At 42.9% G+C, this 72,089-nt stretch overlaps 1 pseudogene; it reads left to right on the top strand.

Moving 5' to 3' along the window:
* The first annotated feature begins 40,096 nt into the window (after positions 1-40,096).
* LOC101411593 (SWI/SNF-related matrix-associated actin-dependent regulator of chromatin subfamily E member 1 pseudogene) lies at positions 40,097-41,233 on the top strand (annotated as a pseudogene).
* The last annotated feature ends 30,856 nt before the right edge of the window (positions 41,234-72,089 follow it).

Below are 72,089 nucleotides of genomic sequence, written 5' to 3'. Positions count from 1 at the left end.
CATCTCACTGCCTTCTAGACACCATGGTTTCTAGTGAGAAATTGATGTTAATTTTATTAAGGATTCTTTGTATATGATACATTGATTTCCCCTTGCTGTTGCCAAGATTCTCTCTTTGTGTTTGGGGATTGGCAATTTCACTATAATGTGTCCTGGTGTGGATCTCTTTGAGTTTATTCTGTTTGGAGGTCATTGAGGTTCTTGAATTTGTATATCCATGTCTTTCATCAGATTTGGGAATTTTCTTGGCCATTGTTTCTTCAAATATTTTTTCTGCTCCTTTCTCTCTCTTATTATGTTATAGAAGCAGAATGTGTAGGATGGGCCATGGTTTTGGTTATTGCCATGTTATGCTCCAAGATGATTTTTACTAGAAGGGTATTAGCAAGAATAAGAAAGAGAAATTGTGTGTAAGTGTATCTCTTTGTGTTTATCTACATACCTAAATATATAGGATAGCTTAGGATTCTTTCAACAGGCTTATTTTGTGAAAGACAGAGGGAAAGAGAGATGGAAGGAAGAGGGGAAGAGAGAGGGAGGGACAAAGAGTAGAGAAGAGAGGAAAAAACTAGGGAGGAGAGACAGGAGAGAAAGATCAGTGTAAAATGGACTCAAAATAAAATCAGATACTGAACACATATAGTACATTCCACATCTGAATAATGGAATGCTTAATCATCAGTTGGTCACTGATACATAGTATATGATGCTGGGAGGCACAGGGTATGTCATAAAGAGCTGACTTTAAGTTCCCTCATTTCCACCTGTAGTCATCACTTTGTGCCTCAGTTTCCTTATCTCTAACTATGGGGAACACATTAAATAAACATTTCCAATAATTTTACTGTATTTATCTTTGCACATAGCTGATTTAATAACAACCAGCATATATTATCATTTCACTATATTAGTGAATATGCCTTTTAATGATCTGGTGAAGATTCAGGAAATTTGGGCCGTAAGTATGTATTTATGCCTTTTTACATCACAAACACATTTTAATGTCTCTGCTGGACCTGAATCAAATGAAAGGTTATATCTCAAAGGGACTGTGAAACAGTTTGTAAGCTCTGTAAGAGATTATGACTATGAGCCAGCAACACTTAAAAAGGCCCTGACCTCCATCCCAGGAGACCTCACGAAGAAGGATGCCCGCCTGCCAAGTGCCTGTTCCCACTCTGCCCTCCACAAGCTCTGTTCATTGGCCTTTCCCTTGGCCTCTTCTCTCTCACTTCCTATGAACCCCCCACCCTACTCTTCTTAGCTTCATGGAATCTGCTGTAAATAAACAGCTCCACCTGGAAATTTTCCATCTGTGGCAGTGGTGGCTTCTTCTACAGCTTTTGACTGCTAAGACCATTGAAACACAGCTCACTTAAAACCAAATCCTTTCTGCTTCTCTCCTCCTCTTTGTTTACTACCCTACAGAGATGCAAGTCAATGGATGCTAGAAATGCCCCTCTATGACAGGAAACCCTCCTCCTTTCTTGGCTGGCCTGAGTAAATGAGAGAAAGGTTCTCGTGCTCCAATCCTGGGGCACTGTTCCCTAGGTAAGACCACCCTCACGCTTTTGTTTTCCCTTCAAAAATGAAAATGTCAGGAAGCGGACTTGGCCCAGTGGTTAGGGCATCTGTCTACCACATGGGAGGTCCGCGGTTCAAACTCCGGGCCTCCTTGACCCGTGTGGAGCTGGCCCATGTGCAGTGCCGATGCGTGCAAGGAGTGCCCTGCCACACAGGGGTGTCCCCCGCATAGGGGAACCCACGCACAAGGAGTATGCCCCATAAGGAGAGTCGCCCAGTGCAAAAGAAAGTGCAGCCTGTCCAAGAATGGTGCTGCACACATGGAGAGCTGACACAACAAGATGACACAGCCAAAAAAGAAACACAGATTCCAGGCGCCACTGACAAGAATACAAGCAGACACAGGAAAACACACAGCAAATGGACACAGAGAGTGAATGGACACAGAGAGAGGGGGTTGGGGGTGGGAAGGGGAGAAATAAATAAAAAATAAATCTAAAAAGAAAAAACTGAAAATGTCGAGGGGGTTGGGGGTGGGAAGGGGAGAAATAAATAAAAAATAAATCTAAAAAGAAAAAACCGAAAATGTCGAGGGGGTTGGGGGTGGGAAGGGGAAAAATAAATAAAAAATAAATCTAAAAAGAAAAAAACGAAAATGTCAGAGAAATGTCAAACAGCCACGCCTTTGAATGATTAAGCAAAGCCTAAAATTAAAGAGGTTGAGGACACGCAATAACATATCAAACCCTTTGTCCACAGATCCTCATTGGTCATGACACAAAAGAAGGAGCTGTAGACCTTGCCGTGGTGGCGAGACACACACAGAAAACACAGCCCTAGGGATGCGCCTCAGGAAATGTATAATCCAAAGTAGATTCATCTGGTACAGATCTGGTATAGAAATGTGGAGAGAATGCACATTTCAGGAATGAACTAAACAGCATTTCTGACCCAGGCGTTGACAAGAAACTTCCTGAAGACTTTGCTCATTGATGGATGAGAGCTCTGTGCCAATGTGGGCAGCATTCAGCCTTTAGGTGGCACATTTACATGGTCCTGAGCAATTACTTCCTCTCTGGTTTATCCATGAAATATCTGATTGACTCCGTAAAAGGAAAAGCTAATATGGGACGGTTGAATCTGATGGATCTGAGGCACAGACAGGTGCCTCATTTCCAAAATAGGTATTCAGTATTTCTAAGGAAGAAAGTAAAACTTGGAAGAGACTTCTCAGACTTCTAAGCGAGTTCATAAGAGCGTATAGGAGAAGTGATACTGCCTTTGAAGAACAGGATCTATAAACCATAGATTGCTGTCTGTTGGCTTGCAGGCCATTGTCTTGGGTTTAAAAGAGATACAAAGGCAAAAAAGAAATAGGACCTGTACTTGAGAGAGATCATAGCTGTAGATTAGTCAAAATGCAGGAGAAAACAATTAAAGATTGTAGCTAAAGAACAGATAGGATTCTGTGCGCATCCACAGGAGGACTTCATTTATTCAATCAGCAAACTTTTAATACCTGCCTTGTGATGACACTATACAAGGCTCTAGTGATACAAAGGCAAATCCTGCTTTCAGGATCTTCAAATTTAGTAGGTAGACAGTGCCACAAACGAAGAGGTTCAGTGCAAGTTCTAGGGGAGAACAACTTGGCTTTATTAGGAGGAGTTAGGAAAAGAAGAGCTGAGGCCATGATGTCTGAGCTCAGACTTAGAGACACAGAGAAGAATTACTTTTAACCAAGACAATCAACTACAACTTCATAAACTTGACTAACTCTTCCTTTAAGAAATGTTTTGGATCAGAATAATCTCTATGGTGGGGCTTTGCGGATGCCTTTGCTTATTTTCATCTTGTCTGAAAAGCACACAGCAGATGCCATTTACATCTGTGGTTGCGGAAAAGCAGGATGCATTTTGGCAGCAGTATACTGGAAGTGCACATCACAGAGCTGGAAAATAAAATTTTTCAACACCGATACATAGGAAGAAGATTTTAATAAATACCTAAACTTCCAAGTAGAATCAAGATAATTTTATATAGCAAGATCAGAAGATTTTGAGCAACTTTTACAGTTTGGAGAGAGGGTCGTATGATCATGCTCCAAAAACACAGGCACACAGGCATACAAGCAATCACAGCATTTTCTAAGAGGCTGGTTTCAGTCATGATGCCGTGGAACGAGCACAGTCTTTTAAGCAGGCAAAATGTACTACACACATACTACAGTAAGTATGTAGCTTGGTACAATATTTACTACCCTGATTTTCAGTTTCTTTATCTGTATATATAAGAATAATAGTGTTCATTCCTTAGTGGTGTTATGAATTGTAATAATAGCTTAATCGCCATTAATGGAGTGCTAATTCTGATCCAGCCATGGCACTTTATCTACACTATTTCATTTAGTTCTTACAACAGCCCTGTGATGTAGGTTTTACTACCCTCATTTTAGAGACGGGGAAGCTGAATCTCAGAGAAGTAAAGTAGCTGGCCCATGGTCACACAATTAGACAATGTTGGAAGCAAGATCCAAAAAGAGGGTTTGTAAAGCCTGCCCCGTGAGCACGGGGACACCCTGTAAGGAGCCCAAGGCAGGGTCTGAAGAACGGAAGACGCTCAGTAAATGGTGGCTCTCATACCCCACAAATCCCTTCTCCTCATTTTTCCCTGGTACTTCAATAGCCCTTAATTTCTTTCCACCTCACTCATTGTGTGAGTCTCTAAATGTGTGTGTTTCTAATTCACTATCTGGGTCTCTGTTTATCAGCCTTTCACATGTTTATTTCCTGGTTTCTGTCTGAAGATGTGTGTGTGTGTGTGAATGTCTCTTTCCATGTGAACATTTCTCTCTTTGCCTCTTCTCCATTCTCTGTCTCTGGCCATCCCTGTATCTGTTTCTGCATATCTTTGTTTATAATTGGCTCAAAGGCTCTGCTTTTGTCTTTTTACCATTCCCCTAACTTTTTCTCCATGCCTCCCTTCCCCTTTTGTCCCTATATCACTGTCTCCTAACTGGACATAATATAAACAGTTATAATTCAATGTTTGATGCATAGTAAAAATAATCATTTAAAAGAAAGTTGAAAGGGGCATTTTATTTGCCTTTATTTCATTGCATGTAATCTTTAATTGCTCTCCCGTCTCTTGGGAAGGTATGGCTATAATTTTGAAAAAAGAAAGACCCCTACCCTTGGTGGACAGGAAGTTAAGGGATAGATGAGTTAAGCTCTTGTTTATGGTTTCAAAACAATTGGCCCACTAGGCAGTTGTTTCCAGCCCATTCCCGGGCCCATACTTGTGCTCTCTAGTAGGAAGCCATTGATTTGAGGTTTTTCATCAGAACAAACATTTACACATGCTCTTTCTTGGAAGAAAAGGAGCACACTTCAGTTTTCCTTGTTTTTAAGGGAGTTAAAAACATTCTCCCTTCCCAGGGGTTTATGTAACCTTTACTAAGGAAGATGGGGATGTGTTCAATTCCTCAGAAAAATAAAAAATAAAAAATTACTTTCCACATAAACCTTGAAAACCCATATTTATAAACAAAAGGAACCTAACATACACAGCCATTGAAGGAAAAAACCCCTCTCAGTCTGCTGCTGGAAGATGTCAAGTGGTGGCCAGTGGAGAAAACTGGGCCACCTTTTTTCTGGAAGATGAACAATGGTCATAAGGACCAAAGTCACCCATATTCCAACCTGTGTTATTCTGCAAAGAGAAGCTGGGGAATGGGAAAAGGGAAGCTTTCACCCTTCTTAACAATTAGAAAATGCACTTCAAAGGACTTTTCATGTTTTGGCAGGGAAAGGACAGGATGAGGGTGGGATGTAAGGGTGTATGTAATTGACTCCTGTAAAGGAAAGAGAATAAGTGGATAGAAAATGTCAGCGCTCAAAATGAATTCTGTTAATGAGGTTCTCCGTGTTTTGTTTTTAATACAGTATGCTTGCATGGCCCAGAGAAATAAAAGCATGGATATATAAATATTTTCCAGAAATCCTCCAATCCGTGACTTGTCATTTAGTCTAGAATCATAGAGTTTTCAGACCTTATTAGACACTGAACTTTAGTTAACCATGTGAAACTCCAATTTATTCTGAAACAACTGTACCAATTAGAGATCTAGCTTTGACAAATGAATTGCTGAAATCCAAACACTCCATACATATTGCATTTGCCTGACTTTCCAGCAAGAGATATATTTTACTACACAAGTTCCATACAGCACTCTCCAGATTGTTCCTAGTGAGCACATCACTCCCTTTCCAAAGTTCACACACAAGCTTCCCAACCACCCCTTCTAGAACCCTGCCCAGGCTCCCAGCATTCCATATTCTCCACTTTTGACAATCAGATAGACATTTACTAGAAGGCTGAGGCTCACTACATCTCCCATCCTCTCTGGTTCCTCAAAAATTACCGAAGGAGGTCAGCAAGCACCACTGCATGTATTTTCTAGTTACTGGCCTGAAATCCTTTTAAACCAAGAAGGTGAGCTGTGCAGGGAGCGGATAGGGCTCTATGACACCTCTTTGTCCATAGGTGGCATTATTACCTCTTGTCCTGCCATCCAATCAGAAGGTGATTGTCTTAGATGGAGAATACCAGAGCCAAAGAAGAACAACGGAGTTCTACATGCTTTCTGTTGCTGTCGCCATCACCAGGAGCCTTAAGCACTGAGCCAGTTCCAAATGTCACTTAAAAGCCCTTTGGATTATTTTATATCGGTTACAATCCTCAGTTTCTTACAGTCCTCACAAGATTTCATTTTGGAACTAATTATAGAAACGACAAAGGAGAAGCTCTTCTTTGTTTTCTGCAAAATGGTCAATTTACCTTGGACTATAGACTGGGGAAAGTTAGGGGACACAGAGCAAATAGGAAGCTCACCTCAATGACCTCACAACCCAGCTCCTCTAGATCCCTGGAAGAGGAATTAATCTTTCACCTCTGACTACCGTCAAGAATCTCCCTGTTCCATTCTCCTGACTCCCATCTCTTCCCTTGACCCTGTGTCACTAATAGCCTACAAGACACCCGAGGCCATAAGCCCCATTTGTTCTGCACAACCCTGAGACCAAAGCTCCACACAGAGCAGGTGCTGCCATACTAACCAACCAAACAATGGCCTTGACTATCTGGACCACTCAGGAGTTACGAACATGAGCTTTGGACCCAAGTTCAAATCCTATGTGACCTTGGAAACATTTCTTAAAGCTCCTATTTTTTTTTTTTTGAAGATTTATTTATTTCTCTCCCCTCCCCACCCCCAGCCCCACCCCGGTTGTCTGTTCTGTGTCAATTTGCTGCGTCTTCTTCTTTGTCTGCTTCTATTGTCAGCGGTATGGTAATCTGTGTTTCTTTTTGTTGCGTCATCTTGTTGTGTCAGTTCTCCGTGTGTGTGGCACCATTCCTGGGCAGGCTGCACTTTCTTTAGCGCTGGGCGGCTCTCCTTACGGGGCACACTCCTTGCGTGTGGGGCTCCCCTATGCGTGGGACACCCCTGCATGGCAGGACACTCCTTGCGTGCATCAGCACTGCGCATGAGCCAGCTCCACACGGGCCAAGGAGGCCCGGGGTTTGAACCGCAGACCTCCGCGGACCTCCCATGTGGTAGACGGACGCCCTAACCACTGGGCCAAGTCCACGGCCAAGGTCCTATTATTTAGTTTTCACTCATGAAACCATCCTGATAGGATGGTTATGAGGATTGCACCAGATAATATATGAGTGGTTAATAAATAATACTTATGATTTATATTATCATCATTATCAGTCAACTGAGAACACAGAAGTTATCCTGCAAGGTTATTCTGAAGATTAAATGAAAAAATATATGTAAAAAGATCTACTGCACAGCAAACATCTAATAAATCTTAGTATGCTCCCTTTCTTTCTTCAGAAAATGGATATTATTATAAATTGTCTTGAGAGCAGTTTAATAGAGAAGCTTAATGTGATTAAAAAGAGAGTTAACTTATAAACCACAACTGAATATCAATTTGTTAATTATTAGCATATTCAAATAAAATATTCTTAAATTGTCTAAAACCTGCTTGAATTAACTTTGAATTTCAAGAACACTTTGAAGTGTAGGATGGGGGTATGGTGTTGTGTGCTGTGGTACAGCGGTATTGTGAAAAGAATGAGGAATTTGGGTTTTTATTAATTTGATTCAGGCAGGTCACATATCTGTCTAGTTTCTCATCTGTAAAGTAGGAGGGATGATAATTCTTGTTCAAAATATTATGTTGTCTACTGGGGGACAAATCAAATAGCCAAAAACATTTTGTAAACTGTAAAGGATTATTTCAGTTAGTTATTGTTAGGGAGTAATGATTTTAAATGTAATTTAAATTATACAAGGAAGGTTTAGGAAATAAGGCTATAGCTACACATAAATCTCTAATATGGTTTTGTTGATCTATCAGGATCCTCAGCTAGCCCTTCCTGATGGAAAGAAGCTATTTTATGGCATGAATCAACTACCAAGTTGTAAAATGATCATTTTTAAAAGCGGGTAGAGCCATGAATCTCATACAAACATAAAATAAAACTATGTCAAAAAACTGTTTAACTCAATAATTAATGAGGGAACCAGTAACATGTTACAACTGGTCAAAGGGGAATTCCAAGGAATTCAAGGGAAGACTTAAGTGAGTTTACAGTAGATGCAAAACCCATCTGTTCACATGTCAATAATCTATAGCAGTCTTCCAGATGGAACAAATTTGCAATAGGGACAAAAAACAGTACATTTTTATCAATTTCCTCCAACTTGAAGAGTTCTAAAAAAGCTAAAGAGAATGAAAGGGAAAGATAACCTGGATAGGTAAGTTAGGCAGGATACAGGTATATACATACACACATAAAGACAGACAGACGACCGTCATATGTTCATTAGCCCATTCTAAAGTTTTTCATGGTTTTTCCTGACAGAGCTAAGAAATAGGTTAAGCCATTAAGTAATAAATTATTAGATCACTGCTAAGTATTTTCTATGTTTATAGAGGACAGGCTGGGGTTGGGAAATGGGAGCAGGCCATGGTGCAGTCTGAACATCAAGGTGCTTACGAGCTGGTTAGGGAGCCAGGAAAAGTGAGCAATTAGACAACCCTGCCTTCTCTTTCCTCTCTCCTCCACCATTAACTCCAATGCAAAAATTGACTGCTCCACCAAGTCAGAGTGAATTAGCTAACACCCTTCCCTAAGGATGGTTATCTCTAGCAATCATACACTGACACCAGTCTGCTCTGTCCTGGCAATTTCCAAAGACAGCTTGTGAAGCTCAGTTTAAAGCACTTCTGTGAGCAGACCTGCACCTGGAAGGCATCTCAATACCAGAGGAAAGAGCAGCTTAAAGGCAGCAGTTTTGTGTCACCAGGAAAGGTAGGAGAGTGTGGCAGGAGGAGAGACTGACTGGTTTTGAAAGTTATTTTCATTGAGGAAAAAAAAATCACTATCAGCCCACTGTCACCAACATTATGAGCTCCGGCAGCAGGCAACTCACATGCTGAAAACTTTTTACAGCAGTTGAGTCAGCCCTAAAATCAGTGGAATAGTTTTGAGTGCCTTTACATGCTTCAGACCAAATGATGTGAAGAATAAAAGGCATCAGCCAAAACAATTTAAATGTATTTGGCTGGACCATTTCCAATCATCTTCAAACGAGTTTTCTAAGTTCTGATAAAATAAATAAAATGATCGTACACTTTAAAAAAATTTTTAATCTCCGTGGCATAGTTTAAATCCATTTAATAAGATTGAAAACATACCTTTACTGTTTCCAATGATTATATTCATTTGTTGCTATTGTAGGACAGCTCAAAGGACATGTGGTCAATCATTAGCACTGATCTGAAGCCCCATACTGGCCAGGAATGTAATCTCCTAAATTATAACATGTTCCCAGGGGAAAATATGGATATGTTTTACATTAGTCCATTTTATTACAAGATTTCCCAGAATGCCCTGTGTAAAAAGAAAAGGGTCTGTAGGATAAAAGAAATCACTGATTCTTAGAATGGAAAAATAAAGTGAATTATGAAGATGAAAAGTGACTTTTCAAGGTTATAAAACACTCATCAGTTTATTCTACTAACACTGAGTTTTATACTGACTGTGTTGACTGACTGATGAGCTTATTAATATTCATTCATTCAGTCAGTCAATAAAAAGCTTTTGAGCATGAATTATGTTCCAAATGTTGTGATTGGATTTGGGGGTACACCGATAAATGGCATTGTCACTGTTGTCGATAAGGCAACATCTGTTCAGAGAAACAGACCAACCATGGTACACAAGCAAGGGGAATCCATATAGACTTTGGGGTTGAAAAACAATAGCCCAGACCTAGACCTAGAAGAAATCAGGCAACAGTCCAGAAAAATATACAGCAACATGTTGAGTGTGACCAGGGCTTAATATGAACCTTCCAAGCATTTGCTCTCACTAGCGTGGAAGCACTTGGAATGTCGGTGAGGATAGCAAGGATGAAAGAAGCTTTTATGCACATTGTGGTATTTGCATACCAATTTTATGCAAATTGGTAAATTTGACTTTTCCCTCTAACTTGAGGTCCGTCTTAGGTCAGACTTCATTTATCTAAATTACCACATCTACGGCCTGCTCAAAAATGCACTCGAAAAGTCATCCTCTCAATCTTGAACATGCAATGAAGGAAGGGAATGCAAAGCGTGGGGGCTGGTTGGCTGCACTGGAGCCAGAGGAATCACATCCAATCCATAACCCAGTAGAGGAGGAGGTTAAACCAAAATAGAGGTTTCTTATCTCCCTTCCAAATGTTTGTGCCAAACTATTGTCCAAATGCAAAGTTAAGGGTCATCAAAGACCATGAGAGCATTATTAGATACCCTTGAAAACCTAGATACCTAAAATCAACCTGAGAGAGATGAAATTTGAGACTAGAAAAAGCAATAAAAGAGCAGATGTTTATGGTGCTCCTACCTTCCATTTTCACAATTTTTTCGAGACCCCCTCTTCCCCACCAGACCTAACCTCTTGAAAGTTCCTACTAGGATCACAGTCATGTTAGCGTGAATTTAAATCCTCAAGTTTTCTGTGCCAGAAGTATTTGCAGTTTAAGCTTCAAGCTTTCAGGTACATAAATGTTACGTCCCCTGTATAACAGATTCTTTGTTACTTCCCTTTTTTCCTAGTTATGAGGATTCCAGAGGGGGATTCTGATTGGTTTATATATAAGTCAGCAGTTCTCCCTCCTGACTGCTCATTAGGGTCACCTGAGACATTTTGTGGTGCTTGGGCCCCACCCCCTAGATAGTCTGATCTAATTGCTCTGGGCTACAGCTTGGGTATTGGTCATGTTTTAAAATCTCCCAGGTGCTTTTATGTGGAGCAAGGTTTGAGAATGGTTAGTCTAAGCTGATTTGCACCGAGTATTTCCCAGTGTATTTCATCTCATACCCACAAAGAGAATCAGCCTTAAGTGAAACTGACCCTTCAAATGGCAAAGCACAGAAGTTCAAAGAACTGAAGTCTTGAAATCATTATTGATGCCTCCTCTGGACTTTCGGGTTGTCTTTTGTTTCTTTTAACCATAGGGTTTTCTGTTACTTGCAGCCAAAAGCATTTAAATTGGTTAGTATATGATAAGTTGTGCCACAGTAATAAAACTTATTATTTAGTGCTTAGCACATCAAAGATTTATTTCTCACCCAAAGCCCAATTAAGGCTAAATGGTCCACCTCCAACCTGTGGCTATACCAACTGGAAGACATCCCCTCCAAGGCCAATGGAAGAGATACTGTGACTCCTGTCATGGCATAGGAGTGACACGTCACTTCTCACAGTCCACTGGCCAGAACTAGGTCCCACCTTAATACCTTAATACCAAGACAGAGCTGGAAATCAAGGGGAGCTCCTGACTACTGTCTCTGCCACACATCTTACCTTAGACAGCGATTGAACTACCTATTGGTCGTTGAGGAGTACGGTGTAGAGGGTAGAAAGGAGATTTTATGGGAACAGGGCTCTTCCTACTTTGCAAATCATACCATTGGGAACTCAAATTCATGCTACGTTATTTGCCACAATAGGAGAAATTTCAAGAGATTAGGTTTTTTGGAGAAAAGGGGGGAGCTCAACAGGAGAGGAACACCAGGGAAAAGGCAGATAGGAGACCCACCAACACAGTTCACTGTTTCATTCCTTTCTCTGGTCCCAAATCTCATATCTCACTGCTTCCTGCCTTATGGCTATAAGGCAGTATGATTTAGTGGGAAAAAAGATCTGTGTTCAAATCCTGACCCTGCAACTTACTAGTGTATTGACTCGATCAAATTACTTAACTTCTTTAAGTCTCAGTCTGTGTTCTAATAAAATGAGAGTAATGATACCAACCCATGTGGTGTTTAAGAAGCTCCAGTGAGGTGATTTGTCTAAATTTAGCACTCTAAATTGATACTTTTAAGCAAGATCTGGTCTACAACTCCCAGTTTCAATTTAAGGCAGCCAAAACTGGGTTTTCACAAGGGCTAGTGGAATGATAGATCAGATGCCCTGGGGACATCCTTTCTGGTGATCTGTGGCATCTCCATGGGGCCACTCTTGCCTTGGTTCATATGGAGTATCTCAGCATTTTCTAGTTTTACTCTGTGTTTCCAACAGAAGTGAACCTCCCCTGCCTTTTCTCCACACACATTATGCCCTAACTTGCACCTCCAGGAGCTTGGGCAGTAGGCCTTCTGTGGATGGCCATGCTGTGTGAGAACAGCTCTCATGGGGCCAGGAATCAACTGAAGGGAGTGACAAGGAGCTCTTCAGTTTGGGGCTGTGGAATCTTGGTTGTACTTGCCCTAGGCCTTGGTGTTCTCTAAGACCGGGAAGAAAAATTAGAGAAGAGAATTGAAAATGGTTCAAGGAGACAAGCTAGACTTTAAAATATCAGGGAGAAGAGAATGCAGTAAGGAAAGAGGAGAATGAGCAGTCCCTTGATTCTTGGCCCAACGTGACATTCTTTAAAAGAGTCTTCTTAAAATGAGAAAAAGTTGTTTTATTGATAAAGGCTACTGCTTTTAATTCTCCCATGGCAAGACAGACAAAAGCAAGAAATTCATTCCAGGGTTTTGCCAAATCACAGAAAAGCACATAAGAAGGATAGCCTAATTCCAAAGCGGCATTATAGAAAACATCAGAATGAATGAAAATTAAGCCTGAATGCAAACATCTGTGGAATTTTTACTTGGGGCCGGGGGGGAGGAGGGAAGAAAGTGAGATTAAGACCTACAGCATCTGAAAGAGTAGGTTAATAAAAAATAGTATTTACCACAGTTTTGCAACTCAAATGGCACTCCCACATGTCAGAGGTCTTCTGAAACATCAACATCCTTGGGAAACCACAATGTTTACCTCACATTTAACATGGATATTCTGTACCGACGACTGTTGTTTTGCTTTCCCAGACCCCTTTCATCCTTCTTCTGCTTTCCTGTGAAAGTCCAGCCCAAGTGTTTCATTGAGGGGTGGCCTGACACCCATCTACCCTTCCATATGCACTGCCAAGCCCGTGTCCTTGTGACCCCGGCCTGGCTATTGTAGCACTTCAACCTTCAGTCCAGAGTAAGTTGGTCAGAAATGGTCACAGAACCCACGTATGGCCAACCAGAGCCTTCCCTAAGGTTTGATATCTGTACCAGCACAGGGAAGGTGCAGGGGAGCTTTCTTCTCTGGAATGGTGGAACCTGAGGACCAGTGATCTGGTGCTTTATTCCAGATCGCCGGGTTGGTTATTTGTTCTGGTTCTACCTTTCTCTCACCTACCCCCTCATTCCTGGTCCTAAACTAAAGATAATGGAAACCACAAATAAAGAGGTAGACATCACTCTGGAAGAAAATCCTACCATAGGAGGATCCAGAAATTGGGAGAACTGAATCCATCAAAACAGCCCCTGAAGTGTGCTCTTGTCCATCCAGGGCTGCAGGACCCCCCTGTACAGCACAGCCTCTTGGAATGCAGCCTGAGGGGTGACAGACTAATGTGCTGCCCCAAGAGCAGAGCCTTGTGTCCCCCATTGTCCCCACTTCAGGAAAACCAAAAGGAGATAGTCCTAGGGCTGGGTGGAGGTGAGGGGAAGGTGAACAGAGCCTGAGCCAAGAGACAGATCCATAAGGCTGTGCTCCCAATTTGAGGACAGGAAGCAATATGGAGTCTAACTTTGAAGTCAGGTGAGATGGACTTCAGTGACAGCAACTGAGGTTTAAAGGAATGGTCTCAGCAGAGAACCCTGAAGCCTGCCGAACAAGGGATGAGAGGATGTGATTAATCCCTAAGAAAATTCCCAAGGATCTGGACCAGCATCAATAAGAAATGGACTGCTAACATGGTGCAGGGCCCAGCAGGGGTCCCTTCTCCACTAACTTCCCCAGATGTGTCCATGGAGGACAAAGGAACCTACTTCAACCAGAACCAAACAACCACCAAGGAGCCCACTGTCCTGACAAGCAGGGTGCCATTAGGTCTCCATCATGAAGTAGATCGATTGAATCCTGTTACTTTGTTCCCTAACTCCTCCTTTTCAAATGGAGTTTTTTAGTGAAAAGTCTTCAGATAAAATTTTGCCTAATTGAAGCCTCACTAAAGAACATGTCCCTGAATTCCCCAGCACCTTCTAAGCTTCTGGATCATGGACATCAGCACAGGTTCTAAAAAGGCTGCCATACGTAGGGACACCTTTTGAAGAAGGGGCAGGAGGTGTACATTTAACCTTAAATAAGGTTTTTCTACAAAGGGCTTATTGTGATTGGCTCAAATGGAGGGTTAAACTGATGTGTGTGTATGTATGTGTGTGTGCGTGTGTGTGTGTGTGTGAAAGTGTGGGGCAGGGAGGGAGTGGGGCACATAGGAATCCCTTATATTTTTAATGTAACATTTATGTAATCTAAAGCTTCTTCAAAAATTAAAAAAAAAATTTAATATTAATTTAAAAAAAGAAAGACAAGAGAGGAGGGAAGAGGGGAGGCAGGATCAAACAGATGTGACCCATATTCAAGAGTATCTAAACCCATGAGCCTTGAAGGCAAGTAGGAGAAGGCAGAGGAGCCAGGGGCCCTGGAGTTAAGAGTGCTCAGGTGGCAATTTCCATCTCAACTAGGGTCTATACTGACTCCAGGGCTTGAGTGAGCAGCCAGCACACTTGAATTCAGGCTCTAAGTTAACGCAATTAGGCTCAGTTCAATCTGGGGGCAGGAAAAAAAAAAAAGGAATGAGGCAAAAGTAAAGAGGCATTCAAATAAATGCCTGAAGAGAAATAAAAGAGAGCAAGTTGGGTGGGAGGTGGGAAGGGAGTTTCTTAAATGCTTATAAAAATCTGAAACTAAAAATTGAAATGTCTCCTAAGGCCTTTGGCTGAATACTTGAATCATTTTTATAAGAGAAAGGAAAGGACAAAAGGATAATGGGATAGTAGACCCACAGCCAAATTTCACCTCTACGATAAAATTGGTAGATGTTATTTAATGTGATTGTGACGTTATTTAAACTTTAGACCCTACTTTCTTCCTCTAAAATGAGATTGGAAACAACCACCTTAAAGGACTGTTAAGAGGAGGAACATATGTAAGCTAGCATATATAAACATTGCCCAGTACAGCGCCTGCTATGCCATGAGATCAATAAGTATGATCTTTTGTCCCTTTCCCACTTCCCCATGCTCTGTCTTCCCCATGCTCTGGCCCAAGCCAGCAGTTGATGCACAAGGCTTCAAAGTCACAGACTTACCACCCTTGTTCTGAAATACGACTTTGATACCAACGGACATGTGTCAAAATCTCAGGCATGTGCAGTCCAGGGGGCCTTCTGGAAAGAGGAAGGTATTGAACGGGCCAGGGACCGGTCAACTAGAAGTCCCCCTGCCAGACTGGCACCACCTTTCACTAATGGTCCCAGTTGTTCCAAGCTACCACTTTCATGTTCACATCAAGCAACTTGTGGGGCTTAAGTGGAATTGCAGAGTGAGAACCATCCACGGTAAATACCTCTTCTCCAAAACCATATGCTGGGCTCCAGGCCAAACAGCAGGACTCGCGCCTGCCTGTGATTTCCGGGAATCAGCTGCCAGTGGCTTTGCAGCTCTCCTCCCCAGGTTGCTGGTAAAGCAGCTTAAGTCTTCAAATAAGCTGTGATTGTACAGATACAAAGACATAGCAGGCTTGCCAAAATCCTTCCAGGGGGCTGTGTCTTTGAAGGTGGCATGAGAGGGGTAGGAGGGTGCCAATCCCTTTACACACAGGTGTTTAAAGATACCTATAGAGTTCAATGCCTTAAATAGTGGGTGGCACGCAAGAAGAGGGATGGGCAGTTATTCCTGTTTAATAACTTGACTTCGGATTTCAAAAGTCATACATATTTAACGTAGAAAATTTGAAAACATGTATTAGTTAGGGTAATTAACACTAGCTCCTCTAACAAACCATCTCAAAAGCAGAGTGGATTAACGGAATAAAAACTTAGTCCTCACTTACACCAAGTTAACCGCAGATGTTTCCAGGCAGGCTACTTTCTCTGGCAGCTCTCCCTCAAGCAGTGACTCAGGGATCCAGGATTTTTCCATCTTGCCATAGTGCGGCTCCCAGGGCATCAGAGTCTTAGCTAGACCTTCTGTATCATTGGACCAGGGTCCAATAACCCTGAGATGACTCCCTGTTAGCAATTTAGTTTGTATCCTTTGGGACTTTAATCTATGTGTGTGTGTATATACACATTAATATATATAACATATATTTTCAAAATGGTATCATGCAATACAGATTGCTTTATAGTATACATTTTTAAAACTCTGCTACTTTATAAATATTTTTCAAAAACATATTTTAAGACATTGCATAGTATTGCTTTAGTGCTCTACATGGATTACCATAATCAATTTTTTTTATTAGAGCAGTTGTAGGTTTACAGAAACATCATGCGGGAAGTACTGAGTTGCCATATACCCTTCCTCCTTCACGCATACAACCATAATTAGTTTTATCAATCCGTTGTGAGCTTGTTTCCAATGTAAGTGCTAGATAGTTTTGCTTTTCTTTCATAAACAACAATGTCACACAAATGCATATTATTTCTGACTATTTCCTTAGGAAAAATTCCTAGAAATGAAATTCATAAAGCAAATGGAAGCACATATTTTTAGGGTTGATAAAGTGGTTTTGAAATGCCTCCTTTCCTGGGATCTTGTTTAAGGAAGTTTAACCACCATGACAATGATTTTTGCAAGTCTACACCGAGTTCTAAGCAGACGATTCTTCTTTTTTAAAGATTTCTTTCTTTCTTTCTTTCTTTCTTTCTTTCTTTCTTTCTTTCTTTCTTTCTTTCTTTCTTTCTTTCTTTCTTTCTTTCTTTCTTTCTTTCTTTCTTTCTCTCTCTCTTTCTTTCTTTCTTTCTTTCTCTCTTTCTTTCTTTCTTTCTTTTTCTTTCTTTCTTTCTTTTTCTTTCTTTCTCTCTTTCTCTCTTTCTCTCTTTCTCTCTTCCTCTCTTCCTCTCTTCCTCTCTTTCTCTCTTCCTCTCTTCCTCTCTTCCTCTCTCTCTTTCTCTCTTTCTCTTCTTCTTTCTTTCTCTCCTCTTCCCCCGACCCCGGTTGTCTGCTCTCTCTGTCCTTTGGTCGCGTGTTGTTGTTTTTATTCACTTCTGTTGTTTCTTTCTGTTGCGTCATCTTGTTGTATCAGCTCTCCGTGTGGGTGGCGCCATTCTTAGGCAGGCTGCACTTTCTTTCACGCTGGGTGGCTCTCCTTATGGGACACACTCCTTGCGCATGGGGCTCCCCTACACGGGGACACCCTTGCATGGCAGGGCACTCCTTACGCGCATCAGCACTGCGCATGGGCCAGCTCCACACGGGTCAAGGAGGCCCACAGATTGAACCGTGGACCTCCCATGTGGTAGACGGACGCCCTAACCACTGGGCCAAGTCTGCTTCCCAGACGATTCTAATTTATTGAAAATGTCTTTGCTACAACACACTTCTCAGCTTATATTTGCTAAGGAAATAGACTTTGGCAAGTTAAAGAGAGAAGGGAATGGAACTAAGGTTGGTTTAGTCCCTGTTATACACCAAGCATAATTCAAGGGTCTTTACAGAAAATTACATTTAATACTTATGGCAACCTTGAGATGTAATAAGTGTTGCAAAGAACCAGTGTTGTAAAGAACCCAAAAAGACTCAGAGAAACTCAGTCACTTGCCCAAGATAGTTAAAGGAAGGAACCAGGCCTCACAGGGGGCCTACCTTGGGCAAAAAAAGTGTGAAACTGGCAAAGAAAACATTGTCCCTGATTCTTTCCCCTTCTTCCTGTGGATACTTATGGTCCTCCTATGTCTAATAAAGAGTGCTGGTTAGAATCAGAAGAACTGAGCTGGGACACTGTCCTGAGTTTTTCAACTAATATGTTGAACTTACCTCCATGAAGCTCATTTTCTCATCTGTAGAAAGATGGGTTTGGACCAGATGACCTCTAAGTCTCTTCAATGTGCCAAAATTATAGGCAAAGGGCACTGGGTCCCAGGTCCAAAGTAAAGGACTTGAGATTCAGCCCCATCACTTGGATGCTAAGTAAACCTGGACAGATCAGTACAACTGTGGGACTCAGTCTCTCCATCCATCAATAAGTTTAGGTAAATGGCATCTCAGATTCCTCTCCCACCTGGATTCCAGAATGCTTCTACAGGTCCAACTGAGGGTCCAACACAGAGTAGGAATACAATAAAAGTTTATTGGTTCTTGGCGCCAGATGTCTCTCCGTTCTGACAGCCCCAAAGGTATATATACTTGAATTGCCCTGAACTGGGCTCTCCTGCTCACCCTGATGTTATTCCATAATAGAGACAGGTTTCAAATGCAGATCTGCCCACGTCCACTTCCCATTAATCCAGATATTTGATTTTTCTATAGCTATAGAAAGCTTCACTTGGTATAAATAAAGGTTTACTAGGAAAATATGATCAAACACGTTTCATTAATAAGTTAGGCCTCCTTACGCTCCCCCATAAGCCTTAGGGGTGTGAACAGCAAAGGAATGGTGACTTTTGTTGCCAACTATTTTTGAACTCTTGACTTGCCCAACCCTTCTTGCAAATTCTGGCAATTCCATACAACTCCAGAGACCTGAGTCCACTACTAGACGTTGGGAATGGAGCCAAATGCCATAGTGGAATTAGAGTGCTGGCAACATGATTCCCAATCTTTTTGGGGTCAAAGACCCCTTGGACAACCCAATGAAAGCCACATGGCCTCTTCCCAGAAAGGTACATGTATGCATACACAGACACACACATGCAAGCACACACAGACACACATATGCAGGCAGGCACACACACACACACATACACTAGGGTGTTATTTAAGACAACTTGTACTGCCCTGGTACTCGGAACTCAGAAGAAAGGATCCTAGAGGACCTCTGTTGGGCCCGGCATTAACCCTTTAGTTTCTGGATTAGGGGGATATCTTTAGGGTTCCTGGAGAGTGGCCAGAACAGCTTGGGTGATGGGGCACAAAGAAGATCTGAAACAGTCAATTTACCACCGAGTGGAGGCATTTGTACTGGTGCAAATCACCTAATAGCAGATTTACAGATCTACATATAATTTTACATACAAATTTAAGGGATTTAGTTCATGGGTATCAAATAAAGAATCCCTGTTTTATTGGAATTTCCTTCAGGAAATAAAAGAAAATAAAGCCATCTGGGTTATTTAGGGATTTAAGTTATTTGTTTCTGCATCTGAAAAATGAGTGAATGTGACTCATCTGCTATCTAAAGTTCCCTTCACTTTGTAAAATCTAAATTCAGTGATTTTGGGGGGAGAGGGGCTGCACCTCTTGTGCTGCTTAATTGTTTACAAAGTTCAAACGCTGCCTCCTCAAACCCTTTTATGGAACTGACCAGGGTATAAATAAGATGGCTTGGGGTCAACCATGCAGAATAGCTTGCTAAAATGAGTCATGAATTGCCATGAGTTAAAAACTTGTTTTGTACTCATGGGAGTTAGAAGACTGCTGGTCACCGTGGTTTGTAAAATGACCTTTCCTGGGTTTGAATGCTTTGTTGAGTCACACTTTGGCCCCTGTTACTCCAGGCAAAGCAATCCCAGTTTCTTTAACTTTTCTAATTCAGTCCTATTTTCAACCTGAAATAAATTAGCCCAGATTTAGACCAGAAACTCCAGTAAGGGTCTGGCCAAAGTGAGTCAAGAGAGGGTACATGGGCACACAAATACACACCCACATGCACGCTAGTAGAACGCTTTCTTTCAGTCACTCACCTACACAGCTGCACAACAGATAACGGACAATCTCTTTCTCCTTCAAAATTCAAGTTGCGTTTGAAATCTCACATTCTCTGTGAAGCCAAGCCCACCTTTTTGCACAGCTCTGTTTTATTCCATGTTATTCCACATGCTTGATGCCCCTGGATTTGTGCAGTGCGGTGGTGCTACATGATACTTTCTTTAAAAACTCAAAAGATGCTTAAGCATTTCCCCATCTATCCAAACTGAAAGCTCCCAAGTTTCCTGCCTCCTTTGGGATCCAACACATGCTCGTACTCTCTGCATTACATTTCCCAGTTTCAGCTCTCTCTGAGATTGTCCATTCCTCAGTACAGCCGGGTTTCTTCTTCCAAACATATCCAGTTGCAACCCTAAGATCATCTATAAGCCTTCAATGAGGATGCATATTACTCATATAGGGGCAGTAAAGAGACAAATCTTGCAAGAGCAGAGGCCATTACTGGATACCAGAGGAAGTAAGGTTGGATAGAGAGCTGGAGGCCAGATTCTGGGGCACTGGGAAAGCCAGGTCAAGTTGGGATCTCATGTGGTAGCATGCAGGAAGCCACTGAAGGTGTTGGAGCGTGGGTGTGTTAAGAAAGGCCTCCGTGACCTCATCGATGCTGGCAGTAGGTTTCTGTACCTTGCCTGACCTCTAGCCATCCTCATACTAGTTCCCCACCTTTTCGCTCATGTGAATATAGCTCATTTTTCCAGGGATTTGGAAATGACCGTGATGAAGAGAAGATACAGATTAATGAGGTCATGAGTTCCTCTAGGATCATTTCACTGATGAGTGCAGAGACTTCCATGTGTCCTACTTGTACACACAATGAAAAATTTAAGCTGAGACTTAACATTATTTTTCTTAGAATTTTAGAGCGAAACCTTAACCATCTGAGGCAGGGTGCAAAGGCCCTCCTGCGATTGATTTTCAGGTGTGACCAGCTGCACATCAGCTCATCAGGCCACAAAGTAAACAACTCCACAAACCCAAGAGGAAGGGCAAGTTTTTTTTCCCCTTGCAGAAAAACCTACATTGGCAGCCACCGCCTTAAACGCCTGAAAGCAGACCCTTCTTGGGACTGTTTTCCAGGATGACACTGGAGTGGGAGAGGGATCAATGGCCATCAGGAGAATGTGTGAAATGCTTTCATGGATGGAATCAGAGCCCCTTGCCAGGCAAAGGGCAAGCCCAGAGCGGGTGGCATGCTAGTATTCAACATGGTGCTTGCAGATGATGTCAGGACCTACCGTAAAGGAAAACCCGGCCTCCAACGGTAGGCAGAGGTGACAGGCAAAAGAACAAAGTAGTCTGGTCTGTTTCATTGATGTTTTTAACTAAAATTCCAGAAAGCAAATGTTTCAGAGGAAGAAGGCAGAGTACGGAAGCAGACTCAGGCTGAGCTAACACTGAGAGCTTACTATGTACCAAGCATTGAGCCAGATGTTTCACGGGTATTCATTCATTCATTTCATCTAAGGAATAACCCTATAAGAACTAGGCTATTACCAGGTCCCCTGTTCACATGAAATGTGGAACTTATCTGAATTAAAAATTTTTATCTGTTTGTCTTTATCTTTTTAAAATTTTATACTTTTTAAAAGTATAATTTACCTACAATAGAATGCACCTATATTAAGTATAGTTCAATGACTTTTAACAATTATACATCCAAATAACCAGCTCCCTGAGTAAGATGTGGACATTTTCATCACCTTGAAATTTCGGGGCCCCTTTCCAAATCGAAAACCTTCTCCCCAAAAGGCAACCACTCTTCAGATTTCTATTACTTTTGATTAGTTTGACCTATTCTTGAACTTAATACAAACGAAATCACACAGAATATATTCTCTTGCATGTGCCTTCTTTCAATCAATATACTATTTTTGAGAGTCATCCATGTGGTTGTGTGTGTCAGTAGTTTATTCCTTTGATTCACTGTATGACTATATCATAGTATGTTTATCCATTCTTGGTGATGGACATTTTGGATTGTTTCCAGTTTGGAGCTAATATTGCTCAGTCTGCTATATACATTCTTATTCAACCCATTTCGGCCTTATGTGTTCATTTCTTTCCAGTAAATTCCCAGGGGTGAAATTGTGGGGTCATAGGAAGGGTGTAATTTCATAAGAATTTACGGAGCAGTTTTCTGAAGTGGTTGAACCATTGTACCAGATCTCCTTAGAGATTTCCAGTTGCTCCTCATCCTTGCCAGCACTTGGCATTGACAATCTCATTGTGATTTTAACTAAATTTCCCTGATGACTTATGCTGTTGCACACCTTTCCATAGGCTTGTTGTCTTTTTTTTTTAGATTTATTTTTTATTTATTCCCTCCCCCCTCCCCCCCAGTTGTCTGTTCTCTGTGTCCGTTTGCTGCTGCATGTTCTTCTTTGCTTCTGTTGTTGTCAGTGGCACAGGAATCTGTGTCTCTTTTTGTTGCGTCATCTTATTGCGTCAGCTCTCCGTGTATGCGGTGCCATTCTTGGGCAGGCCACACTTTCTTTCACGCTGGGTGGCTCTCCTTACAGGGCTCACTCCTTGCGTGTGGGGCTCCCCTACGCAGGGGACATGCCTGCATGGCACGGCACTCCTTCCGCACATCAGCACTGCGCATGGGCCAGCTCCACACGGGTCAAGGAAGCCTGGGGTTTGAACCGCGGACCTCCCATGTGGTAGACAGACGCCCTAACCACTGGTCCAAGTCCCCTTCCCCCTTATTGTCCTTTTTCAAACATCTGTGATGTACATAATCAAGCCTTTTGCTTTTTTAATAAAAATCTTTTTTATTCTCTTTTTTTAAAGATACATAGATCACAAAAAATGTTACATTAAAAAAATAAGAGGTTTCCATATACCCCACTCCCCCACTCTCCCTCCCCCACTCTTTCCACATCAACCTCTTTTATCAGTGTGGCACATTTATTGCATTTGATGAATACATTTTGGAGCACTCTACACCACATGGATTATAGTTTATATTGTAATTTACATTCTTCCCCAATCCATTCGGTGGGTTATGGCGGGATATATAATGTCCTGCATCTGTCCCTGCAATATCCCTTTTTAAAATATTGAATTGCTTGTCTTCCTCATTATTGCTTTGTTGGTTTTCTTATTTATTCTGGATAAATGTTTTTTGTCAGATAATGTATTGAAAATATTCTCTTTCAGTCTGTGGCTTGCTTTACTCTTTCCTAATGGTATTTCCTAAGAAGAAGAAATTTTTAATGTTAAGTTTAATTTATCATTTTTAAAAATTTTATCGTTAGTGTTTTAGTGTCTTAAATGAGAAATTGCTGCCTATAATTATAAATATATTCAAGCTTTATAGTTTTAGCTTTTGCATTTTGATTTATGCTCTAGGTCAAGTGAATTCCTGTGTGCAGTGTAAGATAGGATTTGCAGTTCTTCCTTTTTCTTATATGGAAAATAGTTGTTCTAGCATAATTTGTTAAAAGACTTTCCTTTCTCCATTGAATTGCCTTGGTGACTATCAAAAACAACAACAACAATTGACCATATATATGTAGGTGTTTTTCTGGACTCTCTATTGTGTCCCAGAGATCTTTTTGTCAAGTCTATATCAATATCACCTAGTCTTGATTGCTGCAACCTTATAATAAGTATCAAAATAAGGCAGTATTTTGATACTTATATTTGAATAATTTAGTTCTATTGCATTCCCATATAAATTTTAGACTAAGTTTGTCAATTACTACAAAACAGAGTCTTCTGGGAATTTCATTAAGATTTCCCTAATTTTTTAATGTAAGATACAACTCCATTTATTCCATTTATTTAGATTTTCCTTCCTTCCTTTCAACAGTGCTTTGTAGTTTTCAGTGGAGAAGTCTTACACATTATTCATTCAATTTATTTCTAAGTATTTTCTATTTTGAAGCTTTTGTAAATAGTATTTAAAATTTTTATTTTCAATTTTTATCAGTATACAGAAATACAGTTTTTATAAATTGACCTTATTTCATGTGACCTTACTAAATTTACTTATATTTCTACTACTTTCTTGTTGATTCCTTGTGATTATCAATAAATAAAATCATGCTATGTGTAAAGAAGGAAAGTTCGACTTTTTTCTTTTCCAGTCTTTATCTCATTTATTCCTTTATCTTAGCTGATTAGTCTAGATTCTGACTCTACAAGTTTGCTATTTCTAATTGTTTCAAATCAGTGACATCATACAACATTTGTCCTTTTGTGTCTCGCTTATTTCATTCAACTTGGTATCTTCAAGTCTCATCCATGTTGTCACATGTATCTAGGACTTCATTCTTTTTCATGGCTGAATAATAATCATTGTATGTATATAGCACATTCAATTTATCCATTCATTGGTTGGCAGACACTTGAGTTGCTTCTATCTTTTGGTAATTGTGAATAATGCTGCTATGAACATTGGTGTTCAAATATGTGTTCAAGTCCCTGCTTTCATTTCTTTTGGGTATATGCCTAAGAGCTTGTGCTTTTCAAAGCATCTAGTGAGATGCTACAAAATCTGCCCAATGGCTGGTATCATTGAGATGCTGCTGCCTGCACTGTCATAGCAAGCTTCCTAGAATTAAGTGGGTTGGGGAAGACAGGAGCCAAGGAAGGTATCAGGTATGTGTAAATGGAAAGACACGTTTCCTTCAGAAAGCTATTGGGAGGATCTTGATTATCAGTCAAAACTCACTCTAATACCTGGAGAACACAGTTCATCTCAAACTGAAATGTACTATAAAGAATGTTGATTAGAGATACTCATGCTCTGCATCAAGTTCTGCTATGTATTGAATGCCTAGCTATATATAACATTTCAATCTCTCCATGTTAGTAAACCTTACTGAAGATTACATAATCAATGGTTAACAATCGAAATACAAACCTCACCTTACTAGTGGGTCATCTTTATTTTCTCCTTTGTCTATGTGGATTATCCTACAAAAACAAGTGTCCCATATAAATTTCCTTCTAAGAGGAAGTGGTTTCAGAACACTTTGTAAAAATATAATAGAAGCCAATCGTCAGGAAAAAAGCAATAATAATAATGAGAGAACTGGGCCCAATTCTCTTGCTCCACTTATGACTCATCTAGTACTTATCCTTTAAGGCCACAGAAAGGAGCAAGTTCTGTTGAAATGGAAGAAGAATTCTCCAGAAACAATTTTAAATTTAAGGTCAGCATAGTATCCAAAGATTAAAAGCCAACTTTTGATCCGTAGAATAAGTATGTTAAATAATAGTCAAAGCAATAGGTAAAATCATGCCTTGGTGTATCATGTCATTAACATAAGGGTAACCTCTAAATTCAAAAAGTATGCTATATTTATTTTTTGAAAAAACAGTAATAATAGAAATGATAACACAGCATCTTGTTTAGAACCCCGCTTCAGACAAAAAGTTCAAGAAAAATCCATATTCCTTTGTCTGGGGAAAATTAGTGCAACTTCTGAATGGTGCTAAAGTGCATGTGTTTCTCATTTTTCCAAGATATAAGCTCTGCAGACCCTATTCAGAAGGGCAATCAGATGTCAATCTGTCAACCTATCCCCATCTCCTTCACACTAAATGAAGACCTTGTAGAACTTCAAAGGAGTCCGTTAATGTTGAAAGCTCAGACCAGGCCACGGCTGAGGGAGCTGTGACCTGGGGAAGGAAGGTCCTCACAGCTCCACCACTGCAGCCCAGCAAGGAATGCACATTTCCCCTCCTCTGTTGGGATCTGGGCCACAGTGATTCTTCAGCCTGAGAATCTCTTTCCTTTCTTTCTCTCTTTTTAAAAAATGAGTACCCAACAGCTGGTAACAGATTCCTCAAATCCCTTCTTTGTTTCTCCCTGAAGTGATGATGAATTCATGGGTTTGGCCTAAGGAAAATAAACCCAGGACTTCCGGCTGCTGGATTCTGTACTTTGTTCCCCAGATTAGAGGAAAGGCTTATTCCTCTTTCAAACATACCGAATTAGCCCCAGATCAAAGTTAAAGTCCTTGAAACGAGTGATAAATGATAAGACCCTCTGGCCCTCGGCTGTTCCTGAAAGGGCTTCTGTGGTGAGAAAGCAAATCTGGTCCCAATAGTAGTAGCAGAAATGAAGTACTTTATAATCCTATTATAATGGGAAAAGAATCAGGCCCACAGGGTTCAAGTTGATTTTACTTCACTGATCATTAGGTTTGGGGAGCACAGTTGGTCATAGGGTATATCTAAACGTGTATTTAGTGAATGGAGTGCTGGGGTTATTTTTTGTCATGACTGTTAACATTTATGCTAAGAAATGTTAAAGCAGTATCATTCTGAATAATTTGAATCATTGAGGGAATGGGACTTTCTGGTGAGTTTGACTTTTTTCATTGCTAGGAGGTTATTTTCCTTCTAACTCATGTTGAAAATGTTTATGTGATTATGAGCTGACCTCATTGGGAAGCAGAAAGAGCATTCAACTAAGAGTCAGAAAAAGTGATTGTAACCCTGACTCTTCCATAACCAGCTGGGTGACATGAACCAATTCGTTTTCCCTCTCAGAACTTCAGTTTCAAATCTGTCCCCCAGGAGGGCTGGACTAGGTAAATTCTAAAGCCCTTACCCACATGACTGTCCATTTCCTTGCCTTAGTGACAGTGGACTCCACTAACTCTTTCTTTGGTGTGAAGGATCTTGCAGGAGGATCATCATGCTGAGCATGACTCATAAAACTGGAGCTGGAGAAGGAACAGGAGATTGGACTGGATGTGTCCCTGCCCATGGAAAGCACATGTGGTTTTGTTTCAGGCCAAAATCTAATATTAATTTGATAATTCAATTTAATAAGCATTTGCTGTGAGCAAGTAACTGTGCTAGGTGTTGTAGATACCACGAAGAAAACAAAACGTTGAGTTTGCCCTTCAGGAACTCAGTAGGAAAAATATGAAATACATAGATAGCAACACTTGAAGGCAATCTGTGACCAGTGCTCACCAAGAGGGGAAAATAATTGAGGGGTTATTTGGGTGGAAGATGCACATACTAAAGGAATTTGGCCAAAAATGTTGAACAGATAGTTAAAGGAAGTTTGTTTCCTAAATTCTGCTTTGTTTAAAGAGTAGCTTCAAAGGGGAAAAAAGTCTCCATTGAATAAGGACTCTGGTTTTTGACCTTTGGAGTTCATTGCTGCAATTATTAACCAGGACCATGATAGCCAAATGGGCCCTTGTGGGTCTCTTGAGCCTGCATCTGAAAGATTGCATGAATGTCCAGGCTTTAAAGTCACAGCTTGGCATTAAAACACTGATTTCCTAATGGAAATGCCAAGCATGATTAAGAGGAAAGGTTTTAGAAACTTTTCCCAGTGGATCAAGGAGAACAAGAGACACCCATCCTTTAGAGGCAGGTGGGATACATCCTGGCCTTTGGGCAAGGCAGGAGATGCCCACTGTGGGTCTTCTTCTGAGGCCCATATTTCAAGGATTACAGGGGTACACTTCTAAGGGCTTGGTTAGCAACGCTTCTGAAGGTTGGGATTCTTATCATCACAAAAGCCACCAGTCAGCAACCCCATTGCTGCTCACTGGTTTCCTGAAGTGGGAATTGTTCCACTCAGAGAACAGTCTTTACAGTAGCTTCCAAGAGCACCAGTCTGGGATTCGGTTTTTCTGTATCACGATCCTCATAAACTGGCTCAAAATAGGGCCATGCCAGCCAGGCGAGCTTGGGCTAATATGGTTTAGAGTTTATAGAACAACTAGCCTGGTCTCTTTCTTTTCTGAATAAGGATTTGTTGGTAAATGAAACAGTATGCTTTTGCTGTCAGAGACTGTTATGGAAAACAAGATCACAAAATAAGCTCGAGATAACATTGACATGGACTGAAAATTTGCACTTGGGAACAAAATGAAGTGGATGGGGGTTGGGGGTGGCCTTCACCAGACAAAAGTTGAGTGACCGTGATACCGACAGACTTTTTAATATGAAATTATTACCTTTTTAAAATGTGTAATATAACTCTTATGGGCTGTAAGAGGTGGGTGCTAATCTTTGACATGCAGGTGAAGGGGAGTGTCTTCATGGTATTCAGAAGAGGGAAGGGAGGGGAGAAGTAAAGGTCTGAAGTTAGTCAGCTGTATTGGCCACTTGTAAGGTAGGCTGACAACGTAAAATCAAGGGGCCTCAGAGTGTAAACACTGGTAAAACATTAAGGATATACATAAAGGGTGGGGGACTGAGATTTTTACTTCCTTTATCTAGTAGTCTGTGGGGCAAGGAGCTTTGTCTGTGGAGGTGGCTGGTGGCTGATGACATGTATCATGACCATGGAGCATGTAGTTCTCTCTCCCATGGGCCAGACTGGGGGGTGGGCATTGGGGGTTTCATGGCTTTGTATGTAGTGAAATTTATTTCTTCATTTTATTGCAGGGGGTGGGAGGGAGCACCTTTCTTACCTGGTCAACATTGAGGCAGTAACTCTCTTTCTGATCTTTCAATTATTGATGCTTCGTTTGAAGAACTTTATTCCAAATTAACTGATTCTAGATCAAAGGGAGAATTTCCCTACGCCAGAGGGCAACTTTCATTCAGTTTGCTTCATATTTACATGTTGAGATGTCTACTGAAATCTCCAGCTTTTACCTCACCCTCCCTGGGCCCATCCCTGGGTAGAACTAGTGTATCAACAAGTGAATGCAGTTCAGTCATTCTCCTTCTCTCTTCTTCCGGCCCCATACTCACGGCTATGCCATTGGGTGTGTCTACTCAGCAGACAGCATTCCCCCTAAGCTACTTGGGGAGGTCATAGGAAGCAAAGTTGAGGCCACGTGTCCAATCACTTACTTGAACTCAACTTCATTAATTAAAAATAACATTTAATAAGGAATAGAGGTGGCTCAAGTGATTAGGGGCCTCCCTCCAACATCAGAGGTCCCAGGTTCGGTTCCCAGTGCCTCCTAAAGAAACAGGGAAGATGAACAGACACAGCAAATGCAAACAATGAGGGGGTGGGGAAAAATAGATAAAAAATAAACCTTTTAAAGAACAGCAACATTTTGATATCTACCTATGCCTGGTGCATTCTGAGGTAATTTTTAGCTAGAAATCTTAAAGGGTATGATCAATTATTGCCCACAAACCTCAATATCTTGGGTTGTGCCTACAGTGAATCCTGTCTTTCTGGCCCTTGGCTACTTGTTTGACCACAACTGCAATGAATTCCATGAAGGCACTGCTCAAGAGCCCTCCCTTTACACTTCTGCAGCCTCCTCACCCCTGCTGTGTCCTCTCTGCTCCCACCTTGGTATTTCCCATTTTTGGGTGAAGCATAAAACATCAGGGACTGGCTAAGTGACCCCAAATACACACCCTGGATATGCAAGGAAGTTAATGCACTTTGGGATAACCTTTGGTCAGTGGGACACGGGAACTAGTGGGCACGTTTCTCTTCTTTCCTCCTCTTGTATGGGCTGTCCTGGGATACAGTAGTTGCTAAGTTCTTTCAGAAGATTCCCTTCAAATCAAGCAATGAATACTGCTGGACACCAAGCAAAGACCAACAATATAATACAAATACACCATATTTGCCTTCTCTCCATCCCTGTCTCATAAGCCTTTCTCTTCACTTCTGCTTCCCAAATAAATTACCAAATAAACTTTTGACTCAGGCTCTACTTTCAAGGGAATATGAGCTGAGGCATAGTCTAGAAGCTCCAAGATTATAAAGTCCTTGAGGAGAGTACTGTGTTCTTGAACTGTGTACCAGTCTACTCAGCAAAATACTTGAATGGATTGGCATGCTTGCACTTCACTAAAGGCTGCAAGAGGGATGAAGAGCCATCAGGCTCAGTGCTTTTCCTCTATTGACTCAAGTCAGAGAGATAAGAGGCAGGTCCTTGAAATGCTAAATAATCATAATAGCCAGAGATCCATAACACAGGGATATTATCTCCAAACGTCATCTCTTCCACACTCTTCTCTCTAGGACTGCATATCCCCAACTCAAGTGGAAATATAATTGTCTTTAAACCATCTCCAAAGAAGGAAACTTCTCAGCCTTGTGGTAGTGCAGGATAGGGAAATCGGTAAAGCTTGAGAGCGACTGCCACCCACAAGGCAGGACCCCATCTGGCCTCAAACCCACACCATCCTGTCTTTTCTTTTCTTTTTTTTGTTTTTAAAGATTTATTTTTATTTATTTCTCCCCCCGCCCCCCGCCAAGTTTTCTGTTCTCTATGTCCATTTTGCTGCATGTTCTTCTTTGTCCACTTCTGTTGTTGTCAGTGGCATGAGACTCTGTGTCTCTTTTTGTTGCACATCTTGCTGCATCAATTTTCCGTGTGTGTGGTGCCATTCCTGGGCAGGCTGAACTTTCTTTCATGCTGGATGGCTTTCATTATGGGGCGCACTCCTTGTGTGTGGGGCTCCCCAACACGGGGGACACCCCTATGTGACGCAGCACTCCTTACGTGCATCGGCACTGCGCATGGGCCAGCTGCACATGGGTCAAGGAGGCCCAGGGTTTGAACCGCGGACCTCCCATGTGGTAGACGGATGCCCTAACCACTGGGCCAAGTCTGCGTCCCAATCCTGTCTTTTCTATATCCTTCTATCAACATATCTTTTCAGGAATGTATTTTAAGCTGCTTTCCACCAAGAAATAATTCTATAGTTCTCTTTTTTTTTTTTAAAGATTTATTTCTCTCCCCTTCCCCCACTGCCCCAGTTGTCTGTTCTCTGTGTCTATTTGCTGCATGTTCTTCTTTGTCCGCTTCTGTTGTTGCCAGTGGCACAGGAATCTGTGTTTCTTTTTGTTGAGTTATCTTATTATGTCAACTCTCCGTGTGTGCAGCACCATTCTTGGGCAGACTGCACTTTCTTTCACACTGAGCGTCTCTCTTTATGGGGCGCACTCCTTGCACATGGGGTTCTCCTACGTGGGGGACACCCCTGCGTGGCACGACACTCCTTGCGCGCATCAGCACTGTACATGCGCCAGCTGTACATGGGTCAAGGAGTCCTGGGGTTTGAACCGCGGACCTCCCATGTGGTAGACAGATGCCCTAACCACTGGCCAAGTCTGCTTCCCTTCTATAGTTCTTATATCCATCAGATGCAACACTTGATTCTTATAACAAATAAATGTATCTGTCTACAACTACCTATTTTTAGGACATACAAAATAAGGCTCTTCTGAATATGAAAGATATGAAATGCATAAAAACACATGTGTTTCAATAGGCAAATGCTCAGGTGCAACTTTACAAGAAGAAACCAATGTTCCCACAGATTTCCAAAGTGCCTCCTAGGAGATTGCCTTGATTCTCTTGAAGGTTTCTTGTGTTGGTGACTGATAAAAGCCAATGTGTTAATCCTCCCGGAGACATCTGGACTTTGACAGGAGACACACCTTAAGCCCAAAGAGCTTTAGCATCATCCTGCATTAGAGGAGGCATTTGACAGAGAAGCCGGCAGATCTCATCAACAACCCTGTGAATTGAACCAACCTTTCCTCCTACCTACACGGCAGCCAAGTCAGTAAATCCTTGAGCAAATCTGCACATCACCATCCTGCTTGGAACCCTGCAGTGGCTCCCCAATGACCTTAGGCAAAAGGTCAAAGCCTTATATTTTGCTTCCCAGCTGAGGACTAGGAGGGCCAGAGGGGGAAGTGATTGACCCTGGGCCATTGGCACGTGAGTGAGAGAAGTAGGACCAGAGCCCAGTCTTCTCTTCTGGGGCCTGTGCTCTTCCCAATACACCACAATGCTTCACAAAGGTGTCCCAAGTCCTCGTCCCTGAAAAGACAGGTAAGCATAATTAGAGGCAACATCTTTTCTGTAGTGATTTGAATGTCATCCTTCTGGGAAGCCAAGGATGCCCAGCTGAAGCCCCTGCCAGCTGAGGAATTGATGGGATCAAGCCAGACCATAAAGGAAGAGATGAGTGTAGACCAAGCACAACGGACCAAAATACGAGAAAAAAAACCCTGCCTAGCTCTGGACCAGGAATTTCTACCCAGAGTTAGCAAATTAACTGATACCCTTCTGTTCTAATTCAGAGGCATTTGAGCAATGCAGAGCAGTGAATTTTCCACGTTTAAGTCCAGTATCATAAGGAATTTCAATTCCCCAAATCCCTTCTCTCTTTTCAGCCAGCTGTCTCCTTTCTTCATAGTGCTCTTTGTGTGCAGGCCTCTCCAAATGCTTCGGTTCCTATCATGGAAATATTTCTGTTTCCCACTAGAAGGGAAAAGAAAATGCACCCATCGATCCACAGCAAATTGCTGTGACAGCCTGGAAGCCCTGGAGAGGCGCCATATTGGTTTAAATGTTCACAAGAGTAAGGGAGGAGAAAAGAGGAAGGGGAAGGGGAGAAGACAGAAGGGGTAGGGAGAGGAGGAAATGGGGGAAAGAGCATTCAGGCAGCGTGCCCCCCTGGAGGTCTTCCGAAGTAATTTTGTCACAACTAGGATGAAAAACATTTAGTGAATACTTGCAACAAGGCTGAGAGGGCTTGACACACTAGGCTGCCCTCCTCCATTGGGAATCACCAATTCTCTCGAAAGACACAATTCCCTATGTTTCCTGCCATAACCCACTGAATGCACTGGGGGAGAGTGTAAACTACAATGTAAACTATTATCCATATGGTGCAGCAGTGCTCCAAAATGTATTCACCAAATGCAATGAATGTGCCACAAGGATGAAAGAGGTTGTTGATGTGGGAGGAGTGGGGGGGTGGGAGTAGGGTATATGGGAACCTCTTATATTTTTTAATGTAACATTTTTTGTGATCTATGTATGTTCAAAAATATACAATTTAAACAAAGAAAGAAACAAATAAATTAATTAATTAAATAAAAGCATTTAGTGGAGAGAACCTGGCAGGAACACTGCACATCCCTTTGCTTGCTCCTCTCCCGGGGAGCAATCCGCTCCACTATCTCCCCCTTGTGGGCATTAGTGCTACCAGGTGCAGCCCGGAATTCCCGCAAAGCAGACCCTGACTGTGCCGGGCACGACAGGAAGCCTGGAGGGAAGGTACAGCCACAGCCTGAGGGTGTTTGCAAGGGCAGCACAGAATCCTTTCCCAGGATCAGCTTAAATGGTTCTTTCTGCCTTGACAGTCATCTTTAAATGGTAATAACAGCTCCCAGTGTCGTTGCACTTGGCCACTTACAAGAGCATTATTTCATCTCATTGTCACTGCCTCCCAATAGAGATTATTGCTGCTCTTTGCAGGTGAAGAAACTGAGGCTCAGTGAGGTTAGGCAATCTGCCCCAAAGGGGCTGGGAAACCATTGTGCCTTGGATGTCAAGTCCAGCTCACAGTATTCATAAAGCATCCTCCAGAGCCCAAGGGAAAGAGCCCAGCCCTTCCTCCCCTTGCCTCCCCCTTCTCTTGTGCTTTGGCTCTGTCATCCACAGACCAAGCTCTGGAGCCGTAGAACTCTTCCGCCTGGACTGGAGAACACTCTCCGCGTGCTTTCTCGGGGGCTTGTGATGAAATCAGAACATTCCCAAACAGTCATGAGTCAACATACGTTTTTTGAGCTCCTATTGGAAACTGAGGTATAGAGTGATTAACGGAAGAAAGAAAGTCTCTGGTCAAATTGTGCACGGCTCCTCTTCCCTGGTTGCTGGTGGGAGCGTTGACTGAAGTCATCTGTTTATCAAGACTAAAGCAGCTGTCCCCCTCCGATGACTTCATCACAGGCGCTGACAGACCCTCCAGGGCAGGGCTCTTGGCACTGGCTTCACTGGGGAGCATCTCCAGTCACTGCCCGTCCTCATCAAATTCAGATTTATGGAGTGTGAGGCTGGACGAGGCCCCAGGAAGGTCAGGAAACACATGGTCCCCAGTCCTTGGAAGCTTGTACTCTGAGGCACGGGCCATTTCCCAAGTAGCTGGGCCAAGCAGGTTGGGGTCAGAGCTCCAGCCCTCGCTCAGTGGGAGGTACACGCCCTGTACCCAGGTCACCAGCGGCTGTGTGTCAGAGGCAATACCTCCCCAGCGGAAAGCTCATGTGACACATTAATTTTACCTGTAATTTTGGACCATGAATTATGCTACGAGTGTGGGGACCCAGCATGCAGAGAGAATCTTGACTATAAACAAATGATGCCACTTTATCCTCAAGTAATAAATAATACCAATAGAGAGTAGTTTTAGTTACGTGCCAACTATTATTCTAAGTCCTTTATGTACTTTTACTTGCTCACAATTATCCCATGAGGGAGGTCTGATTAATCCCACTTTACTGACAAGAAATCTGTGCCTTAGAGAGTGCACATTCCTTGCTTGGGATTTGGACCAGGGAATCTCATCTTACCCACTGTGCCCCAGATTAGTTGGGGTAACAAGTTACCCCATGCACAAAATGATGGCAAACCACGGAACAATCCATCAATAAGTGCGAAAATTGCAGGCACAGAGTGCACATATGTGGGGGGTGGGAGGAAGGAGAGATTAGTATAGGTTGAAGTGTTTCAGACTGGTCTTCACAGGATGGGCAAGATTTATCTACATAAGGTAGAAGGGGCACGGGAGGGGCAGGGCAGGCCTTGAGCACGAAGCAGCGTCTGGGGTGGGAATCCTGGCTGTAGTTTTAGGAATTACTACTAACCAACGCTGCCCCCAAGTGCTCGTTTTACCAACATAACTTCTTAGAACCAGGACTAGAGCTGTGTTCTGCTCCTCCATGCTTACCCTACTTCCTCCGTCCCCTACAAGGCACACACACTCACATATTCAGAAAGAGAAAAGGTCAAGCCGCAAATCCTCCCTTGATTGCTCTGTGCCTACAGTTTATTTTTAGGTTCGAAAAGACCCTTTCCTTTTCTGACTCATGGACTCACTGAATAATATGCCCTTGGTAGACCGAACTAAAGAAAAGAGTCATCATTCCTCATGCCACATTCTCGAATCAAAGAGGCCCTTGTGACCCGACCCTGCTCTATCATTTCACTGCCATGTCTGCCCAGTGCCCATGCTCTATGTCTTCTATGGACCAAGGCACTAAAGCCAAAACACCTTCTCCCTGCCCTCCAACTACCCTTCACATCACCACTACCACCACTACCACCACTGGCGCCAACCTATACTCACACAAGCCCCACTAAAGAGATTTCATTTAGCTTCTCAGATGGCATCACTGGCCATTTACTCAGAGCAAACCCAGGCTGAGAACTGCCCTAGGGTAGAATTTGCCTTGGCAAGGCTTGGAAGGTGTTCCATTGAGGACCACTTTGGGACACAGGTCCACAGACTCTTTTTTACTTGAAATCCTGGGAGGTTTGGATTTGAGACGTTTTTGAATTTGAGAAAGATACATACACTGTATATTAGCTGACACCTTTAGGAGGGCCAGGTCAGCACAAGGTAATCAACTACACCCATATTTCTAGTAATAACACTAATATATACACTAAGTGGGATTAATAAAGTCTGTAAACTTTGGTTTTCAGAGCTTTTGGATTTCTGAGTTGCAGCTAGGGGTTTACCATCGTGGAGGTGACTAGGGATATAGAAGGGCCTGGGGAAACCAAGGCAAATTGTCAGTCAAGTTCCTAGACCCATGTGTTGTCTTAGCCTTGGAAACAGCAGGGTGTTTCGGAACCAGAGTACACTTATTCCTGAGAGCTAGATGGCAGGCCTAGCTCTAAATGATGATTTAGGGGTAGCTCTAGTCCCTTTCCTGAACCTCAGTTTCCCCATCTTCAAATCTAATCTTTAGACCCACTAATCTCCACACTTCTTCTCCTCTTGCAACTGTCTAGTCAACTGGTTGCTCATTGGTCTCTCCATAATGAATGAAAATTACAGGAAGTCTGTCAAGCATGTCTAATTGCCTATACATTGTTATTTACATAAAAAGGGCTAAATGATTTTTAAAAGTTTGAGATCAGAGATTACAATGGGGACAACAGAACCTTCTGTGGGTTGTGATTCTCTACCCTGTCTGTCACTGTGGAGAAAGAAAGCATTACAGACTTAACTAACACATAGCCTTTTTTTTTCAAGGAGGTACCAAGGCTTGAACCCAGGACCTCATACATGGGAAAAGGGTGCTCAACCACTGAGCTACCTCTGCTCCCTGCAAACTGTATGTTAAATGATCTTGTCTACCACCTAAAGGGCTCACATTTTTCAAATAAACTTTTCCTCATCTAAAATTTCATAGATTTCGTAAATATCCTGGGAGGAGGGTATTACTCACTTTTCCTCACTTTACAAATGAAGAAAAGGATTTCAGAAGGGATTAAATCTTTTGCCCAAGACCATGGAGCTCTTCTGTGACATAGGACAGCCTTAATCCAAGTCTTCTGATGTCTCGCTAAGAGTCCTCTAACCAGCCACTGTGAAACAAAAATCCATCACAGACAACGTGGACTAGGAAATTCCCATGATGATGGAGTTTCTAGAGGCTCTGGCCATCAGTGTTCCACCAAATTACAAATGTAAAAAATTTCCCAAAATCTTCCAGGCAATCCCCCAACTGTCTTGGGAGTTAGTCCCCCATGGTGGCAGGGACCCAAGGTTGCAGGCAAGAAACGTCCAGGCACACAGCTGGCTCTCCTGCCACTCTATCTCCTCTGCTCCCATGGAAAAGAAACCCAATCTCCCCAGCCCAGTGTTTGGACTCCTGGGAGCCTCGGCCTGGCAGTGGATGATTGGATTATCTTTATTGGCCTTACAGAGTTTACTAAACCTCTAGGGAAGTGAACCAGATGTCCCCATTTGACCAGCCATTGCAGTTGTGTCCAGCAATGTCCAGCTGTTACAAGCTCCATTCACAGAGCATACCATTTATCTTGGATTTCTTAGTGCCATAAACAAGCTAGAGGAGAAAAGGATGCCCCATTCTTGACATCAGAGGGAAAATATGAATCAGGAATCTAGGAAATACTGCTAAGCATTGTTTTCTCCCCAACAGCACCACCCCTCCCTCGCTTTTCTCCCAACTGAGCCAGAGAGGTAAGCTTTTCTCTCCTTCCTTGAAGAATCTAATCCAGGCATCTCTTCTTTCAAAAAAGATTTCCTAATCATTTCGAAAATCTGCTGCATTTTAAGGTCAATCCCATTAAGGGATTAACTTTTAGGTTTTAGTTCTATGTCTTCTAAAAATTAGAGAGAGATCCTACAACTCAACAATAAAAAGTTAAATGACCCAATTTAAAAATGGGCAAATGAATTGAATGAACATTTTTCCAAAGAGGAAATACAAATGGCAAGAAAACATATGAAAAGATGCTCAACTTCACCAGCTATTAGTGAAACACAAGAGGTATCATTTCATACCTATTAGAATGGCCGCTATTTAAAAAAACAAAAAAACAAAACCCCAGAAAACTACAAGTGTTGGAGAGGATGTGGAGAAATAGGAGCATTTATTCACTGTCAGTGGGAATGTAGAATGGTACAGCCACTGTAGAAGACTGTTTGGTGATTCCTAAGGAACTTAAATATACATCTGCCATGTGACCTGGCAATACCACTGCTAGGTATATTCCCAGAAGAACTGAGAGCAGGGACATGAACAGACATCTGCATACTGACGTTCATAGTGGTGTTATTCACAATTGCCAAAAGACGGAAGCAACTCATGTGTCCATCAACAGAGGAAGAGATAAATTTTGGTGTATCCATATAATGGGATATTATGCAGCTGTAAGAAGAAATGATGTTGTGAAGCATATGACAACATGGATGAAACTGGAAGACATAATGTTGAGTGAAGCAAACCAGACACAAAAGGCCAAATACTGTATAATTTTGCTATTTATGAACTAAATATAATGAGCAAACTCATGGAGTTAATAGTTAGAATATAGGTCACCAGAAGATAGAATGAGGATAGTGAATGGAAAATTGAGGCTTAACCTATGCAGACTTGTTTTAAAAATATAAAATAAAATAAAAAATTTTGGTTGGAAATGGATAAAATAGTTGAAAGCACTTTATAGTGTATGTAATCAGCAGCATTATAGTGGCTAAAAGGGAAAACCTAAGGTTGTGTATATCACTGGAAGGAATGTTAAAAAATGAAACATGGGACTTAATGGCATAGCAAAATAGCAAACACTAGCATGGAAAAAGTATGGTTAATAGTGCATATAGAAGAATGTTTTTCTCTGAATAGTGTTATAAGATGTTAATAATAGAGTGATATTTGGGTGAAAATATGACCAAACTATGGACTGCAGGATATAGTAGGGTATAGTAATAAGTTAATATTCTTCCATCAATGGTTAATAAAAAGGAAGTATGCTAAGTGAAAGAAAGTAGACACATTGTACTGCATATTATTTGGCTTCAGGTATACAAAATGTAAATACAAATAAGTTTATAAGGATAGGATTAAATTAACAGTTATGTATGGCAAGGGAAGGATAGAGGGATTGAGAGGTGACTACTTAGGGGTAAGGAAAGGTTTTTCTTTTTGGAATAATGAAAATGCTCTAATATTGCTTACAGTGGTGAATGCACAACTCTGATTATAGCAAATGCCATTGACTGTACACTTAAAAAAATTTTTTTTAAACAATTAGGGAAACATGGATGGAAAATTCAGTTCCACAGATCTACCAAGAAGAGCTCTAAGTCCAGAGAAATATTATATGCCTTTGACCCCTTGCCTCCCCTCCTTACCTATGTTTAATTTTATACTTATTTCTCAGACATGCAGGAAAGACTTTAGGTTAAGTTTGGTGCAGGAAGAAGTCAAGTTTCCTCAGATTCCGGGCCAAGAGTGGATCAAGGTGCTGAAGGGAACTCACACTGTGTGATGGATTGAATCAAGCCATTGTGTGGTATTTGTCACAGCAGCGTTGGCAAGCAAAGACACACCGCCTGAGGAGTCAGGGAACCTGTATTCTACTTGACTGTGCCACAGACTTGTTTGATCTTGTGAATTTGTTACCCACTGAAGGGCTGCTTAGTTCATAAAGATCTCTAGCGACGTTTTCCACCCCATCCCAAAACGGAAATGGGTTCCAAACAGACTTAAATGAGCAAGTTCGTCTTTCATCCCAGGGCCCAAATGAGTGGATCAGAGCTTGGTTACTGATCCAAACATGAACAAAGTCCCTTCTCCAAGAACTTGGGCTTGGAACTAAGAGTCCTTCCTGGACCTGGTCTGTCAAACCAATGAGAGGCATTGATGACTGCCATGTACCCTACCACATAAACTGGAGAACAGAGAAAGCCAGGCAGGGAGAGAGAGGAAAGAAGCAGAAAGACAAAACCCAAGCCAAGTATAGAGGAGGGAAAGCAGATGGCTCTAAGCTAGGAAGTCAGCTCTCTGCTAGTATGCTTTGTTCTGTAGGAATTCATTTGATTCAGCATAAACATAAAAAGGTGATTTATGAAGGATGCTAAAATTAGTGGGCAAAAATTTAAGGAGAAACAGTCTATTTGCATGATCTCGAAGTACCCATTTGTTAATTATAAATTGGAAATAGTAATTTTACAATGAAGAAACCTGGCAGATATCACCTTCATAAAGTGATCAAGGTCAACATCACCAGTAAAGGGACAGAGCAACCTCATGGACCCCTAATCTGGTGCCCGTGGAAGGGGACAGCATCACCTCTGTGGTAATAGTCTCAATAATTCATAACCTTAATTTAGTCGTGAGAAAACATCTGACAAACCCAAATGCAGGAACATGCTACGAGTGGTCAAAGGACCTTCAAAGGTGTCAAGATCATGAAAGGCGAGAGAAGACTGGGGACCTGTTACATACTGGAAGAGGCATGACAACAAAATGCAACATGGGACAAAGGGAGGTGTAGTCAGGGCTTTTTCTGCCTATAGTATGTCATATTCATTCTTTAAAATATATATATATATATATTTTTTTTTTTTTTTATTTACTTATTCCTACCACCCCTTTGTTGTTTCTGCTTGCTGTGTCTGCTCTTTGTGTGCTCTCTGTGTCTGCTCATCTTCTTTACAGGAGCCACCAGGAACCAAATCCAGGACCTCCCATGTGGGAGGGAGGTACCCAATCCCTTGAGCCACCTCTCTTCCCTGCTTGTTGTGTCTCTCATTGTGTTTCCTCATTGTGTCTCTTCATTGTGTCGTCCCATTGTGTCATCTTGCTGCATCAGCTCACCATGCCAGCCTGTTGCATCAGTTCACTGTCATGCTTGTCTTCTTTAGGAGGCACCAGGAACTGAACCTGGGACCTCCCATGTGGTAGGCAGGTGCCCAGATGATTGAGGCCACATCTGCTTCTGTATATTCATGCTCAAGGAACTGAGAACTTAATCTCCCAAAATGTCAAAATTAAATCTCATGCCTCACCTCCCCCTCCAGCTCCTGCAGCACAAATGCCCAGCACCCCAGGGCTTGTGGGGTACATGCCATACAGTCATCTCACCTCCAACAACTACAGGCTGGAAGGGAACTCAGGCTCCAACAGCCAGGTCATGGCACCCTCTGGTCTTATGATTTCAGAACCCCCAGAGCCACCAGGTGAGCCACTGATGCCCTACCTGAGGTATAGCAGAAATATCTGGGGCCAAGTAAAGGCTTCCAACCCTGACCTAAAGTTCTGGGAGATCAGCAAGATTGTTGGTGGCATATGGCAAGATCTCACTGATGATGAGAAACAAGAGTGTTTAAATGAGTACGAAACAGAAAAGATAGAGTACGATGAGTCTAGGAAGGCCTGTCATAATTCCCCCACGTTATCTTGCTTCCATAAATGCAAAAAGTCATGCAGAAGCAGCTTTAGAGGAAGACAGTCTAGCAGGGAGAAAGGAGAACCTTGTATGAGCATTCACTCTGCTGAAGATCCAGATGATCATGATGGCTCCTCAATGAAGCATATTCTACTGCTCATTGCCAGGGAAACCACCACCTCATCAGTGAAACCCTTAGTGAGAGTGTGGTGGTCGCTTGTCACAACAGCTAGAATGCAGGTCCTCAAACCACAGGCCCAGTTTTAAATGGTTCATTTGCGAAAACTAGAAGAACTTCTTCAAACAGAAGAGCAACCCAAGGAAAGGAAGAGGAAAGTCCTGGAAAGCACAGATTCATTTAACAACAAACTTAAATGGTTGTGCAGTTTAAAGGTAGAAGTGGATACAGAGAAAATTGCAGCTGAAATTGCACAGGAGCAAACCCACAAAAGGCAACAGAGGGAGAAAGAGACAGCAGAACAAGCTGACCATGGAGCAGTAGTCCTGGGGAAGTGCAAGCAGTTCATCAAATCAAAGGAAAGAAGGAAGAGGAGAGTATCCCATGGAGACGAGGAGACACACCTTGAAGAAACAACAGAAAACCAACAGAAGGGTGAAGAAGTGGGAGGAGGGGGTCGCCGGATGGCAGAGGAGGGGACCAGTGATAGCACCACTGGCTCTGAGAGCAATGGTGTAGCAGTGGAGGAGCCACAAACAGATCCCAGGCTAGAAGGTGAGAAAAAAGAATAGATGTCACCAGGTTTTATGTGTTCTAAATACTTTTTTAAAATGCAATAACTTTTGGGTAAAAAACAAACAAACTCTGCAATGTGAGATCCTATATTAAATTCTGAAATCGAAGCTGAATAAGAAGTATAAGGGAATTCTCTGTATAATTTTTACAACTCTGCTGTAAGTCTAAAATTATCTCAAAATAAAAAGATTAAAAAGGTGTGATATATTATCTTGATAGAAGAAACCCTCATGGTGTGTGGTATTTGTCATAGCAGCCCTGGCAAACCAAGACTTGCTTATACAGTCCCCTAGCCAAACAACCCTCCTTATCAAACAGATCAGGTGCATTCTTGCTTAGTCCTGAGGTGGGGGTTCCAGTTCCCTGTCCACCTGCAGAATTATTCAAACAAGTTAATCGCATCTTCCTGCAGGAACCATGCAGTACCCCTACCCTTTTGACAGTACACAGCCTGCCTCCAACAGCCCCTGCCTGTTCATTCTGTTCCCAAGTGGAATGCCCATGTGGCCCTGTGTGGCGTGTGGTGTCCTTCCCCAGGCTGAGTAAATGTGATTAATGAGCTGCTGTCAGTCTAATTTTTCTAGTGTAAGTTGCCACGAGTTTGGCCTTCCCTATAACTCTAGAGCCAGAATCCCTCCTTCATCAATGGGATGAATGGGAGATGATATCAACAGTTCTTGAATACCTCAAATAATGGAGAGATCAGTATTGTGCAAGGCAGCCTATTCATTTCTCAGTCAGTTCTCTGCTCAGTAGGAAGACTCTCTTGTGCCTAGAGTAGGTTGCCTGGGACAGTCCTGCTTTATTTCTGTTGTCCAGGTGTCATTCTTACTAGTGCCCCTTTCATTCTCAAAAATGTCCTAGTTTGGATGATTGGTCACCTTACTTATGCTAGAGAAGAAACTGCCTCCTTCTAGTTCAAAACATAGAAGAAGTTTACTCCCTTTTCAAATATTTGCAAATAGCTATCTTGCCCACCCCAAGCCAAATAATCCCAGGTCCCCATTTGAGTCTCATGTCATAGTTTCCAGACTCTTTTATCACCCTCCTCTGCAGGTCCTCTGAAGACTAAGAGCCCAGAGTGGAATATAGAATTCAAGATATGGCCAGGCTACTTTTGAGGCTTTGGAATGATTATTTCACTCTTCCATCAATTCTTAAGGTATCATTAGCCAGAATTATTTATAATGCAAAAACCAGATGCCAATGAAATGACCAACACTAGGAGGATATTTGAATAGTTTATGATTTAATCACACTATAGAATAACATGTAGTTATTTTTTTAAGTTAAATCATTAACTTTAATTAATAGTTCAATTATAAAAATATACTATCATCAACTGTAACACATGTAATTGTAACACTGGACAGAATTATATATCACATTGTAGAAATATATTTAACATCAAAGAACATAGCTCATAGTATAGTCTTAAGAAAGCAGGATACAGGCATACACAGTAATAATGATAAATGACAACTACCTGCAAGAATGGCGATGGGTCCCTAAGCAGAACACCATACAAAAGAAGCAGGCACAATACAGTATGACTCCATTTCTATAAGGATCATATACAGTTGTAACTCACCTGTAGTGCTAGGAGTCAAAATAGTGCTTACCCTTTGTGGGCAGAAATGATTGACAAAGGGCTAAGGGGATTTCTGGAATTCTGGTAATTTTCTGTTTCTTGATCTGGGTGTAAGTTCACAGAACATGCTCAGTTTTTGAAAATTTAAACCATACACTTTTGATTTGTGCACTTTTATATATGCATTTTAAACTTCTAAAAAGTTTACATTAGAAAAAGAAAATATATTGATATACAAAACTGTAAACCAGAGGTACAGATTAGCAATTTCTGAAGCTACTTCACATGACTACTAGGGTTGAACAAGTCAGCAAATCAATTGTTGATAATGGGATCCAACAGTTTCTCACTGTCAGGGAAAGAAATTGCAGGTAGGTAAGTGTGAGAGTTTGAAGCTTTTTGTGGGAGATCATGTTCTTGGAGCTAATCCATTCTTGTGGCTGTGGGACCCTTGGATTGGATTGGATACAATTAGGGGTGTCTTGGATTGGATTGCTTCAGTGAGGCATGCACCAGGGTGGGTCTTGTTCCTCTTGCTGGAGTCTTTTATAAATGAAGGACTGAAAGCAGAGACACACCCAGAAAAAGAAGCAGAGACAGAGAAATTCCAAGGCCAGGGGAGAGGGGAGAGATGAGCCACATGCCTGTCCACCCACAGCTGTGCCTGGGGAAGCAGGAAGCCTGGAGAAGGAGGCAGACACCCAGACTGCAGACGGCCATCGTGTCTTGCCATGTGGCAGGAGTCCAGGATGGCCAGGAGCCGACCTTCATCAGACAGCATCTCTGATGATGCCTTGATTTGGACATTTTCACAACCTCAGAAATGTGAGTTTTTAACCTAATAAATTCCCATTATAAAAGCCAACCCATTTCTGGTATATTGCTCCAGGCAGCTGTTAATAAACTAAGAGAGTAAAGGAAGAAGGCTGGAAGGGGCTTGGTGATACTGGATTGAGCTGAAGGTAGTCATGTGAACTCATGCTTATTTTAAGAACTCATGTTTATTTATACATATAAATAGACACTAAAGGAATTATAGATATGTCTGTCTGTATGTATTAGCACACCCACATATATTTCCTAGCTCTCTCTGCTGAGAGGACCCCAAAGCAGTGACTCCCCGGTAGCAACCAGTATCTTCAGTGTCCAGATACTGTTTTTTGTTCCCCCCACCCCATACAGCTCCCTTGTCTGTTTGCTTGTTGTTTGTGCTCGTTGTTTGCACTCGTTTTCTGCTGATTGTATTTTGTTTGTTGTCTGCTCATTGTTTTTTTGTTTGTTTTTCTTTAGAAGGCAAAAGGAACTGAACCCAGGACCTCCCATGTGGTAGGTGGGCACTCAACTGCATGCGCCACAGCCACTCCCTGCTTGTTTGTTTTTTCTGCTCATTGTCTGCTATTGGTTTTTTTTTGTCCAATGTCTGCTCATTATCTGCTCATTGTTTGTTTGTCTTCTTTAGGAGGAACTGGGAACTGAACTCAGGACTTCCCATGTGGGAGGTGGGCACCACATCCACTCCCCCAGACCTTGGTGTTTAAATATCATTCTCCAGTGAAAGGAACCAGGGCTCCTAGGAGAAACAGCTGAGGGTAGGGCTGGAATGGTGTAGGCAAGATGAACCTGGATCATTTTGTAGGGTCAGAAATAACATGCTCTCACACACACACACACACAAAGATGGAAAATGATAGGGTCATACGAAAAGGACACAGAAGCCAACCAGAAAGAGCTTTCAATGGCCAAAACTGGGACAATTTGAGTGACAAAATAAATAATGATTATATTGGATTATAATCCTCCAAAATACATTAACATCCATGACTCCATAGTGATATAAACAAATGACTGCATAAATAAATAAATGTGGGAGAAAAGGCAAATATTACTTACAGAAAAAATTCAAAGATATATATATATAGATATACCCCCTTCAGGGAGTAAAGCTTAATTTCCCTTACCTTGCATGTAGGCTGGACTTAGTGACTCTCTTCCAAAGAATAGAACCTGTGGGACGCCATCAAATGTACCAACATACATATTATGAGACTCCCACAAAGAGAATTAAGAAAGAGAATATTCAAGGAAATAAAGGCTGAAAATTTCCTAAATTTAACAAAATATATAACTATGCACAAGCAAAACACTCAACAAACTCCTAACAAGATGAACCCAAAAAGTTCATACCATGACATATTATAATCAGACTGTTGAATGCCAAAAACAGAGAAGTGATGTGTCACATACAAGGGAGCCTCAAAAAGATTAAGTGCTGATTTCTCAAAGGCAAAAGACATATTTAAAGTGCTGAAAGCAAAAAAAAAACTGCAAACCGAGAATTTTTCATCTGGCAAAAGTGACTTTCAAAAAACAAGGGAGAAGTTAAAACTTTCCCAGATAAACAAAAGCCGAGGGAGTTCATCACCATCACACAGGAGATGCTAATGAGAGTCTTGCAGGTTGGAGGGAAAGGACAATAGACAATAGACCAAACTGCAGGAAGACATGATGATCTCTGGTGAGGGTAAAATGACATGGGTAAATGTAAGTGCCAGTACTAATGTATTTTTGGTTTGTAACTCCACTTTTACTTCCTCCAAGATAAATTCATAAAATGTAATGAATTCAGTGGTCTGGTACTCAAAATGTATAAACATGTAATTTGTGACAAGAACCACATAAAAGTGGGGCATTGGAGGGTATAGAAACATAGCTTGTGTATACTGTTGAAGTCAAGGTGATATCAAAGCAAATGACATTGTTACAGATTCATGTTAAATTTAAGCCCCATGGTAACTGCACAGAAAATAATGGAGAATATGCAAGCTGATAGAAACAGAAATTAGAGTACAAGTTACCAGGGATGGGGGACGGGGAATGTAGAGTTTATGCAAAATGGATGTAGGGTTTCTATTTGGGGAGGTGAGAAAATTTTACAAATGGATGGCAAGGAGGGAACCACAATATTGTGAATATGATTAATCCCACTGGATGGTATGCCTGGGAGCAGTGGAAATGGGGAAGTGTATAGTGTATAGCTGTTGCTTCAATTCAAAAAAAAAGAAAGAATGAAAGAACAACTAAAGGGACAATGACAATTAAATGCAATACATGATTGTGGATGGGATCTAGCAAGGGAAGAGAAAAGGGGCATTACTGGGTCATATGAAAAAATTACAATATGACTGTAAGGTTTTTATCAATGATAAATTTATTGAACCTGGTAACTGCACTTAAGGTGGTTATGTAACTGAATATCTTTGTTTTTAGGAAATGTACATGGCAATATTATGTGTTCAAGGAGCACGATGTATACAACCTATATGCAAGTGTTCAGGAAATGGATTGATAAATAGAACAATAGATAAAGAGATAAATGAATAGAAGATAGAATGATGTGGCAAAATGTTAAAATTGATGGATCTGGATATCTGGGTGTATCCAGATATCTCTCTCTTTAACTCTCATCTATCCCTGATTATAAAGGGTGACCTCTAGACGTCAGGCCCCACCTGAAGGATGGTTAGGAATTGCTGGGCAACCTGTGGATCACGTTCACCTGGGGCACACAGGGGAGGGCCATGTAAAAGAACAACTCAGGAAATGCCTATCTTTCGGTTCATAAAGTGTGGCAAGGCCAGCCTTTGTGGATGCAGAGGCGAGTTAAGAAAAGGCTAGTGAGAACTACTGCCATGCCTCTGCCAATGCCTGAGCACTGGAGTGGTTTTGGAGTAAGGAGGAGTCTCCCTGCTTGGCCAGAAGCCACCAGGAGTCCAGTGGCAATAGGAGGAGCTCGGGGACAGCCACATGGAAGCCTACCCACACCTTGGCATGGGGTGCCATTCAGACTTCCCAGTCCCAGGCACCTGGGAGAGAAGTAAGAGGAGGGGGGAAGGATATCCACATTGGGGTCCCCGCATCAGTTGTGCCAATCCAGATACCTCCCATTCCCTATGTCCAGGACCCCTAGCAGACAGCTAAGAGCAGACAGATCCCTGCAGGGGTTGGCTGAACAGGCGTATGTAGCACTAGGCCAGGGCATGTGTAGCACTGTGCCAGCCTGCCCTGAGTAGGGCACTGAGGTGCTGCAATTCCTCATTGATTCAGTGGTTCTTGGTTCCTACCCCTCCCCTCTCTACTGGTGGTAAGGGGCATGGAATATACCCCATCACTGCCTACATGTGCAGGGGCTCTTGGCAAAGACAGAGCTACATCTTCCCAGTGGCATAACCCTCCCTTTGTGCATTTATTTCAGGACATTGAGGAGGAAACGATATCCAAAGCCTATCCCATTTATTAAGGTTCCAGCAGCTAACATGCCCCTCTGCACGTGAGGCAACCCTCTTAGCCACTTTGTGACCTCAGGGCATCTAAAAGAATGGTCAGTGAAAAGGACCCTCTTTCCAGAATTAAGATCTGAAGTCAAATGTCACTTTATTAACAGCAGCAGGCTTAGAATTCCCAATATAGCAACATGGGGGGACACCGCCCGTCGCACTCAAGGCCAAGAAACAAGCATGCTGGAGGAAAATCAAGAGGTCGGTTTCAGGGGCCAAACATTGACAGAGAGACAGGACTTACGAACCAGCCACAGAGGAACTCTTCAGGGTATTTACTCTGAAAGTTGGGTTAGAAGAGGGGGGTTTATAAAGTCAGCTCTGCCCCGAATGAAGGTTTTTGTAGCTTTGTCTTTTAATTCATTTACTCAATTGTAGGTAATTACCTCTTAGGTGTACATAACTGTGCAGTTTTAGATTAGCCGTGACAAATGTTGACTCCAAGGCCAACTTTCCAACCGCCCTTGGAGGCGTCCCCTCCCTGTTCCTTCAGCAGTCAATAATTTGACTTCATGAAACAAATAAAATAGACCAAACCTTAGGAGAGGGCATCACCTGGAAAATCAACACCCACCCACCCACACACACACACACACACACACACACTGTTCCTGCCACCAGTCCAGACAAGAAATTCTGCTGTGTTTGGCAGACATTAGGCTGCAGGCATTTAGGAAGGGAACACTCCAAGAAAGGAGCAGGTCCAGTGAGACTACAAAGGAAAGGCTGGTGTGTGCGGGCCCCAGCGCCCAGTCCTTCTCCTCTCTGGGCACACACCTGCATCCCAAATCCTGTCTTGGAGGATGGAGCCACACGAGAGCCATGGCCCATCTGAGCTTTGGCCTCTAGCCTTGTGACAGGAACGTTTCCTTCCCATCCTCCATCCCCACCAACCCAACCCAGGCCCCACCCTGAGCTTTTTCTTCCCAGACGTCTCCAGAAAGGCTTTGGGCTTTAGGTCAGTGTGGGATGAAAGAGGAGCTGAGTGGGAGTGGGCTCAGGGCACCCCTAGTTCACCCTTGACCACCCCAGCCTCCCCTTCAATGCTCAATGCAGACACGGTTTGAAGCAGGTGGTTAGGGGGCAAGCTAGGATGATGACAGCCTGCTCACCAGCAGATACTCCTTTGGACTGAGCTCTCCAAGTCCAGGCAGCTCCTCTGATATCGTAGAGCTCCCTTCCTCCAGGGCCTCCTTCCCTGGCCATCCAGGGAATGACTCTTGCCGTGTGGGGCTTCCCTTAGAGCTTCCCACAGAGAGGTAGGTGGGGTTGATGGAGCCATCCTCATGACCATGGGAAACCACTTGAATGATCAGGATGAGGGTAGAGTCCGTGCTATGAGCTGTTCATAAAAATAACTGATCCCCATAAAGCCCAGACCCACCACCTCAATATCACAAGTGCTGTAGCCTTTAAAACAAAATATCTCTTTTGGGCCTTCAGCGAGCATGTTGGGTACTGTGGATGCAAAGGTGAATGGAAGAGGCACTGTGAATAGCACAAACAACTAACCTGGATGGTGTCGCAAGCTCAAATGCAGGCATGTGCGGCACGCTCAGTGGTAGTAACTGTTATCACCCAAAGGGAAGAGGTTGTGTCCATCGGGGTCCTCCTGGCAGAAAGCGGAGCATACTCCAGAGAGGACTGGAGAGGCGTGGGCAGTGCTGAGGGAGCCAGCAGGGCTGGCAGTGGTCCAGGCACTGGTGACAGCAGGAAGCCTTGACCACCTGCTGCATAATGAAGAACTTGGCTGACCTTCATCCCCAATTCCTGGGAGATCCCTCCACCTCTTTGGAACTTCCTGTGATAGTTGTCTCTATTATCCAGGGTGGCGCCTCCGGCCACACCTAAGAACTTATGCTAATGAGATGGCTCAGGGTGAGGGTCCACACCAGAAAGACCATGTGATTAGAGGGTTGAGGCTTTGAGCCACTTGATATTGGCCCAAGCTCTGGGGATGAGAGGGGGTTGGAGAGTGAGTTCAACCACCAACCATGTGGGCACCAACTGAATCAGCCATTCCTACATAATGAAGCCCGGTGAAAACTCCAGATGCCATAGAGAATCCCTGGTTGATCATACACACTGATGTGCCCAGGGGTGAGGGTGAGGGGGCAGGTGACACATCCTGACTCCGTGGGGTGTGTCGGTCAGGAGGAGACACCTAAAGAGGTACCTACCCCCTCCAATGCAGGTGTCAGGGTGGCCAGGAGCATGACTCACGGGGCCCTGGATGGAGCAACGTTTGAGCACTAGAGAAGAGCAGGCGGACAGCTTTGTCATGGGTCTGGGGGCAGGTTACCCTCCAGCAGCTCCCTCTCTTGTGTTTGTGTGCCACAGTGGAGGAGCCCCCGTCCCTCCCCAGGGACAGATATACCACCACCACCGGGGTGTGAGCTGGATGTCCTGAAACACACCCACCGGAGTCTGCTCTCTCCAGTGAATGTTCACATGTCCTCAGGACACGAGGGGAAGAATGCACCTTATCTACTAGGGGTTTGTGTCTCATGCGGCCAGGCTGACTCCATGGCCTGAGCACAGGCTGTATCTGTGGGTCGCAGGGAGGGGAGGAAGGCCACTCTAGGACTGTCCCCTCCACAGGGAGTGGACACACCTTGCCTCTTCATCTCTTCCACCTTATTCATATCCTTTTTGCTATAATAAAACTGTAGAAATAAGTTTAAACACTTCCTGAATTCTGTGAGGCACTGTCAGGAGTTATCGAACCTGAGGAGGTGGCGGGAACCCTTGAATTTGTAGTCAGAAGTGTGAGAGGCCTGAGAACCCCCAAACTCAAGGCTGTGGCTGACGGGCAATCTTGCAGAGGGTTGTCCCTCAACCTGTGGAGTCTGCCCTACTTCCGGGTAGCTAGAGCTGGAATTGCATTGCATTGGTGTCAGAAGCTTCCAGGCCACCTCCAGGCCTGAAGGGGCCAGGGGATGGAGTGGGAGTGGGACGGCCAGACCTGCAGAGGGCTGAGGCTGTGGAGAGGGGCAACCTGAGCCTTCTCTTCTCCCTCCCTCCAACCGCCTCTAGGGTCTCCCAAGGCTGGATCCAACTGAAATCCAGAAAACAAGAGAGCCTGGGTGATGGTCTCCAGAGGCACAGGCTAGCAGGGAGAAGGGGGAGGATGAATCTGGAGGAGCAAACAGAATTAGTAGCACAGAGAGGGTCTGGGGCTGGACAGGCTGAAGCAGAAAGAAATTATTTTCAGAGCAGAAGTGCAGGAGGTGGGCAGGAAGGGATGTCTAAAGAGTGGAGGGCATTCACCTCCTTGTCTGGAGCTCAGATTAGGAGGGGGCAGGGAAGGAAGGGCCTGCAGATGAGGCTGTCATCAGTCAGGGGTCAGATTAGGCCACCAGGGGATGTTAGGCTGGAGGCTAGGAGGGTTCAGCTTTGACCAGCTTGCAGTGGGAAACCCAGGAAAGCTTTAGGTTGGTTTTTATTTTGTTTTTTCAATCCGCATAGTGGTATGCTTGAATCTTTGTCTTAAAGACAATCAGACTCCACCATAGAAAGGAACTAAAGGGCGAGTCTAGAGGACAAGGGACTGATGGCAAGATCACTGCAATGAGGGCAGGGAGCCCAGATCCATGGCACACAAGTGAGGTTGGAGCAAAAGGATATGAAAATAAACTGTAGTATGAGAGGATAGAGAGGGGAGGGGGCCCTGAATTCTAGCCCTGGGAACATCATTAGCCAAAAAGTTTGGACTGGGCATTTCAATTCCCCTACAAAGTAACGTCATTGCCCACCTCACTGAGTTTGCGCCAGACTGAAATAGCACACGTACTTTGAAAAGCACAGAGCTGGACACGTGAAGCGTGAAATCGAGGTTATTGCCACGCTTTTTTGGTGAAGCACCATTAATGAGGACACTTCTGTAACATTGTCAAGTTGTAGCCAAAGATATGTGAGCTCACCCATTGGCAGCACAGAGGGGAGCGGTGGCCCAGCCCCTCTGGGGTCTGGGTGAGGTGAATCCACATGGAACGCATGCTTCTACTCTCCCCTGATTCCCTCTCTGTGACATGGATTTCCTGAGCTCAGCTCACTGAAGCACATTTTTCACATTACGGTTTTGATCCGCAAACTGCCCAGTTACCTTCAAAGAAGGAAACAAGTTGAAAAGTCTTGTATTGAACAGATATTCTTCTGTTTAATTGCAGGCTGTTAGAAAGGACAGGAAATGTCTGCAATTGGGTGTTTGCCCAGCAGGCGGCACACAAGACATGTGTCTGAGATTCAGTCTAGGCTTTCAGCCTTTGATGGAAATTCTACACACACACACACACACACACACACACACACACACACGACAGAGAAGACATTGGAGGTTTTAGAACTAGTTCTCTATAGGACACAGTCTGTGATGACATACAAGGGCAGAGAACCTAAAACTTCCTCAGTTTTGATGGATAGAAAAGAGACAGACTAAAGAATATTCCAGTGTTATGTGCTTGCCCACAGAATGGTGACCACTGTCTTTAGAGGATGGCCTCCTCTAAAGGATTTAAAAGGATGGCTTCCTAGAAGTTTGGAAGCTACAAGTTTATCGGGAGAGAAGAGAGGAAAAGCTCTCTCTCCATTCATCTGTCATCCCTTCCAACCTGGAACACATGTTTTTGAGCACATGAAGGTTGGCTGATTCTTGTGATTTTACGGTCTCATCTTCAAATTTTGTTAAGTTTTTACTGGCCATGTTGCCTAGCTTAGGGGATTTAGAAAAAATGAGAGAAAAATGCGGGGCCGAAAAAATTTGGAAGCCATGCACACTTCTTTCTGCTAATAATTACAGTTGCACTTCTTTGAGCATTTAGTATGTGCAAAGCATTTTACAGGAGGGATCTGATTTAATCACCATAGTAGCCCAATGAGACAGATGTGTCATTCATTGTATAGATGAGGAAGCTGAGGCTCAGATTGTTTAACCTGCCCCACTCACATAGCAAGTTAGAGGCAGACCAGGGCTTCTACCCGGTCTGATAGATTTCAAAGTTCAGATTCATACCTGCTACTCTGTGGAGGCACCTATGCATGTGCTGTGTGCAGGCAGACACTCTTACGGAATTGGATGAGACATGTCCTTAGTGGAGAGACAGGCGTAATGAGGGACAATGGGCCAAGTCTAATATACAGCTGCCCATATAAATTGCTCTAACAGCCCAAAAGATAGGCCAGTTAATAGCCAGTGAGGTCATCAAGGAAGGTTTCCAAAAATTGATTGGTGAGGAAGAGCATTCCTGGCACAGAGAAGAAAGTATGCAAAGACACAAAGCAAAAACTTGTCCAGTGTCGAGAAAGAATGGTGAGCGTGGACCTTCTGGGAAAGAGAAGGAGGAGATGAAATTGGAAACATCAGCTGAGGTCCAACACTGAAGAGCCACGTAAGGAAAAATAAGGGGTTGGACTTTAGACAGCAGGGCACGTGGAGAAGGAGATGACCCGTGTGTTTTGGAGGCTTGGCAAGGGAGAGGAACTTTGCTCAAGGACAGTGGTGCATTAGCTCGTTGGCCACACAGCCTTGAGTGCTTTCCTACCCTCCCATGGTGGACTCAAAGAAGTCTTTGCAACTTTGTCAGTGGGAAAGGGAAAGGACAGATTCCTTTGCTGACATGAATCAAGAAGAAATCAGAAACTTCAATACCACCTTGAAAACCTATCAGGAAAGTTTAAGTGGCTTATCTGTTGAGGTTCCCAAACAAGCAAGAGCTCAGCTTTTAGGCAAAGCTTTTCCAAATGTAGATAATAGAACACAGTCAACACTTGACAGGAGCCAGCAGAAATTGTATAGGGGGCATGGACGTCAGGATTGTAGAGACACTGCATGAAGCCTCTTTCTTTCCCAGGGCAAATAACCCCATCCTCAGAGTCAGGGGGTGGGGTGCTCAGCTCAAATTTGCCATCATTGCAGATTAATAGGAATTCCATCTGTCCTGGAACATTCTCCCTTTTCACAGAATGATGTCTGGCCTAACATATCTTTTGTCTTTTATTTACACCCCTTAGGTCAAATTAAGCTCTCCAACATAGAGCACTAAAATTGGCAGAAAGTCCAGTTATTGAGTGTGGACCAAATGGAAAATATGGTAACAACATTCTCTATGTTCTCTGTAATCTCCCTCCCTCTGCTCAAGATAGTACCTTCTTACTCTCCAGATAGTCTTTCTGGACATGATATTGATGACTTCTGAATAATCAAGATGTGCTCTCCCCCCAGGAGCCCAACCCTGAAATAGGGACTTGGCCCTCTTCTCACTCCCACATTCATTCCTTCCACAGAAGCAACGAGAATCCAACCTGACTCCTCTCCGCAAGGCATCAGAGTGGGGCATATCCTTTATGGCCTAAATGGCTTTAACTTACTTAGGAGGTAGATTTGGCAGTACTGGGAATCAAAACATTGTTTGGCCAGATCTTGCTGACCAGGACACAATTATCCCTGACCTATTGGAAATGCTCAATGTTTTCTATTATTGTAGAAATAATTGCCTGTACATGACCTTAAAAAAGAGTTGCATTAGAGTAAAGCATTAAATGAAGAAATCCCCCCTCCTCCACCCTTTGGAGACAACTACTATCACTAGTTTCTAGTTTTTGTTCTTCTTATGGTTTCCATGAAAACTTAAAATAAAATGCTTATACCTATATACCTTGAGTTATCAAATTATGATAGAACAGATTGTCTGCCAACTGTCACAGATGAAGAATTTATTGAATTCTACAACTTGGTAGAGCTTCTCTCCCATCTATCTCTTAATTTTTATTAGTTATACTATTTTTTTTACTCCTTTTCCTAGTGGCTATTTTTAAATTCTATGCCTAAATAATGTTTAAAATAATTATCTAATTAAATAAATTTATAAGTTAATAATTTTAAATATTAATTAATCATTATTTGCATGTATTTATAAATATGTTCTAAAAATTTTATAGATTTATAAACTAATACAATTTCTAAATTAATAATATTTAATTACTTAATATGATTAATGGTAATTATTTACATTATATATTAATGATAATGTTTAAAATGTGCTTAAATTATTTTAAAATTAAAATATACTTAAAATTAGAGTTTTACGACTAGTATTTACTATTCGTACACCTGCAGTTAGTATTTTAAGTTTATTAGCTCTTATGTTTCGATAGTATCTATAAACTTCTCTATGAAAGACAAGTAGTTCCCTGTGTTTATTCTTCCTCCCACCTTTCTTCCATTCCTAAAAATCCTAACTTACGGTGCTATTTTTTTCCATATCAAGATAACAATAATCATACTTGATGCCAAAACATAGCATCATCTGAAATTGGAACAGTAGTAAGACCCCAGTTGCTCTTTTTCAAGTTCAGAGGTAAGGCACATTAAAAACCATTCTTCAAAGGAAATTCCCTCCAAATAATCTGATACTTCCCTTTCTTTTCTTCAACACTTTTACCCCCTACTCCAATTAGATAATGGCAAATAAAACTTCTGGATATAATTCCTAACTCTAGAAAGAACTGAAACTAGGAGAAAGAACCTCTGTGCCTGCAGAGGAGAGGAGATAGTCCCCATGCCATTGTCCAGTGCCACCAATGAACAGCTTGCTTTTGCCGCACTTTGTCACTGTGGCACAGTCAGAGTCCAAGTTAGAGAAACCCAGTGGAAGGCTATGAATATAGAGCCAGACCAGCTCCCACCAGGGTGGGTAACGGGGTGAGGGGAGGCTTCAGCTTCAAGATGATGGAACATCTTGAAAATGAAGCTCTCTTGAGCATTCCTCTCACCCAAGAGCTGGGTACAGAGAGAAAATGGATATTCTAGGCCTCAGCTCTTGGTTTACCATCAATAGAACATCATGGGAATGCCTGGAATGATAAAAGAGTCTCTCTGCCAATTCAGCAGATGATCTCCTTGTCTAGAGAGTAATCTTGAAACATTACATCATCTGGAGTTAAGGTTATAGGAATGTGGTGGGCTAAGGGAATGAAAGTTTATTCCTCAGCACCTAAAAAATCTGAAAAAAAAAAAGTCTAAAAATTACGGATGTAGTTGGGCTCACAGGAAAGAAAGGAACATCCATAGGTGTCTGAAATAATGAAGGCGTTGAAAGTCAGCATAGAAACACTCATACTGCCACAGTCCTGGGAGAGTGGGGCATGAGGACTGGACTCCAGAGTGGGGCTTAACAGCCAGTCCTGGCTGACACCCTCCCAGAACAGGAGAAGGGCCTTGGGGGACTGCATCTGAGAACCCTATATCAAACTGGGGTCCTCTAGTGAAAAAAAAAGTATAAAATCTCTACCCTCCTACCCAGGGAGAAGGCATGAAAGTTGGTCTCTACTTGGGGTTCTGGGTGGGAAAAGATCCCCGAGAGAAACCAAAAGACCTCAGGTCTGCATTGGACATGAATTTGGCATCCAGAAAACACATTATACACAGGGTGGAGGAGGACTTCAATATAGAAATTGATCGTGGGCCATGATAACCCCTCTGAGGCCCCCTGTGGAAGCAAAGTCTAGGCCAGTGGCCCAGGATTTCCATTTCAACAATTCGGGTAAAGAGGGGCTCATAGTAAATCACTACAGATCGCCTTTAGAGAACATCCTGAGTGAGATTCTGCAAACATGTTAAATACCTAAGGTAACAATTTAAAAGATTTTTTTTAAAAAAAGAAAACAATTAACACAAGATACTATGAAAGTCACCTCATCCACAACTTCTTTCTCTGAGCAAGGCTGTCCTCAAATCATCTCTGGAGAAAAAGAAACAGAGAACCAGAAGGGACCACAGACACATTCTCACCCAGCACCGTCCCTCTTCTTCACAGATGAGGACCCTGAATGCTAGGGTACAACTCATGGCTGTGAGTGAGAAAGTGATGGAGTAGGAGAAGGGCTGAGGTTTCTAAAGCTCCAGATTGGTTCTAGAGCTTTTAAAATTGGAGGTGGAGGGGGTGAGGGTGGTGGGGCAGCCAGTGGCTTTAACGTAACCAGGGAACTTAACCCATTTCCCACAGGAGATGCCCATGGCCTCAGCTTGGGAGAGCCCATGCGGTGGAAGATTCTGATGGGCCATCTGGAGCCCTCTTAGGGGCAGAAGCCATGGCTCCCTGAATCAACTACTCATTGATTTGCCTGATCCTCTTATCCTTCCTTGTCCCCATCTTTCAATTCCTAAGATGTCTAACATAGCTCCCACAATATAAAGACTTACTCTCTACTGAAAGAAGGACAAGAGAGGGACCCTGAGGTATTTAATTTTCTTGAGATCCAAAGTGGAACTCTTGGGATTGTTCTGGCTGCATTTTCTTTGATTTGACTCCATGCTGCCATTCTCCTTGCTCATAAATTATCTTTAAAACAGGAGCAACCTCTACAAGAGGGGTTCTTTTCAGTGTACATTAAAATCATCTGGAAGGCTTGTCGAGACACCGATTGCTGCACTCTACCCCTGCAGTTTCTAATTTAGTAGGTCTGAAGTTGGGCCTGAGAATTTGCATTTCTAACAAGTTCCCAGGTGGAGGGGATGATGTTGGTCCGTGAGGCCACACTTTGAGAACTACTGGCTTAAAGCAGTCCTTCTCATACTTTATGGGGAATAAAACTCACCTGGATATCTTGTCCCCTACAAGATTCTGATTCAGTAGGGTTGAGTGGGAGCCTGAGGATCTTTGTTTTTACCGAAATGTGGCTGCTGCCACATTTTGAGTAGCAAGGTTTGAAAAGTTATTTTTCTATTATTCTACTTCTTATTAGACAGATTGTGGAAGAGAGGAAGGGGCCAGTATGATTCAGGGTTGGTTGAGCCTGGAAAAAAGCAGAGAAAGGGGATAACTGAGACCAGGGATGGCAGCAATGGTTGAAGGGAGAGAAAATGATCAGACTCAGAGAAGGCTCTGAAATACCTTAGCAGGAGATCAGAGCAGAATGTCCCGTACTGGCAGCAGCTTGTCTGGAAAAAGGAAAGAAAGAAAGAAAACTGTTCTAAAATTGGCCTTTCTTCTCTTGGGAAAGTCAGGTCCTTTCCCAACAGCCATCAGGCTAAAGAAGATTGGAGGGGGAGACAAATCCTTCCATGCACAATTACCTTCTATGATGGATGATGTTTCCTTTAGGGCTCTGCTCAAAGCCAGCGCTCCAAGTCTTGGCTCAGGCCCAGGCTGTCTGGGAGCAGGGACAGCCCGTCTGATAGGGCACCGGGAACCAGCTCTCCAGTTGGGTTCCCAGCTCTAGCTCTGGCTTTCTAATTATAACAATCCCTTGCTCTCAGGTTCTACATACACTTCTCCAAAAACTTCATTTGTTCATTCATTCATCTCATCAATGACTAATACTGGGTACATACAATAAGTATAGCACTGCACTGTGTCCCCCAAGAAAGAAGGTGAGACTCTAAACCTCGTATTGATCATTAGAAGAAGAGGCAAATGGCTGCCCTGGTATTCAGATGTCCTATTGCAGTCACTCTTCACCACAGCTTTGTAAGTAGGAAGGGTCAAGGGGAGTGGTTTTCCTAGCCAGGGAAGAGTGACCCAGGTGACAGGACACAATCTGGCAGCCCTAGGGCCTGGACGGCAAGCCAAGGCTCATTTCCATCCCAGTGAATGCAGAAGGTGCCTCGCGGCTTTGTGCCCAGGGTAGTTTGAAGTGAGTCACCGAGGCAGAGAGCTCGGGAGGTAGCTTTTGATTCCTATCCAACCCTTTGAGCTGGGCTGTCCTCACTGCCTACAGCTGGAGCAGAATACCACCAGTGTTCTCCTAAAGCACAGGAACCATTTTCCCCCGGTGGAAACCGAATCCAGCGTGTGGCATCTGAACTGGAAGCAGAAGTCCACCAACACAAAAGGTTGACATTGTGTCAGAATCTGGTTAAGAGACCGTGCAGTGTACACTTTCACTGTTGGGAAGACCCATAGCCCCTGTTCTCACTTCATCACATCCGACCTTGGTGGGACCAGAATCCCTGGGAAGCTTTTAGAAACCAAACTACCTGGGCTTTATCTTCTGAGATTCTAACTTGGTAAGTCTGAGCTGGGGCCCAGGCTCTTTCCCTGTGTTTGAAGGTTGGTGATAGGCAGTCAGAAGAGAGAACCACCGAGTATAGTCAGGGGTGGAGAAGGAACTCCTTACTACTCGAATTCTCCTCATCATGCCTCCTTCCTCCAGCCTTTGCTGCTTTTTTTTTTTTTTTAAGCTTTGGTCTACTGTGGAATTTTTCAAGAATTCTGAAAATATTCCTTGTACCTAGAGATTTAGCAGATATTTTTGGACTTTGACACATTTGCTTTGAATATTTTTGTGAAGTAAAATTACAGAGTGCTAAAGCCTACATGGACACCCCATCTTGTTCTCCTCCCTCCCTCCCAAGAGGAAAACACTTTTCTGAAGTCAGTGCACATCCCTCTCATGGGATGTTCTACTTTTATGTGAATGCATGTACATGAATGCTTGTTTAAGATGTTCATATCACCACAAAAACACAAGCAGCACAAGAAAAAATGGATAACTTGAATTTCATCAATGCTAAAAATGTTTGTGTATCAAAGGACATTAACAAAAAAATGAAAAAGCCTACAGAATGAGAGAAAATATTTGGCAACCATATATAAGATAAAGGTTTACTATCCAAAACAAAGAACTCTTACAATTCAACAAGAAGACAACCCAATTTAAAAAATGGGCAAAGGTGATAAATAGAGGTTTCATCAAAGAAGATATACATGTAGCCAGTAAGTGCATGACAAGATACACAAACATCATTAGCTATTAGGGAACTACAAATCAAAACTGCAATGAAATAAAAACTCCACACCCACTAGAATGATTATTATTTTAAAAAAAAATTTTTAATTAAAAAACCACAACAGAAAATAACAAGTGTTGGCAAGGATGCAGAGAAATAGGAACCCTCATCCATTATTAGTAGGAATGTACAATGCTATAGTCACTCCAGAAAACACTTTAGCAATTCCTCAAAAAGTTAAGTATAGAATTACCATATGAACTGGCAATCTCATTTCTAGATATACGCCCCCAAAAATTAAAAGCAGAGACTCGAACAGGTATCTGCACAGCAGTGATCATAACAGCACTATTCACAATGGTTAAAAGGAGAAAGACACACAAATAGCCATCAACAGATAAACAAGATGTGGTATATCCACACTGCCGAGGGTGGGGAGTGGGAAAAAGAGATGTGATGTGGGGCATTTTCAGGACTTGGAGTTGTCCTGGCTGGTACTGCAGGGACAGTTACTGGACATTGTATGTCCTCCCATGGCCCACTGGGTGAACCATTGACCATGTGGTGCAGTAGTGCTCAGAGATGTATTCATCAAAGGCAATAAATGTCCCATGATGTTGGAGGAAGTTGTTGTTATGGGAGGAGTGGGGTGAGGGGGTGAGGGGGTATAAGGGGACCTCATATTTTTTTAATGTAACATTAAAAAATAAATAAATAAAGGAAAAAATAATAAAAGGAATGAAGTTCTGACACATGCTACAACTTGGATAAACCTTGAAGACATCATGCTGACTGAAATAAACCTTCACAAAAAAGGACATATATGGTATGATTTCAATTATATGAAATAACTAGAATACACAAATTCAGAGACAGAAAGTAGATTATATGTTACCAGGGGTGGGGGAAATGGGGAGTTAATGCTTCCTGGGTCCAGAGTTTCTGTTTGGGGTGATGGAGAAGTTTTAGTAATGGGTGGTGGTGAGAGTGGTGCAAATTTTTTTGTGAATATAATTAATACCACTGAACAGTATAATTGAAAGTGGTTAAAATGGGAAATTGTTACCATAATTTTTTAAAAACTTTCACATTAATGCTATACTAGCACATGTATCCTTTTGTACCTTGCACTTTCAACTCAACATTATCAAGGTATATCAACATTGATCTATACTGATCTATTTCATTTGCCTAAACTAGGGTTGAGAGATTCCCAAATCCCTGGGACTGGAGGGCTGGCTGTGGTCTAAGTCAAGGATTTGCCCCCTGATCCTGGAATCTTTCTCCTGGGGCTTGGATCAGGTTCTTGGCTTGGGTGTGTGTGGATTCCCAGGTTCCGGGGCTGGGGTTGAGCTGACCCAAGCCCAGGGTTCTTATTGGAGTCTATACTATTTGCTCAATCATGCATTTCATGAGAAAACTCACCTTGCAACCATCTGGGGGAGTGGATCCTCTTACAGGGCAATAAGAAAATCTGGGGCCAATGTTCTCTGGGGGGTGACGAGAATCTTCTTGTTTCCTTTCCAAAACCTGAGAAAGGAGCCACCAGCCCAGCAGGCTAGGAGCCAGGGAACATGGTCCTCACCTCGTGCCCTGGGGAATTTTCATTCTGCTTTTTCATTTGCTGAAAAGTAAGAGCACACACACTGAGCCCCTTGTTCCTTCAGCAACACTTCAGAAAGGACAAAGGTAGATCTAAGTGAAGTTCTGAGTTTGTAACTCACCCACAGACTCGGCATGTTGGGGCCAGAAGAGACCTTCGTATTTCTATCATATCTGACTTAATTGTTTTGTTTTTCACCTCTGTAGCCCATTCCCCTTGCAAAGAATGCACTGAGGAGGTAATCTCACCACTTCACTATAATTCCACAACTTACATTTATTGAACGCTTGCTCTTCACAAAGCACAAAGCTTGACGTCCATACAGAGTGGAGGTGGTAGAGACTGCAAATATTCATCATAACTAAGCTGATACCTGCCTCTGCCCAGGTGCTCTTGCATGCTGCACCTACCCTTCTCTGACCCCAGTCAGACTATGAATAGTTACTAGACTTGCCATGGGTGGCTACATGGAGATGCAGAGAAAGATGATCTGTGATTTAGGAGATCCGGAGGGCTTCTTGGAGAACCTAACCCATCGGGTTTAAATCCACCCATTCTTGGGGTGTACTTACTCGGGGCTGCACTGGGAAAATGACACTTGTATTAACTGAGGGGTCCACAGAGGGAACCCCTACTGCTTAAACACAGATGAGAGCCCACAGTCTTCATTAAGGCTTTCTGGGAAGCCATCTCGACTGCTGTGATGAGCAGGAAGGAACGGAAATGAAAGAGGAACTGGGCCAAGAAGGCAGAGCTGCTGGGGTAAGGACCCAGCAGTCCACATTTATATCAAGGACCAAGGTTGAGCATGCTCCCTGTGAGGAAGGCAGCAGCGAAAGCGGGGACCAGTCTGAGCCTCAACTACTACCATGGCGCAGACCCCAGAACAGCCCAGAGAGTATCATGGACAGCCTTGGATGGAACGTGATGGACCCTAGGACCCTCATGTTCAGCCTGTGACAAGACTGTGGGTGAAGCTTGTTCCAAGCCTGGGGGAAGGTGTCTCCTGCTTTCCCATGGGAGAACCATGTAAAACTGTGAAGCAGGCAAGGTAGGGAATCAGTACACAGGTCTGGAAACTGGCAAAAAGTCCATATGGACACTAATACCCTCAAGATGTCTGCTAGAAGACCCTCACAAGATTCTCCCATTCAGAATGAGATTTCCTCTGGAAGCCAGGAGAAGCCCGGGCTAGTCCCCTAAGGACCTTCTTATTGGGCCCTCCCAGAGGATTGATGGGTGGGGTGATCAATCAAAACAGCAAACAGCTGGAACTCCTCTCCTGCCATTAGCAAAGGGGCAGAATAATTAATGGCTTAAAAAGCAAGTGCAAAGGCCTTTTGTTGTCCCTTGTCTTCGCCCTGTCCCGGTGCCCGTCCATGTGCCTGCTCCTGCCCTGTTCCTGCCTTCTGCGCCCTGCTCTCACCTTTCTCCCCTGCCGTGATGAACAATACGCAAGTAAAAACCAGGCATTTGTAATCTGTAATGGGGAATTGTAGCCTGTAAATCAGCCCATATTATCACTTTTCAGCCCCTTCCTCTCTACCTGGGACCCATGATCTATTATTTTCTCCCATTTCTCTTCCCTCCCTAACTTAGTAAATTACTGGCCTAATCAACTTGGCTTGCTCTTCAAATTCATTTCTTGCAGTTTAGTCAAGAACCTAGACAAACTCTGGTAACAAATGGAAGAACGTTTGAGGTTTCTTGAACTCACTATGATATGGATGGTTCTTTATAGTTTACCTTGTGCTTTCACCGACAGGAACTTATTGGGTTTACAAAATAACCTTGGGATTTAAGGCTTACAGTTACAGTCACTTTTTATTGATAGAAAACTTTTGCTCAGAGAATGTTAGAGTCTGCATTTCAGCTCTCTGGTAAGTTGGCACTGGGATTCCAGTTTCCTGATCACAAATCCGTGGGGTTTCCACTCTACTGCGCTGTGTCTCTTACACGTCCTATGAAATATGCACGTTGAAAGCAAGGGAGTCAGAAGGAATAGGCTTAGGGTCCTGATAGCCATTTCTCTTTAGTTTATGAAATCTCACTTCCAGTGGCCATGGGGGTGGGTGAAGGAGAGGACGCCTCTGAGAGAGAAGGCCTCCAGACTTAGAGAGACAATATTGCACTTCAGTAGCATCTCACAAGTAGCCTAACAGAGTTCTACAGGAATTAGGTGACAATGAATAATCCCAGTGTCCTTGGAGAGAGAGCTGGACTGGGGATCTCAGAAGCAAGATGAACCCAAATCACTTCGTTGTGTGCAAATGCCCTGTGCTATCAAGTCCTTAGAGGCTGATGCAAAGGTAAACCAAGTCTCACCCTTACCACCTCTGGAGTCTTTTTTTTTTAAATAAATTTGTGTTGTCTTTTTTTTTTTAAGATTTATTCATTTATTTATTTATTTCTCTCCCCTTCTTCGTCCCCCCTCCCCAGTTGTCTGCTCTCTGTGTCCATTTGCTTTGTGTCCTTCCATGTCCACTTCTATTCTTGTCAGCAGCACCGGGAATCTGTGTCTGTTTTTCTTGTGTCATCTTGCTGTGTCAGTTCTCTGTGTGTGCAGTGCCACTCCTGGGCAGGCTGCACTTTTTCACGCTGGGTGGCTCTTCTTATGGGGTGCACTCTTTGAGCATGGGGCTCCCCTACGCGTGGGACACCCTTGTGTGGCACAGCACTCCTTGCATGCATCAGCACTGTGCATGGGCCAGCTCATCATGTGAGTCAAGAGGCCCTGGGTTTGAACCTTGGACCTCCCTTGTGGTAGGTGGACCTCTATCAGTTTAGCCAAATCCGCTTCCCATGGAGTCTTTATCATGTATTCTGATCACTCTTTGTCCCAACTATTGATGTTAGCCCAAACCCTGGCAAACCCTGTCTGTGAAGCATGCCCTTTCTGAATGATGTGTCCTCTGGGCATTCATGACTAAATTAAGCCCTTTGTTTGGGTGGCATCTGTTGTCTTAAAATCCTTCTGCAAGCAGGGAAACAACTTCATTTTTAACTCTTAAGGTAGCTGCCTTCTTGCCATCAGAGAATGGAGAAATGACAGGATTTGTATCAGGACTGCCCAGTAACAGGAAACCAACCCGAAGCCCCCAAGCACTTTGGAGATTCTAGGATTTAAGCACCAGGGGAATCGCCAGGCTGCCCTGTCCATTTTCTGCCTTCTGTACCTTCTCGTTCCCTTTGCTCTAGTTGCTGCTCAAAAAGCAGCTAAGCACGACGCTTATCCTTCACTTATCTGTGGTTCTACCTGCCCCTGTCCCCATCTGCCTCTCTTCCCACATTCAAGGAATCCAAATACATGTGCTCACAAGAGGGGAACTGAAAAGACAGGCTTAGCTCAGAGGAGTCATTGAGAAATAGCACTGGGCAGAGCCAAAACTAAACAGAGGCAAGACCCAGATTTTGAGTCCTAAATCTAACTTCTGTCTCTGCCACATCTGGGCTATGTGACTCTAGGCAAATGATTTTATAATTTTATTTATTTATTTAACTATTTATTTATTGACAATTCAAAGCCAGTATTCATAGAACATTTACTCTATGTCGGTCCTGGAATTTCAGTCCCCTCATCTATAAAATGTGATTAATAATTCAAAATAAGCTTGGCTAGCAAGAATTTCTTGACCCTGACACCTGTCCCCAGTCACATCAGAGGAGCTCAATAAATATTTGTTTAAGGAAAAGAAAAATACCTACCTTGGTGTTGCTGTGGAGAGTTTAGTGAGGTAACCGAAAAGCAGCATGTCAGCTGTGTAATATCACATTCTATTTGCTAACACAGGGTAGGGCTTGCAGTGGGAAAGGGCTGGGGTTCAGTCCCCACTGTCCCCTTTCCTTTCCTCTGGAAAGAGGTTTCCCACACTCTCGATCTCTCTTTCCCCTCCACGGACTTCTAGCCAGATGAAGAACCACGCTAAGCATGAGCAACTCTGACAGCCGAGCCCAAAGTTACGCGAATGTTGCTCCAAACCTATTTCCTTTTCTTCAGTCTCAGTTCCAGCCAGTTTGTGTTCTGTGAAGGAGATCACAGGGGATACAGACTCGACAACAATACAATGCACGACGGCAGCTCGTTTTCCCTTTTTTTAAGTAGGTGGCTGCTGCCAGAACCTCTCGAGGCCCTGTTGTAGACATCAAGAGAAGTTCAGTTATTGCGTATGGAGAGGCCAGGACTCAGTAATGATTTTGGGAAGGAAAAAAAAGAATTTGTTTATGACCAGCCAGGCTTGGGAGCTCTCTGTCCAAAAAGCCCTAGCCCCAAGTTATACAGAGGAAGAGTTAAATGGTTCTTTGTTTCAGTGCTCAATAAGTTTGAATTAACACATATCCCCCACATTCTAGGTAAGCTTTTAACATGAACCCTATACATTTCAAGCAAGCTTTTAACACTTTTGGTTTGCATCCTCCCTGAATATTTAAAATTTATAGAGCTTACATTGCTTAATTGTTTTTCTGGTTGGCATGGTTATGAAGGGCAGGGCTACAGCTCCCACTGTCAGATACACACCGCTTAGGTTATCTGCAAAGAAATGTACAGCCCCCCACCCATAGCCTACATCAGCCCTACTGTGGATGCATCCCCAGGCCAACCGCTGCACAGCTTTCTCCAGCACTTTCTCTCTGGGCTCCAGCGAGCAGCCTCTTTGGAGAAAGCTGGTGTGCAAGGCTGCAGCTGGACTAGAAGCAGACAGAGGTCACCGTGAGACAAAAAGACGACTGGCAGCCAAGTCCAGGGGAAAGCAGCAGGACACCCACCCGGCTCTGGCCTCAAAGCTACCCTGGGCCATCACCACAGCTCTCTCTCTGTTCTTCAGCTTCCTCATCTGTAACATGAGAGGCGTGGCTTCGAAGATTTCTAAGCTCTTGTCCAGATCTGTAATATTAAGAAAGCTTCAGCTGATATACTTGTCCAATGATAATGTTATCAGATTCTTCTAGATTCTTGGCTATGTAAAAGAATTTGAGACTCTGTCAGTTTAGTGAGGTCAGTAGTTTATTAAGGAAATAAGAGAATCGAAATGGGAGAAAACACCAGATTACAGGTCCCCAGGTATACCTGTGGGCTGGTACAGGCAGAGAGAGAGTGATTTAGCTCATGTGGTTGCTTTTTAAGCCATTAATTATTCCTACCCTTGCTAATGTTCGGGGGAGGGACCTGAGCTGTTTGCTGTTTTGATTGATTACCCCGTCCATTCTCTGGGGGTGGGGGGGTGGAGAATGATAAAGCCCGTTGAGAATATCTGGGGCTTGTCCTTGATCCCAGATGAAATCTTGTTCCAAATCGAAGATTCTCATGGGGTTCTTCCAGCAGCCGTCTGATGGGATCTTTCCCTCAAGGGATTTCCAGATGGGGTTCGATGGCCACATATTTCACAACCATGTTTTTCTACCAAGGTTTAGATTCCTCTTCCTATTCCCTAAACTAGCCTGCCTCAATAATCTTCACTTTCCAAGAAGGAAAGGATGTACCCATGGCCTATACCCTTACATGGAGCATGGAGCATAGTTAATCAAGAACCTACTAAGGGCCAGGCTCTGCAATAATCACTTTATGTGCATTAATTTAACCCTTCTAACCAGTATATTAGACCAGTACTATTTTTCCTAGTTTACAGTTAAGGAAACTGAGACTTTGTTAGTTGAAGTATTTGCCCTGTTAGAAGATGGGAAATTGTATTTGTTTTTTGTTTGGTTTTTTTTTTCTTTTTTCTTTTTTTTTTTTAATTAATTTATTTATTTAATTTCCCCCCCCCTCCCCTGGTTGTCTGTTCTTGGTGTCTATTTGCTGCGTCTTGTTTCTTTGTCCGCTTCTGTTGTCGTCAGCGGCACGGGAAGTGTGGGCGGCGCCATTCCTGGGCAGGCTGCTCCTTCCTTTCACGCTGGGCGGCTTTCCTCACGGGCGCACTCCTTGCGCGTGGGGCTCCCCACGCGGGGGACACCCTTGCGTGGCAGGGCACTCCTTGCGCGCATCAGCACTGCGCATGGCCAGCTCCACACGGGTCTAGGAGGCCCGGGGTTTGAACCGCAGACCTCCCATATGGTAGACGGACGCCCTAACCACTGGGCCAAAGTCCATTTCCCGGGAAATTGTTTTTAAACACAAGGCTTTCTGACTCCAAAGTCTAGGCTGATAGCAGCCTGACAGGTCACTGGGAATTGCCCTGTTAAAAGGAAATGGCATACTGGAGACAAGGTGGCCTCACTCTAAAATAAGCATCATGTTTATCCGACCAGTTGTCTGTCAAGTCATTTACTCATGTATTGCCTCACTGAATAGTCACAAGAATGCCATAAGAATGTAGGAAAAACCCCCATTTGCAAAGCAAATGCTTCAGAAAGTTGCCCTGCCCACTGTCACTCAGCTGGTCAACGATTGAACAGAGCTAGACCCTAGTCACCTGACTGCTTCTTGGCTGCAGTTGGAAAGGATCCTTCCATCAGGCACCCTTGGCTGGAATAGTTGTTTCAGAGAAGAGACAGTGAGCCAGCACAAGAGTCAACCTCTTCCTGCATCTGGACACAGTTGGTCCATCTCCTCCTCACTCCCTGTGTTAAAATGGACGAAGTCACACTTCCTCCATGCACAATCCAACACCACTGCCTGTCTACAACCCACTCTCCAGCGTTCTCTTTGGACTCAGGGTCTGAGACTGGGTCTCTGTTCAAAGACAAAGGGCTTTGAGCCCCTCAGGCCTCAGGCCCCAGCTCCTCTGCTTACAGCCAGGGGCCCTTGGAGGTACCTCTTAGAAGAGGCAGGGTTGCATGGAGAGCTTGCTTCATCTCCCACTGTAAGTTCTAGACTCCAGTCTCCTCCTGTGCAATATGGAGGTAATCCCATCGGATGGGCTGATTGTGAGGATTAAATGAAATAATTTACATTTAATTTACAGTTATTATGATCATTAGCTACCTTGTAGAGGTTGTTTATAGGTTTAAATTTTTAAAAAATACATGTGAAAATGGAAAGTGTGCTGCCTGTTAAGTAAGAATATTCAACAAGTGTGCATCCCTTCACGCCCATTCACCTATCAAGTCAGCCACATTAAAATGGCCAGATGCAGGCCTCTAGGGAATGTGTGTGTTCATCTTGTCATAGTGTGTTATATCAGTTATATCAGTGGGTGGAGACCCACATAATGAGTGGGAAGGTGTTGGACTCCCATACTGAGGAGTCCTACTGTGTTCTCAAATAGAAGGGCGGAAATCCCTTGAGAGCATAGGCAGTGCCTAATAGAGGAGGACAGACCAGTATGTCAAGCCTTCAATGTTGTTGCAAGTAACTATGAATCTTGTTCTTCAAGCAGTGAAGCCTCGTGGTTGCTGTGGGCCCTGAGGGGAGAAGGGAAGAAGAATAGAATAGATGGAATATGGAGCATCTGGAGGGCAATGGAAGTATTCTACATGATCTTGCAATGACGGATACAGGCCATGTTAAATTTCATCAAAATGTATAAAAGGGTATGGTCCAAAATGTAAACCATAATGTAAACCATTGACAATGGTTAGTGGCTATGTTTCAATATTTGTACATCAATTGTAATAAATGTACCATCCACATATAAAATATTATTAATAGGGGAAAGGGGAAAAGGAGGAGAAATGTTGGATATATTAGAAGCCCATGTACTCTCCACATGACTTTTCTGTAACCTAACTTCTTTGAAGACAAAATTTAAAAATAAAACTCTGGGGGAATAAATGGAAGAAAATGTCACCATACATACAAAACAACAGATCTTAGAGTGATGAAAGACAATGTCAAAAAAATTTTTTTTTAATATTTTTAAATTTTTTATTCCAATTAAAAAAAATTTTTTTTTAATTTTGTATTTTATTTCTTCTAAAACTATCATTATTATTTCATTTTCTTATTAATTATATTTGGTTATTTTGCTTGCTTCACTTTTGAAGAAGTTTTGGATCACAAAAGGGTTACAAGTAAGACAGGGAAGGATCACTGGTGGGGGGTGTCAGTGATGGGGGATACATGGGAGGAGGCATATAAATATCTTCCAGTGTTCATGGGGCATTGTCATAGTGGGTGAAGACTCACACAATAACCAAAAGAATATCAAATTCCAATCCTGGGGAGCTCTGACACATTCTCTAATGGGACAGCAAGAATCCCCCAAGTACAGGACCAATGACTAGTGAAGGAGGATGGTCCCTTGACAGGTCCTTGATATTGACAACTGGACTTATGAAACTTTACTTTTGAAATTGAAACTTAGCCTAGTATTTATAACAGGGTGCCTAAAGTTACCTCCTGAAAGTCTCCTTGTTGCACAACTGTGGCCTCTCTCTAAGCTGAACTCAACATATAAAGGCATTACCTTCCCCCATTGTGGGACATGACTCCTGGGAATGAGCCTCCCTGGCACTGAGGGATTACTACCAAGTGCCAACTAGCAATGCAACTGGAGAAAGACTGTGACCAAAAGGGGGAAAAGATAAAGACAAATGAGTTTATATGGCTAAGAGACTTCAAAGTGAGTCAGGAGGTCTTTCCAAAGGTTATACTTATGCAAGTCTCAACAGGATCTCATTGACTGCTATAGTAGATACTACCTCAAATAGCAGGACTGTTGAGGGCTCTGGAGACATCCAGACACTATAGTCAGAGCAGATACCTCAGAAGTTTTGTGCCTTGCCAGTCGGCCCTACTTTGGGATTTATGTTCCCCAGTGTGACAGAGTTGGATTCAGTTGTGGTTTCCCTACACTTGGCTCTTCTGACCCTTCCATTTGAACCTGTAATTAGTACTTGAGTTGATAGGTATATGTTCAAGATATTTAAATCTTTAAGCTGTCCTTGTACCAGCTGCGCCTTGAATCTCAACGGAGGTGCAACACCTACTCTCCAGTTCATTGGACTCACCCAGGACAACTAACAAGGAGATGATGATGGACAATAACCATCCCAAAGAACGGAGAAAGTCTATAACTGCAAGCAAGAGAGTCCCATCCATCTGCACTATGGGATTGAAACCCCCTCTCAATTAGAGGTGGACTGAGTTTCACCATCCCAGAATCCTTAGGATTGGGGAATGAACTATGAACTAAAGTGGACTTATTGGTATTCTACTGTAGACTTATTGTGATTCTAGTGATGTATGAACTTATATCATTGATGTGGAGGCTGTGGTCACTGGAGGTTCCGAGGGCAGGGAGAGGGAAAAACCCGTGTAATATAGGGGCATTTTCAGGACTTGGGAATTGTCTGAATGACATTGCAATGACAGATACAAGCCATTATATATCTTGCCATAACCTACAAAATTGTGCGGGAGAGAATATAGACTACAACGTAAACTATAATCCATGCTGAGTGGCTATGTTCCAAAGTATGTTCATCAATTGCAATGAATGTACCACACTAATGAAGGATGTTGTTAATGTGGGGAAATGTGGGGAAATTTGGGAGGTGTGGGGAGTGGGGCATATGGAAATCCCCTCTATATTTTATGTAACATTTATGTAATCTAAGTATCTTTAAAAATAATAATGACGATAAATATATTTTAAAATAAATAAATAAATAAAATGTCCAGCTGGCAGAGGCGGTGCTCTTCCTTGTGTTTCCAGCACCTATCACAGTTTAAAACATGTAATAGATGCTCTATAAATGTTTGCTGACACAGAGAAAAGGGAGAGGAAGATGGGAGGTGAGGGGAGGAAAAAGGGGAAAGGTTTACAATTTTAAAATATGCTTATATGCCTGGTTGATTTAAAAGTGATCATTTGTCAAACAATAACAAAATCTTTACAATCTCTTAGTAGCACCATAATAAATGTACAAAAATCAAATCCTCTGTCCCCTGCCATGCTAAAGATCTGGATTGGGAAATCAGATCTCTTTTCCCATTGGCTCTGTACCTGGGTTTCAAGTTCAGCCCTTGGCCTCTTGCCATAAGTCCTTCTCTCATCTGTGGGAAGGAGGCACCTCCATCCTCACAAGGCCCTTCCCCCACAGGCCACCTCTACCACTGCCGTCCCTGTGCTCCCGAGATAAGGCTGCACTGGGTGGGAGAAAGGTGGCCAGGTCAGCATGGAGAAGATAAAGGGCCCTGCCTAGTCTCCTCACACCTGCCCCAATGGGCAGGAGGTGCCCAAGGACCCCACCAGCATAGCCCCTTCTTGAACCATCACTCCTCAGCCTCTGTGTTGCTGCTGGAACCGTTCTGCCTCCAGAGCTCGCTTCCCGGAGGTACACACAGCTAAGGCAATAATAACAGAAGCAGGAGCTAAGATTAGAAACATGCCTGACAGTTTATGAAATGCTTTTGCAGAGAAGTCTTAGTTTGGTTCTCACATGTCTCTCGGATAGGTACAGCAGGAGATAAGAGGGTTTATTCAAACTCACTTTGGGGTGAGCCAATAGAAACCCAGATTAAACAACCTGCTCTAGTAAGTGTTGCAGGCAGGACCCAACTCCTGTAAAAGCAAATAGGATACACTGAATTGCTGTCTTTCCTTTCCTTTGAAAGATGTCAGAGATTTCAGGTCTTAAATACTTTGTATCTTCATAGCACTTGTGGTTGTTGGGGAAGGCCATATCTCCCCAATTTATAGACAAAGGACACGAATGCAAGGGGTGAGTCGTGACCAGCATAAGGGCACATGCACACAAATAGCTCAAAAGCTTTGCTGGTAATTCCTTAGCTGACCTTGTGGTGGGATTTTCCATGTACCATGAACAGGCCCCACTTGCTCACTCAGGTCCTTGGGGCTCCGAGCAACTAAAACCCTTCCAAGGAGGAAACTCAAGATCCACATATTTGAAAGACTCAGTCCGCTCTGTTGCTCTTCAAATTGGAATTTGACAAAATGCAAAATAATGGCTTGAAGAAAAAATATACAGATGAACTTTAGCCCACCTGCAATTTTCTCTATATTAAAAATCTCTATAAACTGCCTCAGCTATTACACCTACTACCTTCTACAGAATGCCAGGAACTTCACTCAGCATTTTCCTTATGTTTTCCCACTAATCCTCACAACCACCCCATGAATTAGACATTTAACTACCACTTTACAGATGAGGAAAGAGATGCTTACAGAGGTCAAACAAGCTGCCCATGCTCACACAGCTCGTAAATGGCAGAGCTGAGATTCAAAGCCAGAACCGGATGACTTTTGAGACTCAGCGCCTACCTGCTCTTTTGGAAATGTTTTCTGAGGCTGCAGAGTCAATTTGATTGAGCTCAAATTAATGCTATTGTCAACAATGATTCATGGACCGCTTCCTATGTGCAAGGCAATTTCTGAGTAGCATAAACCACATTTTAAAATGTGTCTCCTGAAGCCGGGTCTCAAGAAGCTCATGGTCTCATGGGAGATATGTGACAGATAGATGTGCACCCTGACTAAAGGTGATAGTTAAAATACCATGGGAGGTCAGATGAAGGTCAAATGGAGGAAATACTGCTAGTTGGGGAAATTGAACTTGGATTACATAAATGCAGGACAATACAGATGGAGAAAAGCTACCTCAGCTGGGAAGGACTGATTACATAGCAGTTAAAGAAAAGCTAAAGAATGCATCCTGCCTCTGGGGTGTCTGTTTGCAGTGGGACTTCTCCTTGACA

This window comes from Dasypus novemcinctus, chromosome 20 (assembly GCF_030445035.2).
Source record: "Dasypus novemcinctus isolate mDasNov1 chromosome 20, mDasNov1.1.hap2, whole genome shotgun sequence".
NCBI lineage: Eukaryota > Metazoa > Chordata > Mammalia > Cingulata > Dasypodidae > Dasypus > Dasypus novemcinctus.
The sequence above is the reverse complement of the archived record's forward strand: the minus strand, read 5'-3'. Positions and strand labels throughout refer to the sequence as shown.